This window comes from Heterocephalus glaber, unplaced genomic scaffold (assembly GCF_053883595.1).
Source record: "Heterocephalus glaber isolate CG9 unplaced genomic scaffold, H.glaber_assembly_v1.0 deba00001150, whole genome shotgun sequence".
Lineage (NCBI taxonomy): Eukaryota > Metazoa > Chordata > Mammalia > Rodentia > Bathyergidae > Heterocephalus > Heterocephalus glaber.
In genome coordinates, this window is record NW_028258204.1 from 1,625,892 (window position 1) to 1,686,839 (window position 60,948).

Here is a 60,948-nt window from a genome sequence, read left to right on the forward strand (position 1 = left end):
TACTGTGAGGCTGTACTCTCAGGAACAGGGAGGGACTATGAATTACCATGTGTCCAGTGAAAACCACCCATAGTGGCCATTTCTCCCCAGTGGTCTGTTCATTTCCCATGGAGAGAGTGGTATCTAGTTTTGTCACAAGATTTCTTTCTAATAAGAGAATGGGCATTCAGACATTAAAAGGAAAGTATGGTAAAATATCTGGATGTCATCTAGGTAGGACAATGGCAGAGTAAACCTTCTGACCCTGGGCTGCCCACCTATACCTGGGGCCATGCAGGAGGAAAAGGACAGAGGTACAAGTACCTGAGTTAAACTGAATAAGCTGCTCCAGTATCTAATAGGAAGTTGATATTCTTTCCTACCATGTCCATGGTTGCCCAGGGTCCCTCTACTGTAACAGCAAGTTGTCCAATTGGAAACATCAGTCTTTCACTCTTCCAGCCATCACAGGAACCAACTGAAGCAAGGGTTTGGGGTTGGGGTGGAGCTGAAGGAGGTGCCAAGTGTAGAAGTTTACTATAACTCAGGCACAGTTAGCATTGTGGAGGGTGATAGGTGCACATGAACCAAGTCTTTTAACTTGAATCAGCCAGACCAAAAAGCAAAGACCTGACCAAAAGAGTAGGAGTTGATGTCCACTGACCCAGACTGAAAAAGGAAAGGAGTAGCACAAGATTTTCATATACATCTGGGGACCTATATTTCCCAAGGGACGAAAGTTATAGATCACTAGGAAGAGAGTTTCTCGTTGAGAAGTGGGAGTGTAGAGGTGGCACAGAGCAGACAGCAGCTAGAGAGAAACATAAAAAAATCTGAGACATTTGGACACCCTGCCTCATAAAAGATCTGTCTCTAATCCAAAGGATTTTAGGAAAATAACCAACACCTCTCCAAACCAAAACCCAATGAACAAGACAAATCTGCAACTAACCAATACAACCAATGGGCCCTGAAATTCTCAATTAATAAAAGTCCCAACCAAATCATTCCCTGGTGTCCCTGGAGCCAAAACAACAGAGAGGTCAAGAGGATGGGAAACAAGGAATATTTTAAGAAAAGAGCCAATACTCCTTTAAACTGACATGGGCCCTGTGATTTCTGATTAGTTCAAGTTCTGACCAAGTCCCTGGTGTCCCAAGGGAATTAATATGAAGGGGTAAGGGGAAGGGAAGAATGGGTTAGAAGATGGACTGTAGGGCTAGGGATTTAGCTCAGTGGCGCTGAGCATGCCTTGAAAGCACAAGGTCCTGAGTTCGATCCCCGGTACTGAAGAAAGAAAAAAAGAGAAGATGGACTGTAGAGTTGACTTTCCTGCTAGGGACTCATCTATCCATGGTGCCCAATGTTGGGCCATTACAGTGTCCAGGGGAATCCTGCAGCAGGTTGGAACAGCCTCATCTTGAGCACCAAAATATGTCAACAGCCAGCATTGCTTTAGGAGAAATGGAAATTAAAACTAAAGCACAAATTTCACAGGAAAAGGCTTTAATTGGAAAGTTAAAGAGAAGATAGGAATGGATGCCTGTTTAGGTGGCCAGAGACAATGCACTCAGATACAGGTGTTCAGACCATTCTACCCACAAAGGCAGCTTTCAGGGATTATCTGGGGATGGGGTCAGGTTGATCATCATCTCCGGCCTGGTGTCATTGTTCTGAACCCTTTCTGGCTCAGGGGTGACCTCATCTCAGGAAAGGACCGTCTCTGTCTGTGCGGTTCTCAGTCACACAGGCTCTGTCTTTCTTGGAACCCAGGTGCTTATGGGTTGGGACAATGGCTGGAGACTTCTGCGTGTAGCTGACTGTCCCCATAAACCTCTTATCTTGGTGTCCTCAGTCTCGAGGGGGATGAGGTCACATAAGTACAGTGCTCATCAACCCTGTGCTGCAGCTCCTAGACAGACACTCCCGGAATGACCCACACGCCCTATGCAGAGCTGAGATTTGACCCAAGATTTGTGGTAACAAAGGATATAAGATGGTCAGGCTCTGCTCTGCTCTTATTCACCTACGGGGCATCTGCAGGCCCTGGTGAGAAGTCGGGGTTCACAGCAAAATGGCTTTTAAGTCCCCGACTGTCCCAGGTGAAAAGAGAAATCATCCTTTTCACAAGCAGCAGGCAAGGCCCAGGGCTCTACCTCCTCCTCATCCCCGCAGTTCCCCCAATTACTTCGTGACTGTCGCTGAGTGCCAGGGACACAGCAGATGCCTTCTTCCAAGGCAGTCCCCTGCCCATGGCCCTGCCCCACTCTGCATTAACCTCCTAAGCATCCCTACCTCAAAGTCACTTTTCACATCTGAAAACCAAAGTGACTGGCCAGTCAGTCCTCCTTTCCCCATCACTACAGCCTTGGCATGTAGGAGGATGCTGCAGTTCGCATCTCTCCCCTTGGTTTTCCCAGCAGAGCCAGCTCTGGCAGTAAAACATGGTTTCCCTTCTGTATCTCATTGCCTACCCAACCAGTAAATTAAGGAGCTGTTTCCTGTTCTCCCCAGGGGGGTTCTGGGGTGTTTTTCAGGAACACATCAGCTTCCCACTAAGTGTCCCCTGTCCATTCCAAGCTGGACAGAACTTTGGCAGAAGCCCAACTTCTTTTTAAAACTGACAAGTAGGCATGTTCTTCCATTCCACAACCACATATTCAGGGCATTCTGGAGCAGCCAGGCAACTGGACTGGCTGCCTCTGGCCTGACCCCAAGGGACAGAGCACATCACCATAACGGGTGATATGCAGAGTACCAGACGCATGATCATAATACCAAGGGGGGAGAGATCAGGGTTATTTGAGGGAGTTTGATTTGATCACACAGGAGGGAGTGTCAAGAGCAACAGCAACCATGTGCTTTACAAATAAGCGTTCTAAACTTCCACCAAACCCTAAGAGGTACTGCCAATGCACCCATTTTACGGGAGGATAAATAAGGTTTGGAGAGACTAAGTCATTTGCACAAGGTCAGAGCATAGAGACTCTCAGAGGAGAGACAATTTATAAAACTGTACAAAAGACAGACCCAGGATACAGAGCATTTGAGTAAACTTGTTCAAGTTTCAAGAGATGGAAGGTGATGCGATCAGCCATAGATCTGGGCATCCCACTGAGACACAAAGGAGGGTGACTTGTAAGGATGGCTCCTGTCAGGTAGAGGCCCTGCCATCCCTGGCGAGGAGCCTCTGGAGGGTTTCCACTGATGCAGCTCATCCTGCCCCACAGGCAGGAACTGTCAGACAGTAGTGAAGTTGCGGTAATCTTCATCTACAATGGGTGTGTCCAGGGTGAGGATATTCCAGTTTAAAATGTTGAGAATGTTTGTGACCCAGGAAGAAAAAGACAAACAACTTAATAGGAAAACAAGGAAAGAAAGATACAGGCACTTTGCAACTAAAAAGAAAAGAAAATACAAATGACTGTAAGCATATGAAAATGTTCTCAGCCAATTAAGCCAATGATTGAAATGACCCGTGGATACTTCTTTCCCCATCCAACAAGAGGGAAGAAGACTGTAGAGTAGGTGCTGGCCTGGGCAGGGACTGTGCACTCCCACAAGCTGCTGGTGGGGTGGCATTCACCACAGCCCCTTCCGAAGGCAACTTGGAAACGCCTTTAAAAATATAAAATGTGTGCAGAGCTCAGATTCACCCAGGAACCTAGACTGATGCATCACCTATAAGTCAAGGCAGCCACTAGGCCAAGACACTGGTGTGTTCACAACAAAACCCCATTGTCCAGCAGTTCTGGAGACCACTCTGAGCAAAAAAGTTGAGAACTGCAGAATGATATGGATGTGACATTTATATTAAAAAAAAAAACTTGTTCAGACAGTATTCTTGGTTAATGGTTTTTTGTTGTTTTATTAATGGTGTTGGGGGTTAAGCCCAGGGCATTGCATATGCTAGGCAAGTGTTACATCCTCAGCCCCTTATTTTTTTTTTTTTAAGACAGGGTCCTTTTAAGTAGCCCAGGCTGGCCTCAAACTTGTAATCCTCCTCCTTCTCCTCCCAAAGTAGCTGGGATTACAGGCGTCCACCATCATACCCAGCTTTGTTTGTTATGTTTTATATGAGTTCAAATGTATGTATGGAAAAGTTTAGCGTGACTTGGAAAACACACATAAAAACATAACAGTGACAGAGGGAGCCAATCATTCATAATGCTCTGATTTCTATGGGAAGAATGCGTTCCTGTGATATTTATGTGATTTTTGTTTTAATAAATAGATTTGAAAACCATTGACACATGGGGTCCCATACCATGTGCTACAGCCAATGCTATACAGACTGCACATCAAGGAAATCACAGATCCCATTTCAAGGTGCCAGGCACAGAGGTGCACTCCTATAATCCCACCTAGTTTGGAGGCTGAAGCAGGAGAATCACAAGTTGGAGGCCAGTTAAGGCAAATCAGAGAGACTCTGTCTTGGGACAAAAAATTAAAAATAAAAATAAAAAGGGCTAAGGATGTAGCTCAGTGGTAAGAGTGCTTTTCTAGCATGTGACAGGCCCTGGGTTCAATCCTCAGTGCCCTGTGTCCCTGCAACAAAAACAGCCCTCAGTCTGAAGTGGGGAATAGAATCACTCCAATGATACGTGGCATAAATTCCGGAAGAGTGGGAAATGACAGGACTCAGGGTTTGGGGGCGCAGTTCACAACACATCAGGAATGAAGGAGCATGAAGCCCAAAGAGCGCTGGTTCCCAGGTACGCAGATGCAAGCTGCTGGGGCTGTTGAGGAAGAGGAGGATGGATGGAAAGGCCACCAGACTCAGGGAGGAGCCTGGCTCTGGTCCTACGCAGCAAGGGGCTGGTGGCAGCAGGGGCAGGGGGGTTCTGTGAGCCAGCTGGAAGCCTGCCTAGAACCTCACAGAGAAAGGAAGTTTGGAGTCCGTGCAGGAGTGGGTTGGCCAGGTAGTGAGGCAGGGTCAAGCTGGGAGGTGCTATTGGCCCAGTGTTGAGGGGAGACTAGAGCCTGGGCTGGAAAGGCAGGCGTGGTCTCAGTGGAAGAGGGAAAGGGACCCTCACTGGACTGGGTAGAGAGTAAGTAGAGAGTGGAAACCAAAGGAATCTTGAAGCCCTGCTAATCCCTCCTTCCAACCAGTGGTCCAGGAGAAGAGTCAGGAGCCAGAAGAAAGGCAGGGGCCAGCGAGCGCCCCATGCTGTGAGCTGAGAGGGAGCTCCAGGCCTGCTGGAGTACAAGAGCTGTACCCCTCTCCACCCCCACTCATGCACAGCTTTGTGTGCACAAGGCTGGTCTGAGCTAAGGACAAGCTGGCCAAGGGCAGGCACGTAGTCCTCTGGCTGTCAGCCACCAGGATTACAGGTTTCTGGGAAAGGCTGACATGGGCCACTCTGTTCTTCAGATCTGAGAATATGTGGCTGGGGAAGCCTAAATTAATTAAGTGATGCTGAGGCCCCAAGGCACTCCCAGGACAGTGCACAGGGACAGATAGTGAGGTCTGGCACACTGCACCCCCACCCCCAGTGCTGGAATCCAAAGAGGCTCATGAGCTTCTTTGGAACCAAGCCTGCACTTAAGTGCTTCCCGGGAGACAAAGAAATAATCAATCAGGAGCAGGCACCCAGCCCACACGCTGCCACCACCACACCACCCAGCATCTCCTCAGACACACGGTCTCTGGGGCTGACATCACCGGGAAGCAACAAATGACAAAGCCCTTGAATTGATGTGGCCCTGTGACCTCCCCAGAAAGAAACCAGGGCAGGCTGGTGATCCTTCCACAGGAACACTCACCACCCCACAACCTGCCCAAGAGCCCCTACATGATGCAGTAGACCTCACCCAGACACTAGTGCATGCTGGCTGTCCTCCTGCCCTCTCCCCCAAATCCCATCCACCAGGACTTCCCAGTACCCATGCCCCTCCCCCACAGCACTAGTTCAACATGGCACACACTTTGCTTTACCAAACTGAGGCCTCTGCTCTGTCCCCTGGATTAAACAAAAAGCAAAGCCATCCCCCTGAATCTCCAAGTTGTCTCTAAGATAAAAAACAGAATGCAGTTCCTACTAAGCAGGAGCATCAGTAGATATCACGTGAATCTTATTATCAGAGGCTTCCTGCAGCAGGATGGCATGGTGATGGAGAGGTGGGAGCTGGAGCTGGATCACTTGCATTGGAATAAGTCTCCAACACTTGCCAGCTCTGTAACTGGCTAAATTACCTCATCTCAGAGTCCCTGACTATAGATGGGTGATATGAAGGTTGGTGAAAGGATGAAATGAGTTAATATTTGAAAAATGCTTAGAAGAGTGTCTAGCACATCCAAGTCTTTCTATGTGTCCAATAACTAAATTCCTTCCTTTCCATTCAACTTACCTTGGGCACCATGGATGTGCCAGGTAACAACAGTTGGGGTACCCAGTTGAGAAAGGAGAGATAAAAGCTTCCATTTTGTCCTACAGGGTTGGATGAGATGTTCCCTTTGGCCTGTAAGTTATGCTCAGATAGAAAAGGAATTCCTCAGAAGAGGAATCCACCAGAATTCAAGAGAAGAGGATGCCACAAACACAGAAAGACAGAGGAAGTGACGCCCTTGGAGTCTGGGTGGTTAAGTGTGAGCCTGGCCAGCACCGCGGACAGCTCCAGCCTGCCTGGGAAGCAACGCTGTCCTGTGTCCTGCCTGGGCTAAGAAGGTCATTTTCCTGAGCCTTTTGCTGAAAGGGGTCCTCGCTTACCTGTGACTCCTGCACCCCAGTCCTTGAGGCTAAAGATGGAAGGAGGTTGCCTTGTGATCTGGAAGTTGAAGAATGAAGCCTAATATCCCCAGCTCCCTGAGGGACCCAGTCCCTCAGAAAGGACCCAGTACCTTCCTTCTCCTATGGGTCCTCATCTGCTCCTCTCCCCTACCATGCCCCTGCATGTTACCTGGCTGAAGGGGCAGAGGGGGCATAATGAGGTGCAGGGAACAGGGAGGTAGATCTCATGGCCTGGGTTTAAATCCAGGCTCTGCGGCAGAGCTCTCAGGCCACTGGCCCAGGTTCTCTATGCCTGGCTTCCTCCTCCAGCAAGCTGGAGGTGTACCAGGACCCAGGGATGGAGAAAAGCAGCCCCCACCACACCCCTGGCACCGAGAAAGGACTTAATAAATGAGACCGCATCCTGTTTTATAGCAACAGAGTTAAGTGTGAACTCAGAGCCCAGAGATAACTTGGCTCCATGCTCAGAACAGCCCTGCATTATGTGGACCAGAGAGCTGGAGAAGGGGTCTGCATCTGGACAATACTGGGAACATTTCTCTTCTTGAAGACCCCACTGTTTTCCAGCCACTAGAAAGAAACTTTCTACCTCAAGTTCTTTCCTGCTCTTGCTTTGAATCAGACAGGCAAAGGGTGCATAAATACTACTGCTCCAGGAGGCTGCCCCTTGAAAAGCTTTGTAATGAGACAGCTGAGGAGCCCAGAGGACTTAAACTCAAATGACTGGAGAGGCAGACAGGTGAGATAAATGTATAGGGCAGCTTAGAGGTAGGGTGTTATGAGCTGGAGGCCTCATGAACACCCAGTAAAGGCCATCAAATAAGTTAACGTAACTCTCCCACCCAAAGGAGCCCTCTGCAGGGGTCATTTCTGTCTGAGAGCTATAGTGGGGGCCCTCACCTAACCACTTGCTAGACAAAGGCTGGGGCTGGGGCCCCAAGGGGGCCCATGACCAAGGTCATCCAGAGCCAGGCCTGTCCCCTGGTTGGGGGTCTGGGGACAGGGTAGCTTGGCCACTGTAGAACACAATGTGGCAGTGTCTTTCTGGAGAGATTGAGCAATAGAGGACAAGGCTGCTACTTCTCACCCCGATGCCCTGACCTCCATCACCTCCTCCCACAGATGGAGCAGACACCTAAGCCAACTCCCCAGTACCTTCTGCACCCTCCACCAGCCTAGGCACAGCCTGGAATCACAGCGCTCACCTAGCCAGTGGGACCAGCCAGACAGCCACGGGACTCCCATGTCTTTCTTTCATCTGCTCTGCACCAGATCCTGGGCTAGAACAAGAGGATAAGACAGCACCCTTTAGAACCACAACGCTAGCAAGTGCTTACATTGCTTTTATTATGTGCCCCGCATGGACGCTAAGCAGCAAGTACTGTTGTTATTCCATTTTCCAGGTTAACCAACTGAAGGAGGGACATAGAGAAGAAGCCACCTTGCTAGATCGCTTTGTTTAATGAGTGGCAGAGCAGGGAGCAATCCTGCTGTCCGGCCGCTACAGCCCCTGGCCTCAGATGCCTGCTGCAGTGCCTGACAAGACTGGAAGAAGCAACTGTACCTAACACTGGTTCGAGGTTGAGGCCAGGCCAGGAAGAGAGACAACTTGTAATCTCAACAACACCACCACCCCCCAACCTCAGTCAGCAGGGACCTGGAACCCTACAGCGGCTCTGCAGCCATTCGGCTGGCTGAAGTTCTTCTGGGGACGCAGCAGGCCCAGCACACGGCCTGGCACTGAGAAGACTGGGGGCTCAGCTCCCTGGGAAAGGTGAGCGTCCCTCCCCCGAGCCTCTGACGGCCGCAGAGAGAGGGCTCCTGGCTGGCGAGCAGCTTGGCGCCCACGCGGGGCTTCCTAAGGCTGGGGAGAGACCCTAGTCGCACCGCTCAAGTAGCCCCGCAGCTAGGAGGCTCAGGAGGTGGGGGATGGGGAGGGTAGAAAGTGGGCGGAGGCTCCCAAAGCAGAGGGCGCGCCAGGCGGGAGCTCAGAGGGGCTGGGAGGAGTTAGCATGAGGAGGGAGAGGAGGCGGAGCAGGGGAACCCCCCCCCCACCCTCCGAAGCGGAGAGAGTCCTGGGTGGGGTTCCCAGGCGGCGCGGGAGGCTGAGCGCGGCCCGGCCGGGCTGACGTTCGGGACCCTGGGCGGGGGCGAGGCGACCCTACACCTCAGTCCCTCCAGGCTCACGGTCTGGATTCGCTGAGGTGACATTCTGCCCAAGGGCTAGCCGGTGGGAGTCCGGCTCAGCAGTCTCCGAGCCTCCCCCTCCCTACCTTGGGGGCGCAAAGAGTATGGGGGCAGGGCCAAGGAGAGGTTGAGGGCCCGCGCCCAGCGCGCCTCGGGTCAACTCCACACGCCCGCTGAGAGCACAGATGGACGCGGCGCGGCTCACCTCGGGGGCGCCCTGCCAGCTGTGCGCCGAGATCCAGGCAAAGGCGGAGATCTCGAGCCAGGGTGCGCCCTCCCCGCGGAGCCGCGGGGATCCGGCCGCCGCGCCCCCCTTCCTACTGGGAGAAGAGTGGGCGCTGACCCTGCAGGTCCTGGAAGTGGGGGCTCAGAGCGCCGACTCCGCCCACGCCTCGCCCATCCCCAGCTGCTGGCCCAGGACTCCTCCCCACCCAGACCCCTTCCTGGGGCTCCCAGTCCCGGCGCTTCTAGGGCGCGGACCCCCGCCTGGCCGTGCCCCGCCCCCGGCCCCCACCCCGCCGACGTCGCATTAGCATGAGCGACGCAAGTGGCCGGGGCACCACTTGGGGGCCGAGACTCGGCGCGTCACAGCCCCGAGTGGAAGGGAAAAAAAGAGGAGGCGGCGGCTGCGGTGGAGGCCGGAGCCAGCGCGAGGGAGGGGGTTTGGCGGTTGGGCGAGCGAGAGCCCAGCAGCAACGAGATATCCCGCGCGCCGGGTCCTGGGCGCCCCCTCTCTGCGCGCCCACCTTCCCGGCTGCACCTGAGCGCGGCGCGGCGAGGCCCTGATCGGCCCAGAGCAGCGGCAGCGCTTCGCTGGACGAGTCCTTGCCTTTGCCTGGGCGCCGGACATGAGCCCCGCCACCACCTGAGGCGCAGGGGGCGCTGCGCGGCGAGTACCGCGTCCCTGGGATCCCCGTCTCGGCACTGCGGGGCGCCCCCACGGACCCAGGCGGAGGCATCTGCATACGAGCAGCACCCCAGGGGTATGGAGCCCGAGGCGTCCGCGGGCCAGGCCCGGGCCGCGGCGGCGAAGCTGTCGGAAGCGGTGGGCGCGGCGCTGCAGGAGCCCCGGCGGCAGCGGCGCCTGGTGCTGGTCATCGTGTGCGTGGCGCTGCTGCTGGACAACATGCTGTACATGGTCATCGTGCCCATCGTGCCAGACTACATCGCCCAAATGCGCGGGAGCAGTGACAGCGCCACCCCGGCCACCGAAAGCTGGACGCCCACCCCTCTGCCACCCACCGCGGCCAATGCCTCCGTGGCCAACACCTCGGCGGCCCCGATGGCTGCGAGCCCAGCTTGGCCGGCCCTGCGGCCCCGCTACCCCACGGAGAGCGAGGACGTGAAGATCGGGGTGCTGTTCGCGTCCAAGGCCATCCTGCAGCTGCTGGTAAACCCACTGAGCGGGCCTTTCATCGACCGCATGAGCTACGACGTACCGCTGCTCATCGGGCTGGGCGTCATGTTCGCCTCTACGGTCCTGTTCGCCTTCGCCGAGGACTACGCCATGCTCTTCACCGCGCGCAGCCTGCAGGGCCTGGGCTCGGCCTTCGCCGACACATCCGGCATCGCCATGATCGCCGACAAGTACCCCGAGGAGCCCGAGCGCAGCCGTGCGCTGGGCGTGGCCCTGGCCTTCATCAGCTTCGGGAGCCTGGTGGCACCGCCCTTCGGGGGCATCCTCTATGAGTTCGCTGGCAAGCGCGTGCCTTTTCTGGTGCTCGCGGCCGTGTCGCTCCTCGACGCGCTCCTGCTGCTGGTGGTGGCCAAGCCTTTCTCGGCCGCAGCTCGAGCGCGGGCCAACCTGCCGGTGGGCACGCCTATCCACCGCCTCATGCTAGACCCCTACATCGCCGTGGTGGCAGGCGCTCTCACCACCTGCAATATCCCCTTCGCCTTCCTGGAGCCCACCATCGCTACGTGGATGAAGCACACCCTGGCGGCGTCCGAGTGGGAAATGGGCATGGTCTGGCTGCCGGCCTTTGTGCCGCACGTACTGGGCGTCTACCTCATCGTGCGCCTGGCAGCGCGCTACCCGCACCTGCAGTGGCTCTACGGCGCGCTCGGGCTGGCGGTGATTGGCGCCAGCTCTTGCCTCGTGCCTGCCTGCCGCTCGTTCTCGCCGCTGGTGGTCTCACTTTGCGGCCTCTCCTTTGGCATCGCGCTGGTCGACACTGCGCTGCTGCCCACGCTTGCCTTCCTGGTGGACGTGCGCCACGTCTCAGTCTACGGCAGCGTCTATGCCATCGCTGACATCTCCTACTCCGTGGCCTACGCTCTCGGGCCCATAGTAGCCGGCCACATCGTGCACTCGCTAGGCTTTGAGCAGCTCAGCCTGGGGATGGGCCTGGCCAACCTGCTCTATGCGCCCGTCCTGCTGCTCCTGCGCAACGTGGGCCTCCTGACACACTCTCGCTCTGAGCGCGATGTGCTGCTAGATGAGGCACCGCAGGGCCTGTATGACGCCGTGTGCCTGCGTGAGCGCACCGCGCCGAATGAAGACGGCGAGCCTGGCAGCCCGCCTGGCCCTTTCGACAGGTGCGAGGACGACTACAACTACTACTATACCCGCAGCTAGCAGGCCCGCTCTTTCTCCAGGCCACCCACCCTCCTCCTTTGGGTCCAGATGGCTTCACTTCTAGCGCCAACTCAGGCTCAGGGCCCCCCACCCCCGCGAGCACCCCAGTACCACTTCAGTCCAGTCTTCACTCGCCCACAGCCCCTCTCCAGGACTCCCCCTATTTCTTCTCTCTCGCTCTCCCCCGCCCCCAACCTCGTCCGAAGAGGCACGCAGAGCCTTGGAGACCCTGAAGCCATTGCACCCTGGGCAGAGGGGAATTGGTGTTCGGGCCAACCAAGAAGCTGCCCAGGGTAGAGCCACATGTCTGTCTTCCCTTGCGTTCCTCCCAGTGCCAAACTCCTCGTGTCGCACCGCGGTGCCTCGGCCCGAATTAATAAACTGTGTTTGTCCGAGGAGGCCTAGTCTCTTTACTGCTGCGGGGAGGGGGAGGCCTAGTCGGAGCTCAGGCTGCGGATAGGGTAAGTGATCTCCGAGCGCAGGCCAGGCCTGTCCAGCGGTCAGTGGAGAGACGGTGGCCCTTTGCTGCCTGGAAAGAGGTGCCAAGAAAGCAAACCCCACACGGGCTCTCATCGCAGACCCCCTAACGCACAAGTTCCCCTCTGCCAGGGACAGCCCCTCCTCCCCAAGCCCAGCGCAGCGCCCAGGGGTGCCACCTGGGGGAGCTTGCGGCCTTGCGCTCCCACCGCCCTTTGAGGATACGCCCAGAACCTGCCTGAGCGCTGGGGAGGCCTGGCTGCGCTTCCCTTCCTGCCGGCTTCGCGCTGGTCCAGGCTTCGAGAAAGGAGCCGGAGCAGAGCCGTGGGCCACGGAAGAAAAATGGGCCCTATCTTTGAGGGAGCGAGTTCAGGAAGGCGTGTGTCTGTTCTAGCCCCAGGCTCTGTCCTTGGAGCAGTGCCAGAGCCAGGCGGGATGGAGAGGTGACAGAAGAACCTGCCCACCCCCACCCCCACCCCACCCTCGGGGGAAGCAGCTGTCAGGAATGTTCCAATCCTGGGTTTCCGTCCCGGAGCCCCAGGATCAGGTGGGGGACACTCTCAGCCCGGCAATCCCGCCGCCCTCGCAGCCTTCGGATTCCAGGAGATGCGCGGGCTCGGGACACCTTTGAGGTTCTCAGGGCTAGTGCGTGACTGTCTGGTTGTGTGGGGGAGCAGGGTCTGTCTGTGCGTCGTCTGTGTGCACGTCTGGGAGTGTCTATGGGGGTATCTTTGTCTCAAATAGTCCGCCTCCTACTACTGCCCCTGGGCAGCGCGCCGTTGGCCGTCAGAGAGTTCCCTACTCCAACTCCCACTCAAATGCCAGAGGATGGAAGGCAGAATAAAGGGAGGGAGATGCTACTGTCATCCAAAGGCGAATCCTTATGTATTATTTTGCAAGGAGGGTTTGAGCCAGGCCATGATGGGAGGGAGAGGTTTTCCCGGGACCCCGACACTCAGCAGGATTCTGCATAGGCAGCTGGGGATCAAGGGGTTGGGGTTCCCGGGAACAGGGGCGGCCGGACTGGGGGCAAGGGACGTGGGCAGGACAGTGCTCTGCGGACTCGGTCCCGGGCCTGGAGTCTCCTGTGGATGCCCGAGAGCGCCGGGAAGCCGTCTGGGGAGGTTCAGGGGCTGGGGGCGGGATCGCGGGTGGGGCTCGGGGGACCGAGGACGAGGACAGCGGAGGAGAGAGACGGGGGAGGGGCCAGGAGAGGGAGGAAAGGGAGCAGGGGGAGGGAGGAAGAAGGAGAGAGAGGCGCGGCTGTTCCGGGCAGCCAGTCCTGCGGCCACGGGGATCCGGCGACGGCGGAGGCTGTACCACAGACCCACGAGGCGCCCCCACTCCGCGCTGCTGACGCACCGCCCCATCCCGGCTCACACCCCCGCCCCAGTCCTCTTGGTGCAGGGCAGCGGCGGCCGAGACAGGGAGCTCTGGAGAGCAGGTGAGAGGGCTGGGCGGGCAGGGAGGGGCGCGTCCAGACACTGACTTTCTGGGGTGTAGGAGAGGGTAGCGCCGGGGTCCCCCAAGTCCCTTGCAGCCACGGCGGTGGCCGTCGGGGACATCTGGACTCAGCAGCTCGGGTGCCTGTGCAGTCAGGACTGCGGGGCTGATGCGCGGTTCTCCATCGCCTAGGAGCTCCGAGGTCTGCGTTTCTTGTGCGGGGTGGGAGGATCCGTGGATCTCATCGCGAGCCCCCAAAGCACCCATGACCACCCGGCTCTGTTCAGACTGGGAGGATGGGGGAGTGGCTGCGGGTGGAGTCAGCTGTGATGCTGGACCAGACTGGGGCTGGACCTCCAGGGCAGAGCAGAGACTCCCCCTCCGGGAGGCCTTCCTAAGCCAGGCCAGCCGGGAGCACAGTGGAGAGCATCAGACAGACATCACCCTGAGGTTGGGCCCAAGAGCCAAGGAGGAAGAGGGCCTGGCACCTGGTAGGGGTTCCTGACACCTACCTAGCATTCTCCTACGGGCCCCACAGCCATCCTGAGCCAGAGGAGGCACAGGCTGCACCATCTATGTGGCCTTAGCCAGCTTGACCTTGTTCTGAGGACCCTCACTGCACTCAGCCACTTCCACCCAGCAGTCAGAAGCAGCCCCAGCCCTCTATCTCTAGGCTTAGCTGGGCCTGATGACCACCCAGTCAGTGCCTCCTGTGCCTGCCTACAAGGACGTCACACACTCTCCAAAGTGGAACCAGGCAGTGCCAGGATCCTCTGCACTTAGGTCTGGTTCAGCCATCTGCCTGGGTGTTCTGTCCCCCGGGCCAGCTAAGCCGAATGCCAGCACTGAGTTGTGCCTCTGGGTATGGGTGGTAGTGGAGGAATGGGCTAAACACCAGCTTTGGACTCAGGAGAAAGTAGCAGCTGTGGGTGGAAGTTCTGGTTGTGTGGCTCTGCAGGCCTAGATTTAAGGGGACCTCAAGGGACAAGGTACCCTGCTGCCCTAAAAGCCGACCTCTGCCCCTCTTGATCTGGCTCACTCCTCCTATACCTTCCAAACTGATCTTCCCAGCCTCAGGCTGTTGGGTGGTTCTGAGGGGTCTTAGCCATCATCCCTCCACATTCCCATGGTGCCTACACTTGCGGCCTGCTCACCGGACCCTGCCCAAGTTACAGCTGTCGAGCAGGTCCCAGGATCCTCCCCACCAGCCCAGATGGCTGCTAGAGCTCTGGACCTTGAGGGCCTGGAGTCATCCTTACCTTCATTCCCATGAGCCTTTCTTTCCCTCCTGAAACAACGTCCCCTGGATGTCACACCAGGCTCCAGGCCAGGCCCCAGAGGTGGAGTGCTGAGCATGTAGGTTTCCTCCTACCCTTGAGAAGTTCACAACCTGGTGAGCTGGTGGGGGGAGATTTTAATCCACCAAGCCCACATCAGCTGGACCCAGGAAGAACAAAGCCGGTGGCCCCTGGTACATGGGGAGTGGGCCAACTGGGTCCCCTCCAGGGCTGTTCTGGGGCAGTCAATGGCCTCGAGGGCTGCAGCCTCTCAACCACAGGTCCCAGCTGCAGGCTCCCTCCAGGACCCACTCTTTCCCACTGTGGTCTGGGGCAGGTCTGCATTCGAGATTGGACTCAGGCCTGCACTGAGGCTCCTAAACACTCTGGTCAGCCTGTAGCCTCCTCTGGGCAGGGACAGGCAGTGGGAGGGGAAGTTCATGGCAGACCCAGGTGACTCCCATGTTGATGCCTCACCTTCTCTGTTCCCAGGTGGGCACCTCTGCTCTGCAGGACCAGGAGTCACCAAGATGCCCATTTTGGAAAAAGACCCCCACAAAGTAGCTGCAAAAACTCCCAGCAGTGAGGAGCAGCCTGTGAGTGACTTCTGGGGCCCTCTCTCCTCCCCCTGCTCAGTGGTGAATAGGCCTGGACCTCGGCTGCTACCTGTGCCCAGGTTGAGCTGGGGACACTGTCAACCACATTAGTCAATCCCAAGGCTAGGGAGAGCTGCCTCTGTGACCCCAGGTTCCAGTGGCTTTGAGCATGGTTCAGTAGCTCAGGGTGCAGCTGATTCCCTGTGCCACCCCAGCTGCTGTCACACTCAGCCCTGGGGCATCAGGCATCATCTTCTCCACTGGCAGTGCCCCCTCCCAGGTGGGAATCCCCCTGCCCTTTCTGCCCAGCCTCAGGGATAGAGGTTGATGCACATGCGGGCTCCTCCTGCCCTCTCCCTCTGAAGCCTGCCCACCCTCTGACCTCACAGACCCCCACAGACCCAAGAAGGGGAGGGACAGGAGAGAGTGGTGGGCAGTCTGGCTCACTGAGGTGCTGAGAAAGCTGCATGCTGCCCAGACCTGTCCTCTCCTGGTCTGCCACCCCCACTTGCCAGAGCTGTAGAGACAGGATCGGACAGGCAGGGACTTTCTCCCGCATCAGCACACATTCATGCATTTGCTCATCTGCGCTCAGGAGATGGAGTGCCAGGGTGCGGGGTTCTGGTACCTCTAGAGGACTCAGCCACTCCACAGAGGAGAGGCCTTGCAGGCCCACTGTTTGCCACTGTTGTATAATTTTGTTTTTGTTTTGTTTTGTGTTGAGATGGGCCTACCTATGTAATCCAGGCTGGCCTCAACTCACGGTGAGTCTCCTGCTGAGTGCTAGGATTCCAGGCGTGCATCACCACACTTGGCCGACATAGTACAATTTAAGCAGTGATGTAAAAAGTCCTACTGTCCAATCATGGGGGACCAAATGAGGGAGAAGGAAAGGAGGATGTGGGAGCAAAGGGGGAAAGGGGGTGAAGAGCCAGGAGAGGGAAGCAAACGGAGGTTGGCTGCAGACTGATTTCAGCTCTTCGCTCTGCCTCCAGGTTGTCCCCTGGTGGGATGACTTCTGCCACTGTATGCCTCAGTTTCATCACCTGGCTCTGTGACCCTAGATGAATGTGCTCCAAGGGACTCGAGAGGGGAGTGTCATGCCCACCAGGAGGAAGTTGTGGGGCTCTCCCAACCCCAGCTGTACTCTGGGCCCCCAAAAGCCACCAGTTTAGGATTTCTTCTGAAGGACGAGCCTGGAGCATCATAACATTTTACATGCCTACTTGGGCCCTGTTGTTTCCCTCACTGGATTGGCTCTGAGTCCCTGTCTGGTAGGAGTAGTTATGTTCCATGGTGAGGACTTGGAGAGCTTTTCAGAGGAAAGCACTCACCCTCCCTGTTCATGGGGAACAAAAACCCTGCCTGGGCTTCATGAGGAGCTCGGGTGCCAGCCTCTCCCTAGGTGGCACCCAGCAGAGCTCTGATTGGCTGCCAGGGCAGCACAGACCCATACCTCCCACCACGGTCAGCCTGCACTGCCCAGACCCTCTTCCTCAGTGAAGGCTGACCACTACCAACAGTGTCAGTAACAGGACTCTCCTGCACCCATCTGTTAGAGTGGGAGCACTTTCCTATCGGGTGACCTTGGGGTCCTATGGGAGCTAAGGGCCAGCAGCCTCTGATGTAGGGAGAAGCCAAAATACTGGCAAGGGGGAGGACTTGCCCAAGGTCAGCATCAGGGTTAGGCAGGAACCAGGTGTGTCTGTTGCCAATGGCCAGTTTTTCCTCTGCACATTGTGCCCTCCTAAGCCCCCAGCAGAGTGGGGGCAGCAACAGCAAATAGGAGCATCTTCATAATTCTGCTGAACTGAGCCCTAGAAACAGGCCCCGGGGGAGCAGGGGTGGGACAAAGTGAGACACACACCCACTGGGGACAGGCGCTGGCCCACTGTAAGGACAGTGAATGTCTGTGCCCTCTCCACCAGGGGCTGCCCAAGCTGCCAGTGCCCCCCCTGCAGCAAACGCTGGCCACCTACCTGCGGTCCATGCGGCACCTGGTGCCTGATGAGCAGTTCCAGAGGAGCCAGGCCATTGTGCGGCAGTTTGGGGCCCCTGGTGGCCTCGGTGAGACCCTACAGCAGAAACTCTTGGAGCGGCAGGAGAAGACAGCCAACTGGGTGAGCACAGACAAGAAACTCCTGGGACAGGGACAGGTGGCAGACAGGAGTGAGAGGGAAGTGGGACAGAGGAGGGTGCAGGGAGAGACACGACAACAATGGGGGAGGTGGTGCAGGGTGAAGGGGATGGGCAGGCCTGGTGGACACAACCACAGCACAGCAATATTTGTGGAGTGAGTACACAAACCTGACCCCTCCGGGTCCAGGATGGGACTGTGGTCCCCACTGGCAAGGCGCCTCTTTTGGGGGTGCAGCTGTCAGGTAACAGGGCCCCTTCCCGTGCTCCTTCCAGGTGTCCGAGTACTGGCTGAATGACATGTACCTCAACAACCGCCTGGCCCTGCCGGTCAACTCCAGCCCAGCAGTGATCTTTGCTTGGCAGCCCTTCCAGGACACCAGCGACCAGCTCAGGTGCAGCCCCTCGGTGGCTGGGACACACTGCTGCCCTCCAGGGCCAGGTGCCCATGAGCCTCGTGGGGGAGGTGTCCCCAGTGCCATCTGCAGCACTGTCAGAGCTGACTGAGCCCAAGACAGTGATGGCAGGCAGCTGGGCTGGTGGAGTTGGCAGGCTCTGCTCTCAGACCTGGATGGGGCAGCAGTGGGGACATGAGAAGGAGTGTGGGCCCTGGAGGTTGGAGGAAAGTGGCAGGATCATTGGCCAGGAGTCCCCACACCTGCTCTCTGCCAGCCCTGCAGCCACAGGCAGCCCCTCCTCTGCAGTGAGCTTGGCTGCGGATGGGTGGGTGCAAGAAAGGCTCTCCAGCTGGCATCCTCCCGGCCCCCTTGCCAAGAAGCCCGGCCTCACACAGGCAGGGAGTGACCCGTGTCTGGCACAGCTCCCTGGGTCTCTTCCCCAGCACCACTCTCCCTTTCATTAGTGACTAAAGGGCAAATGATGGACTCTCCCAAGAGACGGGGTTCTCCAGAACTACAGGGCCCCTGCCCGTCCAGCCCCTGTGCTGGCCTTTCCCAGGGAAAGCTCCAGCCCTTGCCATCCACCTTCCTGCAGCTTCTCCTGGCTCCTCTCTCTCCTCCTCCTCTTCCTCTTCTTCCTCCTCCTCCAGTTGATTCTGTTTTCACCTCCTCCCCACAGAGCTGCTCCACCCTGGTTCTCACCAAAGGAACATTTAACTCAAGATAGAGCTGGGGGGGGGCGGTCAGCAGGATCCCCCTCCCATTAGTTTTTAGGGGTGGCATATGGTGGGCAATGGCTGCATCTGGAGCAGAAGAAGGGCAGAGAGAGCAGAGTAAGAGGAAGGTAGGGAGGAGGAAGAAGGAAGGAAGGAAAGGAGGAGGGAGGCTGGGAGGAGGGAAAGCAGGAGAGGAGGAAGCTCAGCCCCGTCTGTCTCTGCAGGTTTGCAGCTAGCCTCATCTCGGGCGTGCTGAGCTACAAGGCCCTGCTGGACAGGTAGGCCAGCCCAGCCTGGAAGAGTAGTGCCCTGCATGGCAGAGCTGGGGGGCTCGGGAGGGCAAGGACCCCGCCTCTCCCACTCCAGGTTCCTGGCTTGAATCAGAGCCAGTGTCCCCTGCCCGCCTCCTTCTCACCATCAGGGTGTCGGGTAGCCAACAGGCCTGACCTGGAAGGGCTTTTCTTCCTCGGCCCTTTGAAAATGCCCCTACCTCCCCACCTCTGTGCCCACAGGGGAGTGGGTCTGGCCAGGCAGACAAGTGGAGAAGGAGGAAGAAGAGGTGGGGTAAAGTGATGCTGGCTTGTTCAAGTGGATCCAACTCTTGTCTTTACCTGCCTCGGGCTGAAGGCTTGGACCTGCAGCTGCTCTGAGAGGAAGGCGGGGCCCCAGATCCAAAGGGCACAGAGACCCAGGGTCAGCAGACCTCGATCTGAATTTAGAGACCACAGTAGTGGGGGTGTGGACCTCAGGTGAGGCTGCTAAAGCTACCAAGGGTTTTTGCTGCACCCAGAAGGCAATGTCAGCCCTGCCCCTGCTGCTGGGGCCAAGGACCAGCGTTGCCTGCCTCTCCTGGCTCCTCCCCACTCAGCTTCCACCCCACCCATCTCCTTCCTGCTTTCAAAAGTGCTTCTCAAACTATCTCTGGGGACCATTTTTTAACGAATTACTAGAAAAACGTAATAAAGGCACCAAATACAAGAACAAATGTTCATGATGGGATTCAGTAGACATAACATTCCCACTTCATGGCTGGTTCAGCCACTCTCCCGGTCACGGGTCACCCATGATGTTTGGGTTTGAGAGGCAGTGCATGGGACTCTCCAGCCTGCCTACTCCCTCATAGTCTCTACCCTCTGGGCTCAACTCAGTCAAATGGACTCATCGTGCCCACTCCTGCCAGTTGTCCAGTACTCCTGGCTGGAATTCTTCTCTTTACCAGTCTATTACTTGTGGTCTACTCCCCACCCATGTACCCTAAGACTCATCAGAGCAGGAAAGCCGTATTTTCTCTGCCACTGTATCCTCAAACTCCAGCATGGTGCCTGCCACATAGGAGGTGCTCAGCAAATATGTGTAGGCTTCTGAAAGGGTGAAAGGATGAATGGGTGAATGGGGAATAGTGGATGGGGTGGATGGCTAGGTGAACAAATGAATGAGTGGGTGGTAACTGAGTCAATGGATGCATATCAAGTGGGTGGATGGATGAATGGATGGATGGTGGATAGATGGATGAATGTGTAGACAAATGGGTGGATCAGTGGATGGATGGATGGACAGATGGATGGTAGCCAGATGTATAGAAGACAGATGAATATATGATGGCTAAATGGATGGATGGTGAGTTGATAGTTGTGTGGTGGGTAGGTGGGTGAATGGATGAATGGTGAATGGATGAATAGATGGATGCATGGTGGATATATGGATAGAAAGGAGGGAAAATGACAGACATAGTCATGCGGAGACCACAGGAGAAATAGAATGTTCTGCCTTGAACTCAGAGGAGGCTTCTAGAAGAGATAATGAGTAGGCTCTTAGGGGAGAGAAGCAGAACAGTAGAGTTCAGAGTAGAGGAGAAAGCATGCCAAGCAAAGAGCAGCATAAGCAAAGGCACCAAGGACTAAATAGCAGGTGCATTTTCACATGCATGAGCTAGGTGAGGGTAGAGTAGGGGAAGTTTGGGAAAACCCTGAGGGTTTCCGTAGGCCACAGAAATAGGGTGCTCTGTTACTTCCAAGCATGGAGGCTTGACCACAGCCGCTGACATGATAAAGCAGGGCTGGATTTGGTGCCCTGTTTTTCTTTTCTTTTTTTTTTTTGTATGGGGATCGCCGGACCTGCTTGTGAGGCAGGTGGCAGAACCACTGAGATAAATCCCCAGCTGGCGCCCTGTTTTTCTTAACCAAGTTACAACAGAGTGCTGATCAAGTACTCCGTGGTCGAGGACTTCCTTGACTTGTGCAGGCCCTGGGTTTTATCTCTGACACCCCCCAGAGTTATGATAGAACCAATTCTGATGTTCCCTTTCCCCCTGCACCTCTTACGGCTGCCTGCTCTCCTCCCCTCCTCCAGCCACTCCATCCCCACAGACTGTGGCACAGGCCAGCTGTCGGGCCAGCCCCTCTGTACAAAGCAATACTATGGGCTCTTCTCCTCCTACCGGCTCCCTGGCCATACCCAGGACACACTGGTGGCCCAGAAGAGCAGCGTCATGCCCGAGCCTGAGCATGTCATTGTGGCCTGCTGCAACCAGGTGAGTGACCCTTTGTGGCCACTGCAACCTCTTGGATTTGGGGAGGGTATGGGGTTCGCAGTACCAGGTGTACTTGTCCACTCTTGCGCTGAAGGTGCCCAGCCACCTGGCAGAGTCACACAGTGAGCTGGGGCACAGGGGCCCCATCACTCCCTGTTCCCTTGTTTAGGAAGGGGGTGGTCACCATTAGGGAATCCTTGTCCCCAGCCCACCCTCATTTCAGCTCCAGGAGCCATATCAAGGTGGTTGGGGAGCCCAGCATGGCCTCAGCTTCCACCTTCTCATTGAACTATATCTGCATAGTCACCAGGTCTGGGCCTTCATGGAGATCACACACACACACATACACACACACACACACACGAGACCCCCACACATGCTGGCTGTGGGCCACCACTCACCCTCATTCATGCCATTGAACTCTCACAGTGACATGAAGAGGGGCTGTCAGGTCTCCCTCAGACAGACAGGAAGTGGGGGGCCCCAGGCCTGGCCACCACCCCATGGTCAGTCTTCACATGGGTTCCATGGAGCTGGGAAGAGCCCCACAGGCTCCTGACCCTTCTCAGTTCCCACCACACTGTGTTCTGTTTGTTGAGGCTTCACAAAATATTGCATCTGACAAAAAGCCTTATTTGCTTAAATTCTGGGATATTTTCATTGGTGCTTTTCACTAAACCCAAATTTGATGACCATTTTGGAACCCCCTCATCCCTGCCCACGCTGTTCCAGTGTTTTCTTCTTGGGCTTGCATTTCACACATTCAGTAAATTGGAACTCAGTGGAAGTCTGCCCTCTGAGGGCGGCTGTGACCACTGTCCCAAGGCAGCCCCCCGACACCCAGCAGCAGCCACACAAGGAAACCTTGCTCCTCATGGACAAGTCAAACCCAGCACCTCCATCTTCCACATGGTGCAGTCCCAACCCCTCAATTTTAGCACCCAACTCAGGGCTCCTCCTCCTACCCAGCCTGGGGACACTAGGCAGGGTGGGGCAAGGACTCCTGTCCACCAGCTGGTGAGGACCCCCTGCCTTCACACAGCCCAGGCTCTGGCCTTTGGAGCTGCAGAATGTCAACACTGCACAGCTTATATGCAGAGCATTGTGGCACACACGTGTGCAAGAGGGTGCACAGATTGTTTTGCAAGCTGGTTTTCAGTCTTGCCCTCCACCTTGTCTGCTGGCTAGCTTTTCTCTCCACTCACCCATGTGTCCGAGGCCCAACCCTGTGGGCTCCCTGTGGAGCTCTCATCCTAGCTCCTGCTGCGCTGAGTGTGGACACAACTTTCCACGAGCACATGACGTTCCTTGCGGCCTTCCCCGCCTGGAGGGAGGCTCTGCTACTGTGTGCTAAGGCAAACAAGCAGATAGGTGCACATCCTTCCAATGCACCTCAGGGGACAGGATGTCTCTCTACACCTTAGGCTAAACTCTGCTTGCGTAAGTACAACCGCTGAGCGCCAGGTATGCACATTTGCAGTTTGAGAGACACCACCCTCCAACAGCGGTTGTGCCAATTTACACCTCAGTGCCCCAAACACAATGGATTAACATGAGCTAGGAGCCACACAGCCTGTTTTGTTTTGTTTTTTTCTGGCGAGGAGGGGCTAAATTAATCTGGTCTTCTTTGAGGGAGCAGTGTGAGTCCACCACAGTCAACAGCATTGAGCTGTTCCCCAAATTGGGGTAACTCAGACCCCAAACCCCCTGGAAGGCTGGGGCCCAAGCATCCTCTGTCTCAGGCTCTCTCAGAAGGCTCACCAAAGGCATGTGGCCCCAGCTAGCTGGCCCACATGACTGCTGACCTGTGTCCCCACAGTTCTTTGTCTTGGATGTGGTCATCAACTTCCACCGCCTCAGTGAGGGAGATCTGTTCACCCAGTTGAGAAAGATCGTCAAGATGGCTTCCAATGAGGATGAGCACTTGCCTCCCATCGGCCTGCTCACATCAGATGGGAGGAGCGAGTGGGCAGAGGCTAGGACGGCCCTCGTGAAAGGTCAGTGCCCACCTTGTCCCTCCCATCTGTCCTGCTCAGGTGGCCAGCTGAGCCAGAGGCCCTGTTGTACACTTGTGGTGTTGGGTAATGCTAGCCTTCCAGTGAGGCTAAGGATTGTGTGGACATTAGGATGCTGGGAAGGGGTTTTGTGCAGTAGGAAAGATGCTCCCATGTGGTGCTGGCTGTGATTTACTGGTGCACTGCCTGTGGTTTTCTAGAGATTGAGTCACTGGGAGTGCGGTTGGATGGGGCTTCAGGGTAGAGCCAGCTCTGGGAGGCACAATAGTTCCTTCACCTGATTTATTGTCCTGTTCAAGTTCATCCTCATCCTCCGAGCTGCCCTCTGCTCCATGAAAGTTTCCACACATTCCCATAAGAAAGCTGGTAACGGGGGTAACCCACTTTCCGGTCCCCCTTCTATCTCTCTTAGACAGAAGCTTTCCTCCCCTCAATAAATTTTTTCTACTTAAGAAAACAAAGACAAAAACAACAACAACAAAAAAAAGAAAGCTGGTAACAGCCTTGAAATGTTTTGATCATCCTCTGGAAACTACTTTTCAGACCAAAGCCAGAGCGAGTTGGAGTAGGATGGAGCACCTTCCTTTCATGCCTCCAATAAGATGCAGGGTTCTAGGAGGCCTCACCTGCCCCCAGGGACAGTACCTGGTCAGGCAGTTGCTTGGCCACCCTGTGTGTCTTTACTGGAGACCCTGGTGGGGCTTGGGGTGAGGGACAGAGGGGGAAGGCCCTGCCCTGAGCATCTCAGTGCAGGATCAGGCTGAGGGCATGGGCAGGGGACCCAAGTGCCCAGGACTGCCAGATTTACCTGTGTAAAGCAATAGAGACTGCAGGTGCTCAATCAGTACTCCGGGAGGGAGCACTGCGGGGAGCGAGACCTGTGCCGTGAGCCAGAACAGCCAGGGGGTGGAGGATGGCATCTAATGTGGGCAAAGCTGCCGTTCAGCAGGGGTGTGCTTGCTACTGCCCGGGGACCACAAGGAGAGTAGCTGCCAGCAGAGATGGCTGGAGGGGACACCCTGGCCCCTGGCTGTCTGACACCTTTTGAGGTCCCTCTCTCTGGAAGGCTCCTCCCTACCATCCTGAAGAGCTCAAGATCCGCCTCCTGGCACTGCCCTCACATTGGCCACCACCATCTGGGCCGTGTGTGACTGGCATTCTGAGGGGAGTTTTGCCCACATTTGGTGGATGAGTGCAAATTTTGAAGTTCAGGCCCATGTCTGTGTAGTTAGATTTTTCTGGTGCTGGGGATGGAACCCAGGGCCTCACCCGGGTGGGGGAGCACTCACCACTGAGCTGCAGCCCAAGCCAGCTCTTTTCCCAAATCCACTGTGCAACCACAGCGGCTGCCCAGTTGTGTTCATTAAGTAAAAGAATGGAGGGTGAATCAGGTGCTGGCCACTGATACACTGCCTCCTTACCAATGAACTAGTCTCTCATCCAATTATTGGGCATGTGCTGACTGCTTTTCTAAAAAAGAGAGCTGCAGGGGCCGCCAGGCGTTGTGAGTGGACTCTTCTCCGGGATCTGACCACTGTGCCTGGGATTAATCACTTACCATGAGAGAGTGAGTTAAGTCCCACAGGGGACTGCAGTGAATCACATCCCCCGCCTCGCCCCTCCAAGGACAGAAGGCAGGCTTCAAAATAATCACCTCTGTTTCCAGCCTGCTTCCCACTTTATTAGAAGCCCAGGCTCTCAACACTGTGACACTGACGGGGGTTGCCTGGAGGTCTGAGTGCTTAGGCTGCACTCATTGGAATTAATTTGTTAATGGCTGTTGAGCTGGCTTCTGAATGGAAGAGCAGTTTCTGAGGGAAAGGAGAGAACACATTCAACCCCCTGGGCAAGTAGGCTGATCCATTTAGCACCCCTGACTGATCCACTCCTTCCTGGAGGGTGGTTCCTCCCCTGCCATGCCCATGGAGGGGACCAAGGGCGACCCTTGCTGAACATTTCCATTTCAGAGTGGAAGAGAATGGTAGTGTGGACAGGGTCGACAGTGAGGTAGAAGGTACGGGTGGATCTGGGCATAACTCCAAGGCTTGAGAAGGGAAAAGAAGAGAGAGAGAAGGAGAGGGAGGAAGAAAGGGGGGGAGCTGCTGGGGTTTGACTGGGCCACTGATTGGGTTTGGGTGGGGCACTGTTTGTGGAGCTGGGGGACAGTGGGGAGTGGGTGCGATGTGTCTGATGTGTGGCTCATGGAGTGATCCAGTGGAGATGTCAGATTAGGTCTATGTGTTGGGGCTGGAGGAGAGGCCGGTACAGAGATAAATTTGAAAGCCATCAGCACCTAAATGACATTTCAAGTCATGGACCTGAGTGAGATCATCTAGAAATAGGAGAGCAGGGTCCTGGAGGTCAGGGAGAGGAAGATGCAAAAGAGACTGAGAAATGGCAGTTCACAGAGCAAAGGAAAACCGGGAGCCACAGCGTCCAGAGGGACAATGGAGAGCATGGCCGGATGTGACAGGAGGATGGGACAGGCTGGGTGTGAGTGGCAGGCTGGAGCAGCAGCAAGGAGTGGACAGCTCTGTGTGGACAGGCTGCCCAACAGCAGAAAGGAGTTGCCCATGAGGCACTCAACGTGCAGGCAGAGCCAGCAAGGGTGGGCGGCTGTTGAGACATCCGGGTGTTATGGAGCAAGAAAATGCTTAACTTATGGAAGAGTGTGAGGGTCCAGGAAGTGTTTCTGGTAGGAGAGGCAGATGCAGGGGTGTAGACAGGGCAAGAAGGGATCCAGCTGGAAGGAGGTTAAATGGGGTTGGGGGTGAATGCAATGGCTAAGCAGATCGTATGGATGGGAAAACAGGAACTGGGGCTCCAGGCTCAGTGGCAGGAGTTGTGGAGGCTCCTGCCCTCCAGCAGTTCCTGGCTGCAGAGCAGCAGAGACAAGCGTGGTGGGGTGTGAAGATAGTGTGGTGGGCAGCAATGTGGGGGCTGGTGCAGTGCAGCAGCAGGGACAGTGCCCTGGGGATCAGAGTCGAAAGGCTCCAGATGCAAAGGAAAGGGGTGAGGGAGGAGAAATTGCTTAGGAGTGGGAACAGGGTAGAGGAGCCTCCCACCAACTTGGCCCCGAGCTGCATGAGTGTGAAGGAAAACTGTCCCAAGAGGGCTGCGGGGACTGGGCCACAGGAGCACACACTCCGATGAGCTTGTGCAGAGGACCTGGCTGTGCGGGGAAGTTGGCGAGTCCAAGGTTCCAAGGCAGGTGGTCCAGAGCTGAGGAGGAAGGAGGGAGGTGATGAGGAGAGGGGAGGGTCAAGGGTACAGTGAGCATTGTCAGCCATGTCCCCTCCAGGCCTTAGCTAGGGGAAGCTGCTCCCAGCTCCTGGCCAGCCGGGGCCGGAGCTGGCAGTGGTCACAGGGCCTGGGCTCCCTCTGGCCCATAGCAGTACCTGCATTAACATCACGGAGTGGGGCGTGCTGAGGTCACTGCTGCCTCCCCCCCCAGGACCTGAACACTGGTCCAGTGGGCACTGTCCACCAAGGAGGCCTTGCCCAAAGCAAGCTCCTCTCACCCTGGGGAGACCTGGTCCTGTGTGCGTTGACCCTTCATGTATGCACTCTTTCCCTAGAGACATGGTCCCAGGCCCTCCACCAGCCCCAGCTCAGACATCCCTTCCTCAGAGGTCTCGGGCTGCCTGCCTGGCCCTCTGCCCTGACACTGAGAGGTGAAGCCCATGGAGGTCCAGGGACCAAGAGGGTAGAATAGCCTGCTCACAGGAGCAGGGCTGCATGCTGCAGCCCTCATGCCTTTCCTGCCTACCCCCCACCCCAATCACCAGGAGCTTTACACACAGAGATATCGCTGTTGGCAGCTGCATCAGCCACTGTCAGCCTGGGGCCACAGTGCCAGGGGGTACAGCAGCATTTCAAACAGAGTCCTGGGGGTCCCTGGCCAGTCACAGCCCAGGTGCGTGCAGGGCAGCGTGACTCAGCCCTGGCTGTAGATGGGGTTGGTTGATGATGTTAACCTCATCTGGAGCATTCTTCTGAAGACAAGACAGATGCCTGGGCCCTGGTGATATTCCCAGGGCTGGGAGAGGGGCTGGGGAACCTATTTTTAAGGCAACCTGACAGTTTCCTGTGCAGCCAGGTTGGAACCAACTCGCTCAGACAATCACTAGAGTTTCAGAGCACCCAGCCACCCCTCGTGCACGGATCTTAGGGTCTTCAGTCATCAGTGACGCCTGTGAGATGGAGATCTCGCCCCTTGAGCAGAGGTGGCAGCTGTGTCCCCAGGATCCAGCAGTTCCCCACCTTGGAGGCAAAAGCATCCAGCTCCCTGCCTGGGATAGGCAGCTCCTGGAGGGAGGGCAGGGCACATCTCTCAGGACTTCCCTTCCCATCAAGCCGTGAATCCGTGGCCTTCCTGAACCCAGGAGGAACTAACACCGTTATCCTGGTCTGGAAATTTAATTAGACGTTCAGCCCTGAGTCTGGAAGACAGCAGCGCTTGTCAATTTGTAGGAAAAGGATGGTCAGCTTGGAGGCCCCTGAGCGCTGGCTTTCCTGGGGGCTGTGAAGAGACTTTGCGAACAGACCACTAGGGCAGATGCTCTCTGTTTACACAGCTCCATAAATATTTATCCCCAGCAGCCAATTAGAGCTCGGCCGCTGCTTCCGAGGAGGGAAGGGACGGCAGCTGCAGACGCCACGGTCATGGTCACAGCTTACAGGAACCTCTCAGGATGGGGGCATTCGGCTGTTTAAATACTGCCATCCAGAGCTAGGCAAGTCTGCTGATTTTATAACCAATGACACATTGGCAGTAACAGCGTCTCTGATTTAATTGGCCCAGAAATACCTCCCATGTTCCTGGCTGAATGAGATTTCCTTTCTCTGGGGAGGGCCTGGGGCCACATCTCCCCCAGGAGAAGTGTAGGGCCCTTCATGGACCAGGGCATTCAGACAGAGAGAGGCCTGGCCCTGCCCTGCCCTTCTGTGTCCCTGTAGCTTGGCTTCCCAGTGGGTAGGATGAGGGCACAACAGCTGAGCAGATGGCCTGGGGCCTGGCGTGCTGAGGGTGTTCGCCCATGGTAGCTCTTATTAGATCTGGGGAAGCTCTCTGGGGACACTTTGCCCTAGGCACACAGATTCCTGGAAAAAGCTAGTGAAGTTGAAAACTGGTACCTGCTGGATGGGCACTGCCAAGGCCGATGTCCATTTCTTTCCTAACCTCATGAGTGCTGGGTTGTTTTTCTATACCTACTCTCTGCGGCACAGTAGTGTAGAGGCTGGAGGCAGCTGGGAAGCGCTTTGTTGTATCTCCTGCCTCCCCAGCCATCCACCTTCTCCTCAGCTCTCCTAGCCTGAATCCCCTTAAGCTCTTGAGGTCGTCTGCCTTTTGGAAGGATGGTTGGAACCAGAAGAAAGGGTGCTTTGTGGTTCTTGGGTTTTTTTTTTTTAATCAAGTTAAATGTATTAGGGGGTCACTGCAGCTGCACATGCAGTTGTAAGAAATAAAGCACAGAGAGCCCACATGTTCCTGTTTCTCTCCAATGGGAACATCTTGCAAAACTGCACCACAATATTCCAACCAGGACATTGACATTGATCCTGACACTGACACTGACATTGACAAGGTGGAGCCACAGGATCCAAGGCAAGGATCCACCATGTGGCCTTTTTCCACTTTCCTCCCACCTTAACATTTCTTTAGCTCCTGGCAACCACAGATTTGTTTTCCATTTCTATAACTTACTGTTGTTTCAAGAATATTACATAAATGAAGTCAGACACGGGGTATGATTGTTGGGCCTGCCTTTTTTACTCAGCATAACTCTCTAGAGGTCCGTTCAAGTTGTTTCGAATGTCAGTAGCCCATTTCTTTTCGCTGCTGAGTGGCATAATGTACTGCAGTTTCTCTAACCAGTTACCCTTTGAGGGACATGTGAGTAGTGTCCAGATAGTAGTGTCCTTGGACATCTGTGCACAGGTTTTGATGGGAACATACATTTTCATTTCTTTCCAGGAATGAAGTGTTATAGTTGCACGCTCAGCATTTATTTATTTATTTATTTGGGTACTGGGGATTGAACTCAGGACCTTACATTTGCAAGTCAGGCACAGTGCCACTGAGCTAAATCCCTGGCCCATGCTGGGTTTTTTTTGCTTTGTATGTTTGTTTGTTTTGGTACCGGGGATGGAGCTCAGGTCCTTGCCCTTGTGCAGCAGGCTGCGAAACCACTAAGCTAAATCCCCAGGTCATGCTCAGTTTTTATTATTTTTTTATTAATTAATTTATTTATTTGGTACTGGGGATCGAACTCAGGACCTTGCGCTTGTGAGGCAGGCACTGGAACCACTGAGCTAAATCCCCGGCCCTAATGCTCAGTTTTTAAAGAAACTGCTAACATACTTTTCCAGGGTGACCATACCATGGTACATTCCCATCAGTGTGTGTGCGTGATGCAATTTTTCTGCCTTCTCTCTAGCATTTGGTGTTGTCATTATTTTTTATATTTGTACTTCTGACAGGCATGCAGTAATGTTCCATTGTGGTTTTAATTTCTTTTTTTTTGTATTAAATTCTTTTATTGGTACATTGTAGGTATACAACACAATTACATTTCTCATTGGGAATTGTACCTTTATATAATGCATCTTGGTTCTTATTTTTTCCCCATTCCTAGCCCTCCCTTCACGCCCTCCACCCTTCCCTATTTACAAAGACTTTGTTTCCATTTTTTCCATTTCTCATCATTTTTTACTTTCCCTTCTTTCCTTCTCACTACCCCTACCCCTTTCGACCTTTTATTCCTATTTTGCATTATCGATTATTCATTCTAATCATTGGTACATTTTAGTATACAATATAATGACATTCATCATTGGAAATTTGCACCTTTACATAGTCTCTCTTGGTTCTTGTTTTTCACCTTTGCCCAGCCCTCCCTTCAACCCTCCAGCCCTCCCTATTTACAAAGATTTTGTTCCTATTTTTCCATTTTCTCATATTAATCCCATTCCCTTCTATCCTTTCCCTTAGCCCTCCCACTTCCTTCCCCTTTGGGACGATGGCTCAGAAGCCCCTACCTCTGGGCCGGGAACAGTGGGACTCAGTACCTTGGTCTGGTGGTCTGGTGTCCTCTGCGCCTTGGTAATGTGGAATCAGGTGGCTGCCTGTCTGCAGTGGGGTGATCCGGTGTCTTCCGCGTGACTCGGGACCTCGGTAGGGCGTGCGCAGACCTGCCTGTCTGCAGCGGGCTGATTCGGCGTGTGTTCCGCGCGACTGGGGACCTTGGCAGGGTGTGGGTAGACCTGCCTGTGGGCAGACCTGCCTGTCTGCAGTGGGGTGATCCGGCGTCTTCCGCCTGACTCGGGACCTCGGTAGGGCGTGCACAGACCTGCCTGTCTGCAGCGGGCTGATTCGGCGTGTTTTCCGCGCGACTGGGGACCTTGGCAGGGTGTGGGCAGACCTGCCTGTGGGCAGACCTGCCTGTCTGCAGCGGGCTGATTCGGCGTCTTCCTCCTCAGGACCTCGGTAGGGTGTGCACAGACCTGCCTGTCTGCTTGTGGTTTTAATTTCTGTTTCCCTAGTGATTGATACATTGAATATCTTTTCATGTGCTCATTTCCCATCTATTTATCCTCTTTGGTGAAATATTATTTTATCTCTTTGCCCATTCTATTGAGTTGTTTGGTTTATTGTTTTGTACTGTGAAATCTGAGAGTATGTATTCTAGACACTCCTTTATTGGATACGTGGCTTGCAAATATTTTTTCCCTGCCTGTAGCTTGTCTTTCCATCTTTTTAACAGAGTGTTCCATTGTGTCAAAAATTTGAATTTTGTTGAAGTCCAATTTATCAATTTTTCTTTTTTATGGGTAGTACTTTTGGTGTCAAGTGTCAGAATTCTTTGCTTAGGCTAGATGTCAAATCTTTTCTCCTATTGTTTTTTCCTAATCATTTTATAATTTTACTTTGTACATTTAAGCCAGCAATCTGTCTTGAGCTAGTTTCTGTATAATCTGTGAGATTTATGTCAAGGTTTCTTTTTCTTTTCTTTCTCTTGCCGGCAGATGTCCAAAGTCTCTAGCACCACAGTCTTTGCCCCTTTGCCATGATCAGTGGGACATTTGCTTGGGTCAGTTTTGGGGTTCTCTATTCTGTTCCACTGCTCTGCTTGCCCTTCTGCTAGTATCACAGTCTTGGTAACATGGGCATAGATTGTGTCCTCAAGTTGGATACAGTGATGCCTCCAACTTTACTCTTTTTCAAAATCACTCTAGCTGTTAGTTTATTTACATTTTCATAAAGATTTTATAATAATCTTGTCTACAGCTATGACATATCCTGCTGGAAATTTTGATGCAAAATGCTAAGCCTATGTATCAATTTGAGGAGGAGAGGGGATGGATGTGGTCAAAGTATGTTATATGCATGTAAGAAAGTGATGCAAGAAAACCCAAATTTTTGCAAAGCTATTATGCATTAACAAAAATATGTATATATATTTTAAAAGAAAAATACTTGGGAAAAATGACATCTTCACTCTGCTGGGTCTTTGAAAGCGTGAATATGATATAACTCTCCATTTCCTTAGATCTCTGAGTTCTTTCATTAGGGTTTTGTACTTCTAGTACACAAGTTCTTTATATTTTGTTAGATTTATTGTGAAGTCTTTAATTTCTGTTGAATGATTGTAGTTGTTATTGTGTTTTTAACTTTGGTGCCATATGTTTGTCTCTGGAACACAGAAATATAATTGATTTTTGTATGTTGATCTTATAACTTGTGACCTTGCTGAGTTCACTTAGTTCTTGGAGGGCTTTTTGTTTGCTTGTTTTTGTAGATTCCTTCAGATTTTTTACATAAACAATCATGCCATATGAAAATAGAGGCAATTTTTCTTGATCTCTTTGCCTTTTATTGCCTTCTCTTGCCCTAATACACTGGTCAGGACTGCTGGTACTTCCTGGACTAGCGGTGGTGAGAGCAGATATTTTTGTCTTGTTTCTGATCTTAGGGAAAAAGCATTTGGTCTCTTAATTTTAAAAATGATATTAGCTACAAATTCTTTTAGATGTTCTTTATCAGGTTGATGAACTTTCTATTACTAGTTTCCCAAGAGATTTTGTCATGAATGGATGTTGAATTTTGCCAAATGCCTTTTCTATATTAACTAATATAATCACATAATTTTTCTCTTTAGTCTGTTAATACAGTGGATTGATTTTTAAATATGAAACCAGCCTTGCATTCCTGAAATAAGTCCCATATTTAGGCATGCTGTATAATTATTTTTATATGCTTCTTAGTTCTATTTGCTGATTTATTTATTTATTTATTTTTTGGCGGTACTGGGAATTGATCCCTGGAGCCTTCATGCAGACTTCCCAGTCCTTTTAATTTTTTTTTGAGATAGGGTCTCACTAAGTTGCCCAGGCTGGTCTCAAACTTGTGATCCTCCTGCCTCTGCCTCCCTGAGTGCTGGGATCACAGCCATGTGCCACCATACCTAGCCTATTTGCTAATGTGTTGTTCATTATTTTGCACCTATGCTGATGAAGGATATTGGTCTAAGTTTTTTGTTAATTTGTTTTGTTTTGACATGAAGTTAATATCAGAATCATAAAATAAATTAAGAAGTGTTCCCTCCTCTTATATATTTTCTGAAAGAGATTGTATAGATATGGTGTTGGTTCTTCCTTAGAAGTTTGGTAGAATTCTTCAGTGAAATCATTTGGGACTGAAGATTTCTTTTGGAGAAGTTTTATTTTTTATTTATTTATCTTATATATTTATTTATTTATTTTGAGACAAGGCCTCACTTTGTAGTGCAGGCTGGCCTTGAACTCACTATGTAGTGTAGGCTGGCCTCTAACTCACAGAAATCCTCCTGTCTCAGCCTCCTGAGTGCTAGGATTATAGACATGTGCCACCATACCTGGCTATTTGGGCGAGTTTCTTTTTTGTACCAGGGATTGAACTTGGGACCTTGCTCTTGTGAAGGTGAAGGCACCACTGAGCTAAATCCCCAGCCCCTATTTGGGGGAGTTTTAAAACACAAATTCAGTTTCCTTAATACTTACCAGGTTACTCAGATGTTCTATATCACATTCAATGCATGGTAGAAGCTTACATTTTTCAAAGATTGGTCCATTTCATCTCAATTGTCAGATCTATGTGCATTTTTTATTGTATTTTTTATTTCCTAGGGTCTAGTGAGATTTCCTGTTTCATTCCTGATACTGGAGACTCATTCTCTCTTCTCTCTCCTTATTCCTCTTTCCTCTATCCTCTTCCTTCCATTCCTCCTTCCCTCCCTCCCTCTCTGTCTCTTTTCTTGTCAGTCTTTCCAAGCATTTACTGCTATAAATTTCCCTCTCATCAATACTTTAGATGTATCTCACAAATTTTATATGGCATTTAAAAATTTTCATTCATTTCATTGTATTTTTATAATTTCTCTTTAGGATCCCTCTTTGATCCTTGGATTAGTCACAAAGTGCTATTTGGTTTTCACATATTTGGAACTTTCCCTGTTCTTTTCAGTTATTGATTTCTACTTTGTTTCCATTGTGATCAGACAGCAAACTCATTTTGTATTATTTCAATTCTTTTCAAAGTGTTGAGGGTTGTTTAATGGCCCTGGACATAGCCTATCTTGCATATGGTTCATGGGTACTCAAAAAGAATGTACATTCTACTGTCATTGGGTGACGTTCTCTCTAAGTGTCAATTAGATCCTGTTGATTGTTGGTGGTATTGAATTCTGTTGTATTCCGGCTGATTTTCTGTCTACAATTGTCTCTCAATTGTTGGCAGAGGGGTGTTAAAGTCTCCAAGACAATGGTAGATTTGTTTCTCCTTTTAGTTAGGGAGTCTTGAATTCACATATTTTATGGTATTGATATAGGGGAGTAGATGTAACTGCCAAACCTGCTAGATATCCAAAACTTCAGTTTGTGTTCTCTAAAATCAAAGCATGAATTCTAGGAACAACAGAGGTTAAGGTCAGGAAAAATTTATTGAGAGAAAGATAGTTCCTGTCTAAGAGAGACAGAAGGGGGACCAGAAAATGGGTTACCCGCTGACACTGTTTCCCAGGGGGCTTTTATGGAGCAAAGCCACGAGGTGAGGTGGGTTCAAGGTGGGAAAAAAATATAGTCAACTAATAGGATTACAAATACAGTCGCTTAGGTAATATTGATCCAATGGGAAATCACAAGGTGGGACAAAACTATGCTCAAACCAGTAAGATTACACCAAGTATAGTCACTTAGGTAACATTGATTAAATGGGGATCCAATGCGGAAGGAAGTCATATAAAGATGGGTTCAAAGAATCTTTTCTGGAGGGGGTGGGTAAGATCTTGGTCCCCTACCCAGGTGGTTGATACCTATTTAGAATATCAATCATTGCTATTCATCCTTAGGGGAAGCACTGGGGTGTGGTAGTTTCTCTTCTTTTACAATGCTGGCCTTCAGTGAAGGTGTCTTGATTGTCCTCCATGTTAGCTCCTTGAGGGCCCACCCTGTCTAATTGCCTACAAGATATCTAATTAACTTATCTATCTACAATATCATGTTTGTCACATATTAATTCAGGATTGCTATCTTCTTGGTGAATTTACTTTATGACCTTGGTAAGTTTTTTTTTGTTCTGTAGTTTAATTGATCTGATATTTATATATTAATTCCCAGTTTATTTTGATTAATGTTTGCATGATATGTCTTTTTCCTTTCTTTTACTTATAGTGAACCTATAGCATGATATTTAATGTGTTTCTTGCAGACAGCATACAGTTCAGTAAAGTTTTAACATATTCTGCCAATGTCATTTTTAAATTGTATTTATTTGCATCATTTACATTTAATATAATTATTGCTGTTAGGGTTTAATTCTGTCATTTTACTTTTTGCTTATTCTGTTTTTCAAGTTCTTGTTTCATTTTCTTATTTTCCATGGGTTACATGAATATTTTTCATAATTCTATCCATCCATAGTGTTTTTAGTATTATTTTTTGTAGCAGTTCCTATAAGTGTTACCTTATACGTACAAGACTTATCATAACCTATTGGCATTAACATTTTACCAGTTCTTCTGTGAAGTATAAAAAGCTTTCTACCTTTTACATCCTTTTCTTTTTCCTGCCCATAATTCTTAAATAATTCCTTCATATACATGTAGAGCCATATGAGGCAGTGTTATAATTTTTGCTTTGACACTGAAACATAATTTATTAGATTTTTTTTTTTTTCCGGTACCAGGGATCGAACTCGGGAACTTGCGCTTGTGAGGCAGGCAGCAGAACCACTGAGCTAAATCCCCAGCCCTCATTTCCTTTCTTTTTAAGAACCTCAATTTAGCCAGTTTTAGAACAAGTCTCCTGGGGATAATTCTCTTAGGCTCTGGGGGGTGTTGTGGAGCTGGGGATGAAACCCAGGGCCTCAATCCTACTGGGCAAGGGCCCTGCCTGACTACATCCCAGCACGAGTTTCTTTCTGTGTAAGAAGATTCCGATTTGCACTTCATGTCTGAAGGATCCCAAACTCTGTATGACAATCCTTTCCTTCTAGAGCATAGACAGTGCTATGCCACTTCCTTCTGTCCTCCTCAGCTTCCCACAAAAGTCTGCTGTTGTTCTGATTGCTTTTCTCCTGTGGGTAATATGTCACTTCTTACTGTTTTCAAGATTTTTCTTTGTCTTTGATTTACAGAAGTTTGATTGTGGTATATGAGGGTGTGCATTTCTTTTGATTTATTTTGTTTATGGTTAAGTTCCTTTCTTGAGTCTTTACATTTTTGTCTTTTGCCAAGTCTGTTGAGTTGTTAGCCATTGATTCTCTGAGTACTTTGCTGTTCTGCTCCCTTCTGTCCTTTGGGAATCTGATAATGTGAAAGTTCAGCCTTTCATGTCTGTCCCCATAGGCTATTTTAAAATTTTTTCCAGTCTGTTTTCCTGTTGTTCAGATTGGCTGGTTCTGTTGTGCCGTCTTCAAGTTTACTGATTATCTTCTCTGCCACCTAAGTCCTGCTCTTGAATCCGTGTGCTGAGCTTTTTATTTTTTTCGTTTCTAAAATTTTTTCTTTTTTTTTCATTTCTAAAATTTCTGTTTGGTTCTTATTTATCTTTTTTTTTCTTGACAGTATTTCTTTGCTGAGACTTTCTGGGTGTTTTCATTCATTTCAAAAGTTGCTCAAATCTTATTGGTGCATTTTCATAATCATTCATTTAAACTATTGTTCATATAATCTTAGCATTTCTGTCACCTCAATATTGATTGATTCTTTTTTAATTCATGTGGAGATTTTCTAGCTCTTGGTATGATGTGTGATTTCCAACTGAATGCTGGGTTGTTGTGTTATGAACTGTGACTCACCTGACACTGCTATAGCAGGCTGGAGGGCCACATGTTACAGGTGGGGGCTGCCTTCTTACAGCAGGTGAAGGCACAATCGAGGCTCCACACGTAGGCTGCTGATGCTCCGGGCCAGTGATGCCTCATCACTGTGGGTGGGGTCCCTGCTGTCTCCATGGTCTGGCTGATGCTGTGCAGTAGAGACTGGGGGAGACTGACAGCCCCCTGGTGGAGGTGGCCATCCAGTTTCCATGTGAGACCTTGCTTGCCCTGGCACCCCCAGGAGTTGTGATGCCACCCTGCAGGCCATCGATGGAAGAAGTCTCCACCTCCACTGGGCGTTTGCTGGCAGGAGGTTTGGGGATGAGAAACTCAGTTTTTCCCGGTCCTTGGCTGAAGCAGGATGGCTATTACCTAAGAGCCCCACATCTTGAGAGGCTGCCTTTTCCTGGGTCATTGGGCAGAGAGCAAGAGGGATTGTTTTGGAGTTTTCTATTGTGTTTTAGTGTTGTTTTCAGCACTCATTTGAGATTTCCTGTTGCTGGCTTTTTCCACTCCAAGTCTGGGATGAAAGATGCTAAGACAGGATTGCAGAGGATTAGAAGCTCTGCACCTCAGAGAAGAAGCCCAGTGCCTCCACCTCCCTGGCTGTAAGAGGGGTGGGCAGCACAGTGGAAATCTGAGCTGTGCCCACATGCCTGGTAGTAACACAGAGGAAACAGGTGTTGCAGAGAGGGTGATGTACGAGTCTGTGTTCCTATGCAGGTGGGCATGGCAAGGCGTGTGTGTTTGTACACGGGTGTACATTTTAGGAGCAGCACCTGAGAGCTCTGCAGCCCTGCAAAGGCCACGGAGCAAGGTGTGTGGTTATCTTTGCTAACCTGAGTCAGTCGATCAGCTTTCAGCCTCTGCCAATGGCCCAGGGCTCCCAGAGCCTCCAGCCTGTGGAATTCCTGCAGGGAAGCTGCCCACCCTGGACGTGGATGTCAGAGCTAATTCCTCTATTACCCAACTCCCACATCTCACTCCCAAGCCAGCTCCTTGAGGAAGATGCATTTGCCACATTAAGTGAGCCCTGATGTGCTCCAGGAGGTTGTCATGAGACAAATGGCTCCTGCCGTGTGCCCTCAGCCCACCACCCTGCACCCACTCTACTCGGGCCACAATCATGTGCATGAGATGGGGCGTAGCTCATTTTCTTCTCACAGGATGAACTTGTCAGCATTTGACCGATCAGAGCTGGCTGCAGGGAGTTCATTTGCAGGGCCACCTGGCTTCCCAGCGCTGCTGTCTTGCTCCCATTTTACTCTGGGTAATGAGCCAGGACTTCATTCCTGTCAGGTGCTGTTGATCGGCCAGACCTGGGCAGCCTACACACCGTGGCAAGGCCTGGACCCTCCTCAGGGAGCTCCTCTTGCCTGGAGGCTCTGTTCCACCCAGGACCCTTTGGTGACTCCCTACTATTGCCAGGTGAACTCCACTCTCCAAGATGGGCATTCACTGCCCTAGATGATCTGCTCACCTGGGCACTGGAATCCAACCCAGCTCTCCCTGTTACTAGGTGATCATTCTCACCCCTGTTTACAAGCAAGGCCTCAGAAATGGCCTAAGTCAAGATATTTAGTCTCTGATAATGCCTACTCTGTGGCTGTCAGTGTACATGCTTAGCCTGGTACCCACACAGTAGGTGCTAGGCAGAGACTGGCTAATACCTCAAGCCATGGTGTTCTTCCACCTCGGCTGAATGCTACTGCCTTCACCTACCTGCTGGAGGCCAAGCACCCACCCAGAAGCTCTGCCTCCTATCCCTGCTATGCTCCAGTACTGGGGTCCCCCACCTGCAGGCCTCTCCCAGATCAGAACCTGACCATGGCCAAGGCCTCCCCAGGCTCTGAGGGCACCAGAGGGCCCTGAGGGACCTGGCACAGGGCACAGTCAGGAATAGCCACCTGTCCAGCCTCAGCTCGCCTCACTTCCCACCATCCCAAGCTAGCGGTTTCCTGCACTTGAGGGCCCTGGACCTTTCCTGATGGAAAGGGTCCCTGAAGGCCCTTCTCTGAGCTGGGTCACAGTCAAGGCCAAGAAAGGACACTTCCTGCACCCACAGGCCTGGGGATGGGACCAGATGAGGACTTAAGGACACAGGCAGTGGACAATAGCCACTGCCTGCGGCACGGGGCTCTGAGTGGTGGCAGGGCCACATGCTGGGTTGCAGGAGGCAGTAGGGGCAGAGAGGGTCCTGTCCCCTGTCACCGCACTGCCCCAGCCCAGGTGCTGTGTGAGGTTGGCCCAGCAGCAGAGCAGAGCTTGCTGTCTGCAGGCAGCAGGCTACAGAGCCTGGGCACTCCAGCTGTCGAGTCCTCAAGGGCAGGGCCAGCCAGCTAGAGTGTCAGAGAGCTCAGGAGGTCTTGAGACAAAGGAATTTTACAGGCAGTGTGGCAGAGGAATGGCCTGGAACAGCATGCAGGGGGGTGAGGATGTGGAATGAGCACAGGTCCTCAGCAGGGGCACAGGGTGCCTCAAGCCTGAGTGCAGGCAAGGCTGGCCCCAGAGCCTGGGTGCTGGAGTTAAAGGTTGCATTTTTCCTTGTGGGCAGCTTAAGGAAATGAGGGCAGGGTGGTACCAGGCACGAGCTATCCTGTGCCCTCGGACCCCAGGGCATAGCCCAGGCCAAGATGCTGTCCAGGGAAAGGTGGGAAAGGCCAAGAGATGTGCAAGAGCCCACAGGGCCAAGAGGGGTGTGGGAGCCCCCAAAACACCCAGACAGGAAGGAGATGGGTGAATGGATGTCCCAAGTGTAGGCTGGCTCCCCAGACCAGAAGGTCTGGGTGGGATACATCTCCTTCCCCAAGGATCTGCCAAAAGTAGAAGGTATGGTTAGGAACATCAGCAGACACCTGTCACAAACCTGGAAAAATCACCTGAGTAGGGCAGGGACTGGCCAAGTGGCCATTGCCTGCCAGGGACTGAGGAGACTTGCAGGAAGGTTTAGAGACTAAGCAGCCTCACTGGAAGGGAGAACTTTCCTCATCCCTGGGGAAGGCAAAATGGATGCCAGAGTTGCTGCCATCAAACCCACCTTCCACGTGGCAGAATGGAGGATGGTAGAATGGAGATGGAGAAGGGCAAAGAATACATACCCGTTCTTTAAGGAGGCTTTCTGGAAGCTGTCCTAGAGTGTCTGTAGATCTTGTTGGCGGAATTTAGAAACCTGGTTGGCCCTGGCTATAAAGAGAGAGGCTGAGGGATGTAGCTTTCACTGGTAGCCCATGTGCCAAGCTAAAGGCTAGGGCTGCTGTGAGGGGCTCAGGGTGCTGTGGCAGGCAGCTCAACATCTCTGCCATAGAGCATGCTGTGGCTCCACTTTTTCTCCCCCAAACCAACAGCTGGTGCGAGGGTGGCAGGCCACACCCTTCCTTCAGATGTTCATGGGAAACCCCAATTGCATTTCAGCCCCGAGTCAGATCTTTGGAAATCACAGCTCAGAACACACATGTGTGGCATGCACAGGTGGGGCTGGGGCCATCTTCATGCTTGGACTGGACTGGACCCAGGGACCCTGGGCCAGGTTAGAGGTCAGGACAGTCCCCTGACCTCACTGGGCTACAGTGTGGGCTTGGGGAGGGCAGGCAGGCGCCAAGGCCACCATGTTTGCCTGTCCTGCCCTGCAGACTCCACCAACCGCGACTCACTGGACATGATCGAGCGCTGCATCTGCCTGGTGTGCTTGGATGCCCCCAGTGGTGGGGACCTCAGTGACACGCACAGGGCGCTCCAGCTCCTCCACGGAGGGGGCTGCAGCCAGAACGGGGCCAACCGCTGGTACGACAAGTCCCTGCAGGTAAGTGCACTGTGCCCTGCACACGTCCTCTGTGGCCCTGGGTGGCTGGGGCTGGTGGCCAGGACAGCAGAAAGGCCTGAGGTGGGCTGCTGGCCACCTCTGAATGGCCAGGGCTCTTTTATGCAAGTAGCTGGGCCAGCTGAAACTTCTTCACCATCCTGCGGCCTGTGAGGGAAGCCCTGGTCACACCTGGGTCACACGTGGGCACCCAGGCCAAAGTGTTCCATGGTCCCACCGTGGGACTCCTCAGCACCTTCACCAAGAACTATGTCTGATCCCTGAGCAGATTCCAACACACCTTTCCTTCATCCCTGAGCAGCAGGGCAGACAGCATCTCCTCAGAAAAGTCCTAAAATAAAATCAAATAAAATATTTCATGTTTTTTCTTCTCATGACATCACTTACCTATGCAGATGGGATGAGTTGAGTCGGGCGGTGGTTCCATTTCCCCATCCTCTGCCCTAGCAGACTGACCCCAAATCTGACCTTGCTATTTTTAAAGCTACTGCACTCCCACAAGGGCTGTGCATCCCTCTGGGTTGATGTTGCTCCCTGCAGTGCACATTTCTGTACATCTCCTTGTCTCCTTTCCCCTTAGGCTTATCCTTTTGGCTGGTTTGTGCGTTGATTCTCCCCGCTGCCTCCTAGGGGAGTCTGTGCTGCCACCAATCCCCTTGGGTGGGCAGGACAGAGGACTAGGGGAGACAGGAGGCTAGGTGGACCAGATTCTGGGGGAGAGGAAGGACGATCCATCAAGGGAAGGCTGCTCGATTGCTAGACTGTGGAGCGACATTAAAGATTGCAGTCTCTGGCCCATGATGGAGATGGAAACATCATGGAGAAAGGCGGCTCAAGTGTGGGGGGTGTTGTGGTCCTGGGAAGGGGTCTCTGTGGCTTACAGATGGGGGATGAGTCCACCTGGGCATGAAGAGTGGCAAGGTGGCCCTGCTCTCTTTGGCCTTTGCACTCAGAATCAAATCTTGTCCTCTCACTTCTTTCCCCCAGGACCCCTGTGCACTGTACTGTGCTGGTCAGATGCCCATCACTGTGGCAACGCACCTGGCATAACTGACTTATGGAGGCACAGTTCCAGAGGATTCAGTCCATGGCCACTTGGTGCTATTGCTTTGGGCCTGTGACAGCACAGGATGTCATGGCTGAGATGTCTTCTCACCTCATGATGGCCAGGAGGCAGAGAGACGGGGAGGGACTCAGTCCCAGTGTCCCCTTCAAGGTCATGCCCTGGTGACCTGACTTCCTCCCAGCAGCCCCCACCTTCCATAGGGTCCACACCCTCCCTGTAGCACCATGGGCTGGGGCCCAAGCCAAGAGACTTCACTGGACATTTCAGATCCAAACTATAATAGCTCCTTTTCCTAGTCAGCTAAATAAAGCCTTCGTGAAGTCGAACAAAGTGAAATCATAAGGATCCCAAGAGTCCTGCATGCATGCACTCCCTAGTCTCCATCTCCAGCCAGCGAACTGGGCCTCACTGGGACAGTTTTAAATGACAGCCTCCTGAAGCCAATCGAGCTGGAGAGGCTGGATGAAGCAACCAAGGCTGCCGGGGCAGTAGAAGTAGGATCTGGGGTCCTGATGGCAGCTAACAGAACATCCTCTGTCCATACCCTTCCCTGCATGGGACATCCTCCATCTACTCCTTTCCCTCCGGTCAAGGGATGTTCTTCTCCCTGGAAATCTGCTCAACAACTAAATCCGATCATCACATTTCATCAACTCCTAGTGCAGGACCCAGCACCTGCTCTGGGGGTGGGCGGGGTACAGGTCTCTGTCTGGGAATAAAACCAATGATGGCCAAACACACAGGGCCTATCAGACTGAGAGGCCACCATGGGATGAGGCCTGTGCTGTGTGCTGGGAGGGGACAGGCCAGGTCAGCGCACTGGGCCTCTGTGGGGAGGCCACCCACCCAGCCCAGCGCTATCTAGAGACTCCCGCTGCTGTCACTGTGCTGCTCCCTTTGGGAAGTGCCGTCCCTGGTGTCCATGAAGGAGTGGTGCCCCTGGCTGGGTGCAAGAGCTGACCTGGCCCCTGCCCGCTCTGTTGCAGTTCGTGGTGGGCCGAGATGGCACGTGTGGCGTGGTGTGCGAACACTCCCCGTTCGACGGCATCGTCCTTGTGCAGTGCACAGAGCACCTGCTCAAGCATATGTGAGTCTAGGGATGAGTAGAGGGGACCAGGAGCCCCAGCGGGGCTGTGTCAGGCTGAGAAGTGACTTGGCAAGGCATGCATTTGGGCAGCAGTATAGACGTGGTATCATGAGACTTACAGGCCCAGATGGAAGCTGCAGACTGTGGGAGACATCAAGGGCTGTTGAGGAGAGGGTGGGACAAGGGCCTCAGGACATCTGCTGTGGTCCTGGGAAGCCCCATCCCTTCCTGCCACCTGTCCAGAGCCATGCTGGGCCTATGTGACCAGTGCAGAGGGGACCCTGCTCCTGGGCCGCTCTGTCCCCACTCACAAGTTTGCTCACTGTCTTCAGTGTCTTCTCCTGGCTTCTAATTCTCAGCTTCTTCCATAAATACCTTGGGATCACTGGAACCTAAACCAACCCTACACACAGAACAACACAGCTGGCTGCTATTTTTCTCTCTGAGCATTATATGAGCATCACTGCTGTAACTGGTCTAATACGAATCCAAGGAGAAGAAATACTGTGGAGGCAGGAGGATCACAAGTTTGTGTCCAATCTGGGCAACGTAGCCTCTTAATAAAACGCTGTCTAAAGATTTTTAAAAATTTAAAATGGTTGGGGACGTAGCTGAGTGTGAAGGCTTTGGGTTCAACCTTCAGTTAAAAAATAAAAAGAAAGAACAGTAGGAACAGAAGGAAGGAAAGAAAGAAAAGACAAAAGAGAGCATGCTCTTTGGAGTTGGGCTGCTGGATGGAATCCCAGCTGTGCCACTCATTGATTTTAATGCCCTCTCTGAGCTTCTGTTTATTCATCTGCACAGTGGTTTGGGGTACAGCTCAGCCCCCTGAAACTCCAAGGCTGTACACATCAACAGCTAGGATGTATGTGGGGGTGGAAAAACAATGCACCCTCTAGATGCAGGGCCTCAGTCTCCCCTCTGCACTGCAGGACAAAGAGCAGCAAGAAGGTGGTCCTCTCAGATTCTGTCAGTGAGCTCCCTGCACCCAGGAGGCTGAGGTGGAAATGCTCCCCAGAAATCCAGGGCCACCTGGCCTCCTCGGCAGAAAAGCTCCAAAGGTAAGGGACCCCCAGGTGGCCAGCCAACACTCCCTGATGACCCAAGGACCTAGCAGCCCTGCCTCCCCAGGCTGCACCCCACCTGCACCCATGGAAGAGGTGTAGTCAGACTAAGGGGAGCCTGGAGTTTGGGGAGGCAACCTTGCTGAGGTGTCTGTTGTTTCCATAAATGCAAATGCCCAGCCACTTCCCTCACAGACTTTGCCTCACTGAGCAGCTCTGAGGCAGGACCCTCCCTGCTCTATAAACAGCTGGTTTGAATAGGTCGTTTGAATCCAAGCTGCTTCAGTGTGCCGAGTTCACAGGGTGCTTGGCAAGGGGCCTCTGTCCCCGAGGGACGGGTGATTAGGCCCTGATCTAGTGGGCCAGGCAGGGAACATTGGAGTGCATGGGACCTGGGAAGAGACATTAACATGCACAGGGTCTGTCCTCAACCCCCAGACCTACAATGCGTGAGGCAGGAAGTGCCAAAGCAGAGGCAGGTGGGCAGACCTGAGCCCATGGAGAAATGGAGGTGAACTCTGCTGGACAGCGCAGGAGGGTTTTTGCAGAGGCAGGCTGACCCTGTGGGGGAGTGGAGAGCCCTACTGACATGGAGCCTGCCAGGCCCTGGGGCAGGGGGAGAAGGTTGGTTGCTGTCAGAGACCCAGATGGCCCCTGCTTCTGACAATGAGGAAAGCCTGTGGGGAGGCAGGAGCAGCTCTGAGGATGGGGTGTGATAGGGCAGGAGGCATCCAGGCCAGCTCAGTGACAGTGGTGGCAGTCTGTCCAGGAGTCTGTCCATAGGCAGGGCTGTGGAGCAAGCTCCCACCAGGTCCCCTATCTGGTGTGGCCCCCAGAGCCCCAAATGTGAGGAGAGTTGGAGGAAGGCAAATGGCACAGGCCTAGCTGGACCTTGTCCTGGGCATCAGAGGACCCCAGCCTCCCCACAAAGGAGAAGAGGAGACAGTGTGTCATTGGTGGGGCTCGGGCATCTCCGTGCAGATGCAGGGACTTGTTCTGTTGTTCTGACAGTGACAAAGCCCCAGGCATGTCATGGGAAGCTGTAGCACTTTCTGGATAACATGGGTTTGGGTCACTGGTGAGGCCCTGGTGGGTGTTCTGAGTCTTGGGGAGCAGGCACCCCTTCCCTAGAGTCCACAGAGATGCAGGAAAGACATGCCTTTTCCTTGGTCACTCAAGCGGAGGGGCCTCTTCCAGGCCTACCTGTGGTGGGGAGTATATTTGTGGGCAGTGTGGCCCTGCCCATGCAGATGTGCTCTGCCTGCCCCCTGCTCCATGTGGGACGCTTCTCCCCTAGGCAGTGCCACTCCTGCCCCGCCGGGAACCTTCTGCTCAGGGCAGCCTGGCCCAGTGTGCTCCTGCCACATGCATGGTCAGCACATCTGTGACTGCCCAGGTGCTCCTGGGGATGGGTGCCATACCCTCGCCTTGTGGAGTGGCTAGCCAGGCTGGAGTCATGCAGTGGGCTCGGGGCACTTGTGAGCCAAGTCCCTTTCTCTGCCTCCCAGAATAGTGAAGAACCTGGACTTCACCGTGTACAGGTTTGCTGGCTATGGGAAGACGTTCATCAAGAAGCAGAAGTGCAGCCCCGATGCCTTCATCCAGGTGGCCCTGCAGCTGGCATTCTACAGGTGAGACCCATGGCAGTGACTCTGGAGCCTGGTGCATCCTGGGCCAGAGAATGGCAAAGCCAGCCTCAGGAAGGAGAGGGAAGGATACACAAGCAGGGACAGCAAATGTGAGCAAGGCCTGGTCCCCCAATTCTGCCCTCACTCAGCTTTGGGATCGGTGAATCAGACTGCATTGCTCATCACTATGAACCTCAGGTGCCCATTCGCTGGGCCCTCCCACCTGCCATCTCCACTTCCTTTCTGAAGAGCCACCTGGGGCTCCATTCCACCTAATTCTCCTTCCTACCTCAGTGTCCCCCAGCAGCCCACGAAAGAGGCAGGACGAACACTCCCTGTGTACCTCTGGGCTGTCGCTGCCCCTCTCTGAGCTCTGTTTCTTTTTCCTCCCCATCCCCAACACCAAGGACTGGGCTGACTGCCAGGAAGTGGGTGTGAAAGCCAGGTATGCAGGTTGGGAGGTGCTCACTCAGTTCTCAGGCATAAGGAAAGAGGTGTTCTCTGACCAGTGGCACCATTTCCTCAGCTGGATGTCCAGGAGGCCAGAACCATCCATAGGGAGGTAGGATACACATCACACCCAGCTCCAAGGACTGCCCTGTTTCAGCCTCCTTGGAGAAGGAAAGGTGCAGCCTCGGTGCCTATGGGCCTGGCTGACCCTGAATGCATGACCTGGGCACAGTGCCACCCACACTACCCCCTCTCACCCCTGCCTGGGTCTGGAGGTTACAACTGAATTATTTTAAATAAAACCAAATTCCCTCCAGGGTCTGAATGATTAATTGCACAATTACTCCATTCTCCACTGTTCATCAAACAGTCAGTGGATCTCAGAAAATTCCAGCTTTCCCAGTGGATTGGGGATGTCACAGAAAGCACCCAGGCACCTCCTTATTTTCCATCAGCGCAGTGCCCTACCTTCTACACATGTAATGTGACTCTTGCTGTTGGAGGCTGCTGGCATTCATCTTGGGGATTCTCTCAATCCTATCAACATTAAATTGAAATACAGAGCCAAGTCGAGTCAGGACTATAACAATGAAGCCTGCCAAGGCTATTTTTCTTTCTGTGTTTATGATTTCCTGAGAATAAATTACCGCTTGCCATTCATCTTTATCTTCTGCAGGCACCACCGGAGACTGGTGCCCACCTATGAGAGTGCATCCATCCGGCGGTTCCAGGAGGGGCGAGTGGACAACATCCGATCAGCCACTCCAGAGGCACTGGCCTTTGTGAGAGCCATGACTGACCATGAGGCTGCCATGCCCGTAAGTCCCGCTCCAACCAGGAAGCCACCCGGAGGCCAGCAATGCCTATGTCTCTGTTTCTGTTGGCCATGGAGCTGAGATCTCAGGCCCTGGGCATTGTCTCTCTTCTCTGTCATAGGCTTCTGAGAAGGGACAGCTCCTGAGGGACGCAATCCGTGCCCAGACTGAGTACACAGTAATGGTGAGTGACATTGTGTGCCTGGTGGACTAAAACAGCCATGCTGTGCAAAAGCCCTCGAGGAGCTGGGGCCTGTGTGAGGCCCTGTGTCACAGCTTAGCCACCTATGGCTTGGTGACACAGCAGGCCACCCACTCTCAGAGCCTCCTCTTTCTTGCTTTTAGAATTCCTGCTTGTCCACCAGATCTTACAAGAGCAGAGTGAGTGGCATTTGAAATCCTTTGGAATAATAGCATACAAAATGTGTGCATACAGCACTTTACAGTTTATACAACAGAAGCTAAATGTGAGGGTGTAGGGCTCCAGCCTGGCAAATGAGGGCAGCCTGTACCCTGGCACAATCACAGTGAACAAGGTGACTTTTGTTCCTACCTCGAACTGATTTTGCCTCTTGTTTCCTTGTTCCTATTTATTCTACCTATGAATAGAAAGTCTTTGCTGAAAATTAATACCAACGTCAAAATTGGAAGGGAAATGTCTCCCTAGTTTAAGAAAATAATTTATTTTCTGGTACTGCAAAGCCATCATCTGCATACCGAAATTAGAGAATGAGTATCAGTTGGGCTGGTGATCAATGTATTAATTGCAAACCATTCTAATGTAGTCTGCAAAGGGTCAGATAACTTATGGAAAGGATTGGCCAGGTTCCACTCTCTGCACTTGAAAGCAAGTACAGTGTACTTCTGGGTTTCGGAACCAGTGTAGACTTTCCTCTAACTCACTGGCTAGCTCTTTAATTCATCTCAGTAGTTTCATGTTTGTTCTCTTTGAGGAAAATGAAGCACAGCTTTCCATTACTGTAACACATAACCTGAGATAAAGACAGAGAAAAGGTTTATTCTGGCTCACATTTCAGTCATGGTCAGTTGGCCCATTGTTGTTTTTGGGCTGTGGCGAGACAGCACATCATGTCAGGAGCCCATGGTGGGGCAAAACCTTCAACTCATGGTGGGGAAGAAAGAGGGAGAGGAAGAGGAGGGACTGAGGTCCCACTCCCCCTTCAAGGGGACATCCCCAATGACCAGGAGACCACCTACTAGCACCTTTCCAATTGGCATGAAGCTGACGGCTAAGGCTTTATTTAATACACAAACCTCTGAGAGACATTTCAGACCCAAGCTATAGCAAGTACTCAGCCCTGTAATCTATGGATATGTTGTTGTTGTTGCTGCTGTTATTGTTGTTGTTTTCCTGCTTTATGCCCATGAGAGGTGCCAGGTGCTAGAAAACAAACCCTGGAACTCATAAATCCTATCCTTAGGGAATCTGGCTTGTGATTGGAGAAGTCCTTCAAAGTTAAGTCGAAATGCATGTGGAAAGAGCCCTCAGGAAATAACATTGAACATGGAGAAGCAAACTTTTTCCTCTGCTTTTGAAAGCCAGGAAGACTTTGTAGAGGAAGCGACGCTCCAACTCAGCCTTGAATGACCAAGAGAGAGAATTGGTCCCAGGAAAAACAGCAGGTGCACAGGCAGAGTCTTCAAAGCATAAAATATTGAGGAGGAGCAAGTAGATCAGTATGTTCCAATTACTGAGGCCAGAGTGCAGGAGGGCTGTTACCAACTTCCTGTTACCAACCTCATTCCAGTGTGGGGCAGAAGGGCTGGTTGGATGGGGGCAGTTTGCCAAGAAACAAAGATGCCAATTAGGAAGCCACGCAGTATTGAGGGGCAGAGGGTAGAGAGGAAGACCCAGACATGGTAGGCTGAACGAAGGACTCACTGTCACTCACTCTGAAACTTTCCAAAACAACAGTCAAGGGATTTTTTAATACTGTGAATTCATGAGGATAAAAAGAATGGAAGGAAGGTGACAGCAACTGTTTGAGCTGGAAAGCAGAAAAAAATGACAACTGAATTAGTCAACAGTGAGAGAGGCTGGTGAACCTTGGAAATGCACAGACAGACACTGGGGACAGCCCCCCAAAAATGGGGGCACATGGGGCTGGGAAGAAAGAGAGTTGCTTGATCTCTCATCTGTTTGGGCTGCTGTGATAGAATGCCTAAGACTGGGTAATGTATAAATACCAGGCTTATTTCTCACAGTTCTGGAGGCTGGAAGTCCAAGGTCAAAGTGTCAGCAGGTGAGGTTACAGCTCTCCACTTCCAAAGTGGCACCTTATTGCTATGTCCTGCAGAGAGGGGGACATTGGGCTCTTATGTGACAGCAGATGGGAGGGCAAGAGGCCTGAAAGCTGTGTGGAGCCTTTTATAAGGACCTTCCTGAGGAAGGGCTCTCGTGACTTACTTACCTCTCAATGACACTGCCTCTTACTACTACACATCGGCTGGTAAGTTTCAAGATGTATATTTTATACATAAGAATAGGAAACTGTAAAAATCCTTTCAGGAAATAAATAACTCTTGGGCTGGGGATTTAGCTCAGTGGCTCTGGAGCCTGCCTTGCAAGTGCAAGGTCCCAAGTTCAATCCCTGGTACTCGCCCCCACCAATAAATAAATAAATAAATAAGTAAATAAATAAATAATAACTCTTAAGAAAAATATAATGAAAAAAATTCAATGGAAGGATTGGGAGACAAGATGAGGCAATCTCCCCCAAATACCAAAAAAACAGAGATGAAGTAGAGAAAAGAAAGGAGGCTGAGTCCAGGTGGATAATATCACAAATAATAGTTGTTCAGAAAGAATTTGGAGGGTAAAGATAATCAATAAAATAGTTCAAGAAAATTCCCCAGAACTGAAGAACATGAGTTTCTACACTGAGAGAGTTCATCAAGTACATTTCATAATACATGGAAAACACTCATATCATGGAAACTTCACAGCACTAAAGACAAAAGAGAAGCTTCTAAAATTTCTCATAGAAAAAAATCAAATGTGAAGAACAGAAATAACTTCTAACAACATATTTGGAAGGTAGACGGTGGGGCAGTGCCTCAAATTCTAGGGAAAATGACCTTCAATGCATTCTATACCCAGCTAAACTATCATCAAGTTTAAAGATAAAGACCTTGTAGACAGATAAAATCTTGAAGATTTTACTTATTAAGCAATCTTTCTCACAGCTACTGGAGGATGTAGGCCTCCAAAGTAGAAAAAAAAACATAAAAGAGAAAGATATAGGTTCCAAAAATTAGAAGACTCAAAGCAAGAAAGTGGTAGAAAGACTCCCCAGGATGACAACAGAAGGAGATCCCAAGTCAACAGTTGTTGAGCAGACTTAGACAGTACTCAGTCCATAGAGAAGCAAGAAGTGGGAGGAGAAATGGAAATCTGGTGGAAAATTTAGGAGTCCATTAAAAATTAGACACATAGAAATCTAAGTGAGGGGAAAAAACACAATTTAATGATTTAAAGAGTGTCATTCTAGGGAAAGCAAAGAATCCAGTAGGAAAGGAAATCTAGCCACAGAGTACTACATGATCCAGCTGTGAATACTCACATAATCATATCATGAACACCTTACATATGCAGTGACCAAACAAGGAGAAGGATGTATGTTGACAGAATAGGGACATTTTTTTAAAAATCTAAAGCTTCCTTTTCTATCACAAGAAGATTGAAAGTAAAACAGGGAAATGCAGTCGTGGCATTCTAATCATGGGTCTGGAACAATGAAAGTGAAAATTAAAAGCAATAGCTAGAGGTTGTCAGGGAGTTGCCTCTGTAGATGGGAATCAGTGCTGGCAAGGTGACATGAGCCTTTAATATACTTGGATTTTTAAATTACATATGTATATAATTTTCATAACAAGTTTAAATGTATGAAATTTTAAAGAAAGCTATCCTCCACGGCCTTGCCATCCTGTTCTGCTGAGTGATTTATTCTAACTTGACAGAAACAACTGACCAAAGAAATGAGGGTGGGGGAGGGAGAGATAAAGATGGTTGATAGGTGAACCTAGTGCCCTGTGGCTTGGAAGGTAAGGGAAAGAGGAAAGAATTGGAAAAGCCATCTGATAGCTGGTGAATGCACTTAATGTTGAAGATGAGTGACAGAAGTTCCCATGATGGGCAAGGTGGTCCAGGTCCCCTCTCACTAACTCTGTCCACTATATGTGCCTCAGGCCCAGGCCTTATCCGGGTGTATGACTGCATGTTATTTGCATGGCTGGTGACTGCCCTCATGTGACCACAGGCTCAGTCTCTGGCTGCCTTCTCCGTTGGCACTGTAGCACCAGGCAGCTTTGGGCATGCAGGAGCCACTCAAAGGTCCCTACATGAGTTACTGTCCTCACCACTACTCATGGCTGTACTCCAAACTACCTATGAACTGGTGGAGACAGGGTAGGTGGCTGTGTCTGTGGACCCACACAACTCAGAGATTGAGTACAGGCACCCAGGGAAATGACAAGAGCTATCTACTCTATGGGAGGGCTCGCACTCCTTCCTCTCTGTCCTAGCCAGGCACATCTGAAGTGAGTTGTGGGACTGGGGTGGAGCTCTGAGGTGAGCACTGGCCTAGCATGCATGAGGCCCCAGGTTCCACCATGAGCACCACCAAATAAAAGTGAGCTGTGGCTGTGCACCTTGTCTTTCAGATATAATTAGGTCCCTTCAGAGAGATGGGCCTCAGTGTCATCTTTATGAATCATTCTCAGCTGCACAGAACAGTTGTCAGATCCCAGAACGTGCTGTGTATAACCGAGCAGCGTTCTGGGGAGGGATCTGTCCTTCAGGGTGGGGCCTCAGCAGCTTCCTGGCATCTATCTTACATAACTGGAACCCCAAGAATTCCAATTACCCTGATGCTTACCCAAAGTTTATTGCTATAGGCTAGGGATGCCCCCTGAATCTCCATCAGCCTCCCCCCCAAACTGCCCCAAATAATCATGGAATCAAAAGACAAGAGCAAGAACTCAGTCCATGAGGGAGATAGGGAACAAAGGCCTGGCCCCTTCTGGCCCACCACCACCCTAGCCATGTGGGTGCTCTCACTGTTTAGCCTCCATTTGATAGGAGCTTAGCTATCTTTATGATTTAAAAAACCCCAAAAACCTCTTATCATTCAACCATCTTTTTCCCCTTGAAGGTCAGTGGCGCCTCTGCTAGGATGCCCACTTCCTGGCTCAAGATGGATTTTTAGATTATGGATCTAGTTTAAGTGAATTGATCCTGGGCCCACAGCATGGCCACAGTTCAGGGAGAGACCCTGTGCTCCCTAGCCCTCCCTCCTTGGCCTCCTGCTGGAGGCTGAAGCATTGGTGGAGAGGAAAGGAGAGGCCACAGAGGAGTGTGAGCCTTACCTGTTCTCTGTCCCCAACCCCCAGGCCATAACAGGGATGGCCATCGACAACCACCTGCTGGGGCTGCGGGAGCTGGCCCGGGACCTGTGCATGGAGCCACCTGAGATGTTCACAGATGAGACGTACCTGACCAGCAACCGATTTGTCCTCTCCACCAGCCAGGTAGGGCCCCTGCATGTGCAGCCATCACCAAAAGGCCTTGTCTTATGACCAGTGGCTCTCTAAAGAGCTTGGTGATTAGGAGGCCCCGGGTGGGATTGCCAAGCCCATACTCTGCTTCTGCCTCTTCTGTTTTTAAAAATATATATTTTATTTTTAACTGACACAGAGTAATTATACATATTCCCAGGGTACAGAATGACATTGCAGTCTGTGTGCACTACACGTAATGGTCAGATTAGGGTAATTGGCGTATCTATCACATTTATCATTTCTTTGTGTTAGGACATTCAAGACTCTCTCCACCAGCTGATTTGAGACATTCGATTAATTGTTGTCAACCATAGCCATCCTACTCCACTACAGAACCTAGAAATGAGCCCTCCTCCCCAAGTGCACTCCAAACTGAACCCATGACCATTTTCTCCATCCATCCACCCTCCCCTGCCTGGCTCTGCCTCTCTTGAGCTGAGCCACTTTTGCCAAAATGACCTAAAGCTCAGAGCCCCGGTTTTCCACTTTTCAATGGGAGTGGTCATGGACTTCACCTTAGCCAAGGAGGCAGAATTGGCACTGCTGTCCCAGTGCTCTAACCATGAGGCACCAATGAGTTCTGCCCCTCACCTGAGGGTGCTGTTTCACTGTGGGGACCCCAGGCTTGGGAGCCCTCAGGCCTGGACAGGCTCCAGACAGGTGGCAGGTATCGTCTCATAGCGGGAGACTGGCTGCCTGCCCATCTGAGCAGTACTGCAGACAGCATCTGTTGGAGGACAGTGTCCCAAAGAAAGACAGGCTGCTGTGGAGGGAAGGAAGTGCCCCCATGCTCACCCAGATAAGGCTCCACCTCATCCTGGAACTGCTGGACATGGCAATGAAAGGCCTGATGAAGCTGTGTTGGAGGATAAGAACCCACTCAGTGTTTTCATTTTGTCATCACAGTGGTGAGCTCGCAGCCATGAATACATGAAGTCAGAACACAGCAACATAAATTCTTCAGGAAACCATCCACGGGCAAAAAGTGCTCTGGAATGGCTTTCTGGCTGGCAGCTATTGCACGGCAAATTTATCTGACAATGCAGTGACTCTATTAGCAAGACTAATGGTTTGTTCTGCCCCATTCAAACAGCCAGTATCACTTCTGAAGGCCAAGAACACAGGACCAGAAATCTGTGGGTTTAAACAAACCCTGTCTGGTACCGGCCTAAGAACCTTTCCTATTTTTCCCCTAGGAGCAGTTAATAAAATTAATTTGGGGTGTAGACTTTTTGGTGGTTATTTTCCAGCTAGAAAGTAGTGCTTATGGCTTGAATACTTTCCAAGTTACTTGCTTGGTTTGTAACCCAGCTTGTAAAATCCCAGTGCTCTGAATTCAAAGTGTCTTAGGTGCAGAACTGAAACTCCAGTTGACGGCAATCTTTGAAAAGCCTGGTACTGGGTAATTGTGCGTGGCCTGGCTGCAGGGAGAAAATCCACCCAGCCAGGAAATTCTGGCAGTAATTAAGGATCTGGGCGAAATCAAGAGAAGATGGGCCAGATTTCCTCCAGTTCATAAACTGCTCCCGGTGGGAAGTTATCTACCACTTGGGTGCCACCAGGGTGCCTTTTAGTAAATTACCCTGATTGCCACCATGCCTCAAACAGCCCCCAGGTGAAGGAGAAACTCAGCCCCAGCCCTAGCTCACTCGGGAGTTTCCAACCCACAGCTCAGCAGATTGCACACCAGAGAGTGGGCCTGGGGTCCCTCTCCCTCTACAGTCATGCAGCGAGATTCTTTTGTTTTTTTATGCTGGTCGTGTCCACCCATGCTGAAGCAATTAGTTGTTGATTTGGTTAATTTGGTTGAAGTCCCAGGGTGGAAAGTAACCAGAGAAGCCAATCCCAGTGGAGGCCCAGGGTGTTGGGAAGCCCCCCTTTCTTGCAGGTTGCAGGTTGCAGTATGCTGCTGCTGCTGACCTGTTCTCTCCCCCAGGTGCCCACTACCATGGAGATGTTCTGCTGCTATGGTCCTGTGGTCCCCAATGGCTACGGAGCCTGCTACAACCCGAAGCCCGAGACCATACTCTTCTGCATCTCCAGCTTCCACAGCTGCAAGGAAACCTCGTCGGAGGGATTTGCGGAAGCCGTGGGGGCAAGCCTCGCTGATCTGAGAGCCCTGTGTAGCCCACTGCAGCCTGCTGACTCTAGGCCTCTGGCGACAGAAGAGAAAGCCAGGGGGCCCAGCCAGGACCACCAGCCTTGACTTCTGCTCCAAGTCCAGCCTTCTGCAGCTGCTAGACCCCGCCTCATGCTTGTTCTCAGCCCTCTTTCTGCCTCTTTCAGCCCATTGCTGCTTGCTTCAGTGTCCCATTCCCCAGGCCCAAACCACAGGTTATATGCAAGTAATTTCCAAGCCAGAGTGCTGGGGGGAAAAGGGTGCCTCGTGAGGTGTGGAGTGGCCTATGCAGCCGGAATGAGGCCATCCTGGCTCCCAGGTGGTGAGGTCCCTAGCAAACACCTCCCTCTGTGGCTCCTCAGAGCTTAATTCTCATGTTCCCTCCCCTGAGGGACCCAGCATGTCTGGAGATGTTTCTGCCCAGCAAAACAATGAGTCACTCTATTATGTGACATGCGCACAAATGAATCATGGAGGCAGAAGCTAACTCGGGGTCATTACCCCCTTTCCTTTCTGAGAGGAGTTGGGGGGGAGGCTTTGTTTTCAGATTCACAGCATCCGATGGTGGCATTCAGAGTCTCCACTGAGCCATACAGTCCTGCAGACATCTGCTCCCTACACACACAGCCCAAGTTCCTTGCGACATGGTGACCTGTGCCCCAGGCATGCTTCTCCCTCAGAAGGGCAGCTTCTGTTGAGTTCAGGAAATCTCGCACAGATTTTAGGAAAAAAAAGCATGTGTGCATCAGTCTTGGAGTCCTTGGGGCTCTCTGCTTTTCAGGTGGCATCAGGGACAGGAGGAACAGTCAACCAATGGTCTGGAGCAGGCAGAGTCCTGCCCCTGAATCTTTTCCATGTCCTCTGCCCACCTCCCAGAACACTGACCCTGAAGTATGACCTCTGCCCATGGGCAGAGACCAGGCAGGGGCTTGTGGAGTTTTCTCTTTATGTTTATATATTTTTGTTTGTTTCCCAGAGGGAGGTTTTAAAGAAAACCACTCTGACAGTGATTTCAGAAAGTGGTCTCAGGGGCCACTACCTGTGGCTGATGTGATATCCAGAAAAGGCTGACCAAAACCCACACACAGGGCTCTCTGCTGGCCTTAGAGACAGAGACCCCCACCTTGCCAGGGCAGGAAAGAGCAGAAGGTTATCCTGGATCATCCTGCCAGACCCCCTGCCCCCCGACAGAGTTGGTGGGGGTGGAAGAGAGGTACCCATATTGGGGCACATTCTTTTTCATTAAAATTTTTTTTATGCTTTGCTCCCCTTCCTTTTTTTTCACTATTGTGGATTAAACCTAGGGCCTTCACACTGAGCTATATGCCCATCCCCCACTTTTATTTTTTGAGAAAGGTTTTTGCTGAGTTACCAAGGCTAGGTTCAAACCTGCAATCTTACTGTCTCACCTTCCCAGAGTGCTGGGATTACAGGCGTGAACCACCATGCCCAGCAAGGTTTTATTTTAATTTATAGATAATATTTATTGGGTACAATGTGATATTTCAGTGTATGTACACATTGACAAAATCAGGGTTATTAGCAGAACCAGCATCTCACACATTTATCACATCTTTGTGGTGAGAACATTTAAATCCCCTCTCTAGCTGTGTTGAAATACACAGTACATCATCACCATCTGTGGTCACCTGCTGTGTGACAGACCCCAGAGCCCACTCCTCCTGTCCAACTGATGCTGGACCTGCTGGCCAACCTCTCTCCTCCTCCCTCACCTTTCCCAGGCTCAAATCACTGCTATTCTTCCCTCAACTTCTCGAGGATCAGCTTTATATGAGAGGTCTAAATGGGCACGGGATGTGGGGTGGGAAAGCAGCCTGAAAACTGGGAGTGCAGAAAATGGAGGGCAGCCAAAGCCTGCTCCTCACTACACTACTCTGCTCCCTTGGGGGGTTCTGGAGAACTTTCCCATCCTGCTGACCCTGTGGCATTCTGAATGCCCCACTCTAGCCCACAGGGCCTGCAAGTGTCCCTTCTCTGGGACCGGCTTGGTAGGCACTGACATCTGCTGAGCTTCTGAGGCCACGGAAAGCCTGAAGCTGAGACCCGGGCCCAGGTCTAGTGGAGGGTGAAGTGGGCCATCTGGGCACTGTCTTCTCATGTACAGAGTTAAATCATTGGTTTGGGGGTCCCTGGTCCTCCCCTCTGACATCCACCCTCCAGCCCAAAGGTCCCCTGCTGAAAGTTGACCCAAAGTCTGGGCAGCCTGAGTCCTCCCCGGTTCCCCTCCATGCCTTTCCCAGCTGGCAGAGAGCTCCAGCAGTGGGGTGAATGGGCCTCACCCAGCTAGCAGGTGACTCAAAAGTCCAGAGACACAGTTCCCTGCATTGTCACATGAGAACAACCCACGAGGGCTGGAACTGTGTGTGCAAAGGATTTGCCTGGCAGGGGGACGGTGGTGCCCAACCTGGGATACCACCCCCAGCAGACACTGTTCTGGTGTTTTGTTTAAAACTCTGCCCTGATACACCAGGCCAAGTGCATACCTGCCATCCTCAAGCACAGGGAACTGGAAGTCACTGTCATCCAGACATCAAACTGTGCACCATGAGGCCACCCATTATGGAGGCAGAGGGAGCACCTCCTCACTCTGAGGAAGGGCTGGAAGCTGGTCTTCCCCCTCTGACAATGGTGAGTGCACGACATCTTTACAAAAGGCAACACTGAGCCATGGCCAAGCATCTCTATGGGGACCCAGAGAAAGGAGGCTGTGTCCCAAAAAAGATGGGAAATGAGAGAGTCCTTTGGAAGAGCAATGCCTAATAAATGTGACCACCTTACATTTCTGTTGAGTTGCCAAAATATACAAAGTTAAGATTTGAGTTCTATTTTTATAAGATAGTTCTAGATTAATGGCAATATGTACATGTGTATTTATAGCCTTTCCATTTTAATTTATAGTTTTGTGCTTTAAAGAAATATATGTATGATGAAAGAACTGTATATCGAAAGCGCTCTATTCAAATTATTTAAATACTAACTCTGTATTCAATAAAACATAATGCCAAGAAAGATGACATCGACTACTGTTTCTCTTTCTACTAGAAGATAACGTTGTAAGTTCAGGATACTGGGTCAACAGTGCTTTGGACTTTGTCTGGGCTTGGCCAGCAATAGTGACAGACTGTAAATGGCTCCTGGATGCTGGACATGGTGGTGTGTGCCAGTAGTCCCAGCTACTCAGGAAGCTGAGGTAGGAAGGATACTTGAGCCCAGGAGTCCCAGACCAGCCTGGGCAACACAGTGAGACTCCATCTCTAAAAATAAAAGAGAAGGATGCAGGGGAGCAAAGGTAGGAGGAGCTAAGTCTCCCCACAGCAGGGCACTCTAGGGTGGGCATGAGGGCAGCAGGCCTCACGCATTGCTTGTGATCAGGTTGGCTGCAGTGTAGGTGGCACGGTGGGTATATCCCACTTATCCCACAAGAGACAGCAAGGAGCAGGCAGTAGAGGGGAGCACCAGGCACAATAAACTTTCTGTGGGTCTGCCTCGATAGGACCTCCAGAATGTCACCCAGACTCTGCCAACCTCACTGTCAGCACAGACAGGACCAATCCTCCAAATGGAAGGCATGAGCTTTGGAATCGGAGCCTCAGAGGGTGTGCGGGCTGGGATGTGAGAAAGATTCAACCAGGAGAGAGAGGATGGCTCAGATATTCCAGGAGGGCAGAGGGAAAGGTGGGACAGGATCACAGTGCTGTAGGTTCACTCTTACTTATCACATGTGTCAAAGGTGGCCCCCAAATAATCAGAAGTGGAGAGACAGAGAGAGAGAGAGAGAGAGAGAGAGAGAGAGAGAAACCTGAGTTCCCTTCATGAATCCAACTCATCTCCTTTTGTGTTTCTCTGAGTTTTCCTTTCAAAAACAGGCAGCTTAAGTCTGAAGGCAAACACTGTGCTATCCATGGAGGAGCTGTCCCCACACCTGGGGGTACCTTCCCTCCTTCCCACCTTGTTCTTCTCCTGCTTTGTGCCGCTGCACCTCCCTCAAGGATTCCTCCTGCTCCTGTCCCTTATTCGTCATTGGCCCAGGGTTCTTCTGTCCGTGGTCTTGCTCTCTAATTCTAAGGCTCAGCAAGCAACAAGCCAGGCTGAGTTATGCCCAAAGAGTCCTTCCCTCCACAAAATGAATTTTAAAAAAACACCGGGGTAGAGGGTGCAGTCCCAAGGCTGAGTGCTTGCCTGCCAAGCCTGACGCCCTGGGTTCTGTCCCCAGCACCTGAAACAAGCAAACAAAACAAAAAGCTACTCACAGGAGTTCTTTTAAATATATAATGGAGTTAAAAAGAAAAAAGAAAAAGAAAGGAAAAATTCTCACATTCCATTGAAAGAGGAAGGCTTCCCAAAGGACAGCAGGAAGCAGGAGCTAAAGTTTGGTCTTGAACCAGGTGCTGACCCATGGGGTCGGCAGGTTCCCCTCAGCAGCTGGCTGAGGGGACAGGACAGCCCACATGAGCCAAACACCCAGCACAAACCAGGCCCTCCCAGATGTGTCCCCAAGACTTGTGCCATACGCAGATGAGAAGTTTGCATTCACACAACTTCTGGGTAAGGCCTATAATGTTAGAAGCCAAATTGGGCTGAGTCAGCAAGAACTAAAGGACCTTAGCAGAATCTAATATCACCCCAGACCCACCAAATACCCCCGAGGGACTATTCCATTCCACTGCAGACAGTCCCTGTCAGAAAACATAAATCTTCCAAGACAAGCAGGGCAGAATTAACATCCTAAAGGCTGGCATAATCTGTGAATCAGAGAAACTATGTTCATTCTTATGAAATTGTTAAAGAAGTCCAAGGCAGATAGCATATGGAGCACCGATGTATATGTAGGAGTGTGAGAGATTAGGGAAAGCACCAGTCACAGAGAAAGGGGCTTAAAATATTCTAAAATTGAAGAAACACATAATTCTGAAACTCATGGGTCAAAGAAGAGATCATAACAGGAATTTTAAATCACTTAGAGAAGAATGGTATAGGTAGCTTACTTCAAAATTATCTCATCTCCCTTATTTATTCAAAGCCTCTGAAATATGCCATAAGTGATTATGAGAAATTTATAACTTTAAATATATCAGAAAAAAGAAAGAGGGAAGATTGATGAACTAAGTGTCAAGTTAAAAGTAAGAAAAAGAATCAAACAGTAAACTCAAAGAAAGTAGAAAAAGATTAAACATAAAAACAACTATTGGCAAGGGCTGGGGATTTAGCTCAGTGGTTTCACCACCTGCTGCGCAAGCGCAAGGATCTGAGTTCAATCCCTGGTACCAAAAAAAAAGCTATTGGCAAAAGAAAAATAAACATAACAAACGAGAAACAAAACAAAGCAAAAACTGGTTATTTGAAAAGACTGACAAAATAGTCAAGCCTAATAAAATCTATAAAGAAACGGCCGGGGATTTAGCTCAGTGGTTCCACCTCCTGCCTCCCAAGCGCAAGGTCCCAAATTCGATCTCCGGTACCAAAAAAAAAAAAAAAAAAATCTATAAAGAAATAAAACATCAGAAATGCAAAATATGAACAAAAAACTAACATAATTTAAAAAAAGCCAACATGAAAGAATAAGAAGAGAAATGTTTATTACTTTATACCAATAAATATAAAGGTAAATCAAAACATCCCTAGAGAAATAAAACTTATAAAAACAAATGCATGAAGAAATAAAATCTCTTGATAGTCTTAGAAGTCTTAAGTAAATCAAAGCAGTGATATTAGCAGTAAAAAGTAATAGCTTCCCACTTAGGGGTTTAAAAAAAAAAAGACGAAGCCAGGCCTGGTGGTGCATGCCTGTAATTCCAGCACTCAGGAGGCTGAGGCAGGAGGATCACAGTGAGTTCAAGGACAGCCTGAACTACATAGCAAGACCCTCAGAAAAAAAGATGGGAGGAATAAAGTTTCACAGACAAGTTCTACCAAACTTTTGAAGAAGGGATCATTACATGACTACAGTTGTGTCCAAAGTAAATAAGAAATTACTTCTCCTCTTTTATATTCCCTTATTTATTCTTGAAGGCTAAAATAACTTTAATACTGAAGCCAGACAAGGACACAGCATCAAGAATAAACACAAGCTCATTTCACCCATGTATGTATATGCAGAAATCCTAAATAAAATATAACAAAATAAATGTTAAAAAATCAACACACCAAGGACCGCCAAGCTAGGTAGCTAAATATTGGAAAACAGCTAGGTGTCATTTACTCATTAGTAACTTACTGAAAACATAAAAGGATCATTCTAACAGGAATTCAATAAAATTTACAAGTCATTTACAACTTAATATTACAAACTCAGAGCAAAATGAAATTAGAAAAACGATTACTTAGCTTGAAAAGAGCATCTATAAAAATTCTCTCTCTCTTTTTTTTTTTTTTTAACCAAAATTCTATAATATACAGCATCCTTTCCTGGGGAGTGAGGGTGTCGGAGATTAAGCCTTGGGCCTCCTGCATGCTGAGCAAGTGCTCTATCACTGAACTACACCCTGAGCCCAACTTCATCATGAAGGGGAAATGTTGGAACTGCTCCCTTTCCTTTAAAATAGGGACACAGGAGAAAGGGAGATTGAAGAGGACATCAGAAAATGGAAAGATATCCCCTATTCCTGAATAGAAGAATCAATATAGTCAAAATCAATATAGGGCTGGGGATTTAGCTCAGTGGTTCCAGCGTCTGCCTCACAAGCACAAGGTCCCAAGTTCGATCCCTGGTACCAAAAAAAAATCAACATAATCATATTATTTTTCATTTCTGACTGTATCTCCAAAACTGATATGCAGATTTAGTGTAATCCCAATTAAAATACCTACAGCATTCCTCACAGAACTAAAGAAAACAATCCTAAAGTTCATGTGGAACCAGAAGACAACCAAAATAGCAAAAA

General features: G+C 51.4%; 2 protein-coding genes across 2 annotated transcripts; both read left to right on the top strand.

The window, feature by feature from the left end:
• The first annotated feature begins 8,713 nt into the window (after nucleotides 1-8,713).
• On the top strand, nucleotides 8,714-11,873 carry Slc18a3 (solute carrier family 18 member A3). Its single transcript, XM_004874526.4, has one exon. The coding sequence runs from the start codon at nucleotides 9,883-9,885 to the stop codon at nucleotides 11,473-11,475; it is 1,593 nt and encodes a 530-aa protein (XP_004874583.2). The 5' UTR covers nucleotides 8,714-9,882; the 3' UTR covers nucleotides 11,476-11,873.
• Nucleotides 11,874-13,222: 1,349 nt separating this feature from the next.
• On the top strand, nucleotides 13,223-57,074 carry Chat (choline O-acetyltransferase). The gene is made up of 15 exons (XM_021251954.2): nucleotides 13,223-13,396; nucleotides 15,165-15,268; nucleotides 17,197-17,388; nucleotides 17,681-17,799; nucleotides 18,743-18,796; nucleotides 20,868-21,048; nucleotides 22,868-23,045; nucleotides 40,050-40,219; nucleotides 42,290-42,390; nucleotides 43,323-43,451; nucleotides 44,963-45,085; nucleotides 46,209-46,350; nucleotides 46,469-46,531; nucleotides 51,760-51,897; nucleotides 53,864-57,074. Exons 2-15 carry the CDS (start codon nucleotides 15,203-15,205, stop codon nucleotides 54,131-54,133), a joined length of 1,926 nt encoding a protein of 641 aa, XP_021107613.1. The 5' UTR covers nucleotides 13,223-13,396; nucleotides 15,165-15,202; the 3' UTR covers nucleotides 54,134-57,074.
• The last annotated feature ends 3,874 nt before the right edge of the window (nucleotides 57,075-60,948 follow it).

Excerpts from the sequence above, each read along its gene's own strand:
- Slc18a3 (XM_004874526.4), top strand. The coding sequence starts at position 9,883 with ATGGAGCCCGAGGCGTCCGCGGGCCAGGCCCGGGCCGCGGCGGCGAAG.
- Chat (XM_021251954.2), top strand. The coding sequence starts at position 15,203 with ATGCCCATTTTGGAAAAAGACCCCCACAAAGTAGCTGCAAAAACTCCC. Across the intron at positions 18,797-20,867 it reads TACAAGGCCCTGCTGGACAG|CCACTCCATCCCCACAGACT; the intron begins GTAGGCCAGCCC and ends CCCCTCCTCCAG. Across the intron at positions 42,391-43,322 it reads GAGCACCTGCTCAAGCATAT|GACAAAGAGCAGCAAGAAGG; the intron begins GTGAGTCTAGGG and ends TCTGCACTGCAG.